Here is a 71,456-nt window from a genome sequence, read left to right on the forward strand (position 1 = left end):
TCACTAAATCAAAAACTAATTCTCACATCAATTGAACTTTTATGTTTCATTACTAAGTTGTATAGTACGGCTGTACGGTAGCACACAATAAAGTTAAGCCAAGTTATATAGTCATACAAAATTATACTAAGTAAATGAAAAAGTCATGAGTGTGCCCATTTTATGCCTACAAAATTGTTTTTAGAAATGTGGCCTCTTCTTTTGTTTTTGAATTTACATATACAAAAATGAGACTTGCTAGGGTGAATAAATGATTTATAAACCATATAGTATTTGTTACCAAAATATCTTAATTATTTAAATAGAATTAGTATATATTTCGTTCATATTATAAGATTTTGGAAAAGGCTAAACTACTTATATAAAAAGTGCACTAATAAATTAAGAATATAATTATTTTCACTAATTGATAATTATTTTTGTGCTAATATTTTTAGATAACATTTTTTGTCACAAATAGTATGCTTAGTTTATATTATTTTAAACTATATTATTTTAAACGAGAATGGATTTAAAAATTAAGAAACTTTTATTAAATAATTGACTTGTCCTTGTTATAATGTTTCTTATTACTTCCCACTTTAGTTATATTTAATTTATTTTTGCTTTTCGAAAAATAATCTCTTTTGGAGCTTTAAATATTCAGAAAATATTTTCTACTATCTTATATGTATGTTGCTTTAAATATTTTCTACGATTTACTTATTATTCGTAGCGATCTCGATTAAATTTTCTGTTTGTTTCACCTTGGACGTAATTTAATGTTATCTTATTAATTCTCTTGGAAATTTAAAGATCTACACACATAAATAGAATAAATAATATATCATCTAACTGATCCATAAACTTGATCATCTAGTGAAAATATATGGCATTTGAATTGATTTCTAAATTTTGTTTATTGTTTATCTAAATTTTGTTTATTTTTAATCCATGAAATAGTAAATATTACAAAAAATTGTACGTGTAATTTAATGGAGAAATTTCACTTATTGCCTTAATTATTATTTGCCACTTTGGTTATAGTCAATTTATTTTGGTTTCTAAAAACAGTTTTGTTACAAGTTGGACATATAACCAACACCCCTCGGGTTACCTGACTGAGTACAATTGAATCGGACGGCCCAAAATTAAATATTTTTAACTTGGCACAAATATCAAAGCACAATCCCGAGCAGGCACTGGCTGAGATTAACTCTGGACCGTCCGTTTCAATTGTGTATTTGTGTTGAGTCAGATATCTAGAAGGATACGGATCCATACAACCATAGTATTTGAAGTTTTGAACCTAACCTAACACTATTTTTCTTAACACATGTTGTTGCAAATATATACCAGCCTCTGTCTTGTAAATGACATTTATTTTATTTTTCTTTTCTTCTTTCGGTTAAAACCACTAAAGAATGCTGAACAGAGTCAATCCAGACTCGTTTCGTTTGAAAATTCATTAAGATAATTTATTTAAACTTATAACTCAAAATATCAAGGATTCCTTTGAAAATTCTCCCTGTCAAACATTTAAACTTTAAACAAATTACAGAGGATCCGGACTCTCTTTTTACCTCGACGATATAATCAGCAGTTTGTTGATGTAATTAATTTCGAAATTTTATTAATATACAAAAAAATAACAAATTTTACAATCTACACTCATTTTCAACAAAATTCGAAATCTATACAATCCGCATAATTATTTTGCAGAATTCCATTGAATTTCCGCAAAATTATTTTGCAGAAATATGAAATATCTTTCCGCAAAAATATTCTACGGGAATGGAATTTTTCTGTAATTTTTTTTTAAGATGTTTTAATTATTTGATTAGTTATTTGAAGGTTTATTTGTTAATTGTTTGAATATTTGAATATGTTTGTAAAATGAATGTAAGACAATATTGAAGATTGAATTTTAAATCATGATAAATTTTAAATTATAAATTTCATGATCAAATTGGGGGTAAAGTTGGGCTAAACAAAAAGAAATCTAGGAGGTTGGAAGAGATGTTCAATATTGTCTTACTTCTCATTTTGAAATTTATAATTTGAAATTTAATTTTCAATACTGTCTTACTTCCTATTTTACAAACATATTAAAATATTCAAACAATTTACAAATAAAACTTCAAATAAGTAATCAAACAATTAAAACATCTTAAAAATAAAATCAACGGAAAAATCCCATTTTCTTTTTATGTACAATAGAAAATGGATAATAATGTTGATTCTATAATGGATAACTAAGCAAACAATTACACAGATTTCTACAATGTTGATTCTAAAAGTAAATTTTATTTTTATGTACAATAGCTTATTTACCTAAGATATTCTCATCATAGTATCATATCCCTCTTTTATTAAATGGATAACAATCATAACACATTGTTTAGATTTGTAAAAGCTTGAACTTATAATATTGAATTTGTTCAATAGCGTGAATCCTACTTAAATTCTTTTGAGGTTGGGGGCAATATTGGAAAGCATTGGAAAATAGAAAGTTGCAATTCATTCATAAAAAAAAGAGGAAAAGAAGGCACAGAAGTTGTAGTAGCCAAGTGTGAATCCTGCTTAAATTCTTTTGAGGTTGGGGGCAATATTGGAAAGCATTGGAAAATAGAAAGTTGCAATTCATTCATAAAAAAAAGAGGAAAAGAAGGCACAGAAGTTGTAGTAGCCAAGTGTGAATCCTGCTTAAATTCTTTTGAGGTTGGGGGCAATATTGGAAAGCATTGGAAAATAGAAAGTTGCAATTCATTCATAAAAAAAAGAGGAAAAGAAGGCACAGAAGTTGTAGTAGCCAAGTGTGAATCCTGCTTAAATTCTTTTGAGGTTGGGGGCAATATTGGAAAGCATTGGAAAATAGAAAGTTGCAATTCATTCATAAAAAAAAGAGGAAAAGAAGGCACAGAAGTTGTAGTAGCCAAGTGTGAATCCTGCTTAAATTCTTTTGAGGTTGGGAGCAATATTGGAAAGCATTGGAAGACAGATGTTGTAATTCATTCAGAAAAAAAGAGAGGCAAAGGCACAGAAGCTGTAGTAGCCAATTGGAAAAAAAGATAACCGAGAAATTTGCCATAATTCTAACATAATATTTCGAAATTCTTCCAAATCACTATTTCAAGAAATTAATTGATTTTGCACAAAAAGACGTCGAATTTCTCACCATAACTTGGGAAACAATTGCTACACAACAAGAAACAGAGACATGATTTATGGCTACTTTGACACTCTGTAAGGAACTTTACATTGGTATAACAAAAAAATTTCACTTGTACCAAGAATTTACAGTGTATAAGAAATCGATTCCTTTTCATTCTCTTGCGTGAACCTGCACATTTAGACGTCTGAGCCAGATGGAATGAAGTATCATATGAAACACATCATATCGCTTCGGGGGACTATTAACCATGAAATGTCTTTGCGCAATCTTTGCCCGTCTTTGCATCCTTATATACTGCCTAGGAGAAATGCTCATCAAAATTGATTTAAGATTTGGTATATCCTCCTTTGAAACTTGGACTGAGAAAGATTTCCAGTTCAAAATATCGCTAAAAGGTAGTACATAATTGTCACCAATTGTCACTGGCACGCACTCGAGATATAATGCCTCTACTATCCTGGCAAAAAAATTATATAGACATGTTAGCATCATAAAAACTGATGAAATTATAATGATCTTAACTTCAAAACTTATTACAATCCAATGGAAAGAGGGCATATCAAGTTCGGTTAAATGCTCAGACCATTTATAGCAACATTTTTTTTTTTTCTGGTCCTGTACAATTTTTACCTAACATGAGTTCAACTTGCCTCAAATAAATTATGTCAAGTTGACCCAAAAGTTTCTGATCAACATAAACTGCAATGTAGAACTGCTTACCTAGGACTTGCCACCTCATAACCGCTCGGGCAAATACAGTACTTGCTCTTTCTCATCATGTCATAATAAGAGACTCCTTTATGCAGATACTCGTACACTTGGATATCATTGTCTTTGTTCTTCCAATGTTTCAGGAGTAATGGTCGGATCGGCCCGTGGTCCCCACCAGCGAAAAATGCCAGGATTGGGCGGTGAGATGCAGAGGGCCCACCGACCACGCCGGCAATGGAGTCGGTTTTGAGGTTTATCTCAGGAAGTGAGACATCTTTGCTAGGGTTGAATCCTTCTGATGTGTTTGCATTGCAGAGAACACGGATCGAGTTGGAGAATAGGTGACCATGCCCTGATGAGACGTATGGCCCCTATTTGATCATGGTGACATTATAAATAACATCTTTAAAAATTGTACAAACAACACTCTCATGATATTGAGATCTCATGTATAATAACCGCTCAAAATGTGCAATTACCGAGATCAAGTTCAATCCTTGTGCTCTAGCAGGAATAAAACAAAAGGGATTATATATAGCCTTACCCAATCATGGCACGAGAGCATGAAATGATCAGCACCAATACTTCTATTCCAATATGGATATTTCCTTGCTATGACATTAATATAGTCCGTGACCGTTCTCCTCAAAGGCTCCATGTCATGAGAATTCGGCTCATATATCAACTTAACCATCTTGACCACACTAAAAGGCAAAAAATATACATGGGCAAGCTCCGGATCTCTTGTTCGAAGCTTGCTATCACTCTCCATGCTGTGTATAAATCTCCCTTCAGACGAATATATACTTCTACAAGGTCCATCATGAAAAATTGGTGGCTCGCCTTCTTCATAGACATAAACCTTGAAAATCTTTTCCATTTCCAAATAACTTCTGCAGATTTTTAATTTATTGATCACCTATTTGAATATATATACAATGAATGCACTTTTTTTTGGTAATTATGTTAATTAGAAATAAACAGGCTTTAGAGTACAAGGACCTTGTTAGTTTGAAATTTATTATTTAGGTGCCATAACTTCCAAGAGGAAAAGAAAGAAAACTCAAATTATTTTAAATCACCATGCAGTTTCATAATTTATGACAAAATGTGTGACAAAAAGGATATAAAGATAAAATGTAGATTTAGGATTTTTTTTTTTTTGTTTCTCATCCAATTAAAAGAAGAAAAAAAACCCACCAATGATTTTCATCACTCGAGCATGCAAGCATAGTCATACATGGTATCAAACCAGGAAAATCTTGCTGGTCAAATACTCAAAATCTATAACCTCATATATTATCTATCAATTTTCTCCATTTAATATCATCCTACAGTGGTCATCATCTGCTCTAACATTCCTAGATTTTTAACCACTTCACTGCTTCCCAAATAGCGTGGCAAAAAAATAAGTCACACATTTACTAACCTGTGAAATGCATATGCATTTCTATATACAGGCCCGATTGGAACATAATCCTTGTCCGGTAGATTTTGCAAATAACTTTTATTTTGGTTTGCCTCTCTGATAGCAGCACGAGCTCGGGCTAGACCAAACTCAATCTTCTCTAGTTTGATGTCTCTTCCCCCACTTTCTCTGATTTTAGACAATATGGTATCATTCACCATAGAATTGAAGAGCTGTGCCGGGACCTATTATGAGAAAATTAAACAGTAAACAATTTTATTAAGATTAGAAAGTGTAAAGCAAAGTCTCAAAATACCATCCAGCACTAAAAGGGCAACATTATGACATAATTAAACCTAATATATCAATTTCTCATAAATTTATATACAACTTGTTTTTATTAGCTATAATAAAATCAGATTTATTTGGTCTAGTTTCATATACCATTACTGTACTAGGGAAGTAAACTAATTGTGCAATAGTATCACAGAAGCAAATCAGCAACATAGCCATTGAGCTTCAATTTCTTCATGCATGCTCTGTTTGGATTGACCACTCATTCCGTGATCCTAAGAATGCTTAAATGAATCTCCCCAAATTATTTTTTTCCGGATGTTTGGGTTGCCGGGTTAATCGTTACCAGATTTCAGTGTCTGACTAACTTAGCAGAAGCTCAGTCCTATAAAATTCAATCATATGCAGGTCTTGAATTTCCAGATTCAATGGGCCAGTGTTTCTGAAACAGTAAATGTGAGGTTCACTGACAGGTGGACCCAACAGGAACTAAGATCTTATATATGGTGATGCTAAACAAGGTCTCAGTAATTTGCTACACTGTATGTCTGCCTTGGCACTTACAGATATTTCAGACTACCCAGTTTTGGGTCCCATTAAGCCTATAAGAACATGCAAAATTTGAACGAACTATATTGTGATCGAACCAAGTCGACATCCACACTCCACAGGTTGTCAAAAGAGAACATTGTAATACAGGAAATGCAAACATGAAGTATGCCAAAAATTGTAATAGGTGCCCCCCCCACCCACACACACTCCGCGCCCTGCTGCCAAAACTATGTCTCTAACTCTAAAACTGTACTTCCAAATATAAAAAATTGTAAAGATTGCTTGAATTTCAAAGTAATGATGGAGTTATGCTTCCATTGCAGAAAAAAATAATTGTACAATATATCTCTACAAATATACTTCTGTACATAAAAAAAATATAAGAATATACTTGATTTACAAAATAATTATAAAATTATGTCATCTATATCCTAAATTTTTGTCCCCAAGAGAAAAATGCATGAAATAGTCGTCTACACTAGAAAATTAGGAAATTATTTTGAGCTTAATTAGTGCCTTTGCATGTGCTGATGTAGGTCAATATATTATGACTTCTCATATTTGTTCTAAGCCTCTTACCCAAGCGCCCTAACAAAAACTTACTGCTAATCATATTTATTAACCTCATATAAAAATGAGGAATTTAGCTGAATAGTTTAATTATTTTTTTGATAAAAATTATTATTATAGGAAAAAAATTGGTTACATAAAAATTATGATTATAGGATAATTTTTTGTTTACACAAGTTTTACTTATGAAGTTATGAGCTAATTTTGCAATAAATTCAAGTACACTACTTTTTATATGCATATAAGGGAATAGCCAGTCGCTGTCCAGAAAGTCAGATACCCTTAAATTATCCAAAAGAGAATATCTCTTTCTTCATCCCCTTTCTCCCACAAGTAAAGACAGGGATAAAGCCCCAAATTCCACTTGGAGAAGGACTTCAAGCAATGTCGTCTATTCTAATTATTATTATATATATTATTCTAATCCACATCAAAATAAAATATTATTCTGTGAACATATATATTGTACTTGAAATTATGACAGTAGAAAGCGTGTCGTTGCCGGTTATGGCAGTTGAAAGCGCGTGGCCGAAAAAGTACTTCTTCCGTTACCGGCGGTTGAAAGCGCGTCGGAACTAAGCTAAAAAAGAAAAAATTTTATACTTCTTCCGTTTTCGGGGGACTGTAGCCCGGGGGCATTACCTTTTTCTCAAAATAAAAAGACTAATCAAATCATTTTAAATTAAGGACAAAAATAAGGGATGAGTAATTGATGATGCCCAGCATATATATATAAACCCCAACAATAAATTTTCAGAAATTAAATTAATGAGAAACACCAAATTTTAGGTACTCTCCATTTCTGAACACCCCCAAGTGGTGCAATTTAATTCCATTAAGGGTACTTACCTTCCAATTAAATTTCCCTAAGATAATTCATATTTATGCATGTTCATGCATATGCTTCCAGTCCGCCCCCTTGACCAAAACAAAAAATCGTAAATATTTATAAATAAATAAATAATTGATTACAATTTTTACATGCAATTTTAACAACTCATAGTATTGCTTAATTTTGTTCATTTTAATTTAACATGCAAAGAAAAACTCTCCTACAAAATTCAAACTGATTAAGGGCAATGCACTATAAGAGATGTGTAGAGAGAGAGAACTCACCGGCATCGGTGCAGCGCTCGGTGCGGCAACTGGAGGGAGAGAGAGAGAAGAACCACGGCTAGAGTTGATCATGAACTCTCTTGAATCCTCAATTCTTTGCCTCTCTACAAAATTCTCCTTTGTACTATTTTTCTCACCTTGTCTGATTGAATAAGACTTGGAAAGTAAAATACCACCTCCACTTTCTCTAACCCTTGGATTCAACAAAGGAGAATCCAAAGAAAACCAAGAAGCATAGTTCTCCTTTCTCGAATCAATAGCAATGAAAGCAAAAGAGATTAGAAGGAGAGAGAGCACCATGCAAAAGGCACCTCCCCTTGTGCAAAGATTGGCATGCAAGCATGGTAGAGAGCACAGATGAGATGGGGAAGAGAGGGAAGGAGGCTCCTTCATTAAGAGGTGGTTATGTAAATGCAATATGATACAATTTTGGGGTTGTATTGTTATTGTTTCTAGGAGGCAGAGACCATGGTTGCCTAATGAATTAGAAAGCTACAAGCTGATGGCTACGGGTTTAATCAGTGAGCTGCATTACTTCTTTGGGGAACTGGAGATAAATTAACTAGAGGAGAGAGAGAGAGGGGGGGATATATAATAGGAGGGCTCAAATGTCTCATTGTTTTATGTTCTAATTGTGTTCTAATATTTTTATTTTTAATTCTAAAATTCAAACAAAAGATTTGAACAGTTGAACATAATATTCACATTAAAATTATGTACTTAGAGATTAAATTTTATATATTTTTTTAAATTATTTTACAATTTTTAAAATAGATACAAAATTTCTGTCTTTTAGAAATATTGGACCATATAAAAATAGTTATTTTGTATTTATCTTAAAAAATAGTAAAAAAATTAAAAAATATAAAATTTAATCTCCAAGTACATTTTAACATGGATATCATGTTGAGCAGTTCAGCTTTTTTTGTTTAAATTTTGAAATTGAAAAAAAATATATATTAGATACGATTGAGACATGAAATATATAATGAGACATTTGAGTCCATTCATATAGTAGATATATAATAGATATGTTGTTATGCGCCAGATCTAAAATTATAATTTTGCAACGGTCTAGTCTGTGTTGTTTTAATTTACAAGTGCTTCTTAAAATAAAGAATAAGTCAGATATATAAAGATAATTCTAGCTACATTTGATTTTATGAAGAGGAGAGTTCAAATGCCTTCATTTTTTGTGCCTCCACCATGCCTCCATTTTTTAAAACTTTAATAACTCAAAATTTAAAACTTAAAAGTCAAAATAAAACCGTTAGATGTGATCTATGTTATTTTCTCTATGTGCTCATAAAAAACTATCACATTTTAATTTTGTTTTTATGTGAATCAATAAGTTCAAAAATCAACGTCTAGAAATCATCCATATGAATGCATTTTTTACAAGCTCTTGATGACAATCAAAATAAAATTGAAATGACATAATATTTTACAAGTGCATAAATAAAATGACGTAGATCATATCCAACGGTTTTATTTTGACTTTTAAGTTTTAAATTTTGAGTTATTAAAGTTTTAAAAAATGAAGGCATGGTGGAGGCACAAAAAATGGAGGCATTTGAACCCTCCTCTTTTATGAATATATATTTATGCAATATCTTCGAATGTTATACAATTCAATTAATAAGTAATATCATATATATATTCTCCATTTTAAGTATGGCGTTTATCAAATTGAAATGAATTTGGAATTTAACTGATCAATCATTTTAAAATTATCAGAACTTTATAGTTAAATATTAAGTTGTTTGATGAAAAGTGAAACAACTTTCAAATTAGTTCAACTTTATTACGCACTATATAAAAATAAATAAAAAACAGATATATGATTTACTACAACTATCTAATATATAAAATTTATTAAAAAGAACATATAAATGGATCTTAATTCGGCAACTAATATCCACTGTTATATATTGATGATAATGTTAGAAGTTAATTTAGTTTAGAAATGAATGTTTCGATTACTTAATAACACTATGTTTGGTTGTGGTCTAAAGTGTGAAATAAGAGATTTAGTCCTCGTTATTCCACCAAACGAGTATTAATTGAGCCGGACTAACATGGCATAAGTCGATCTTTGGACCGGCCTAAATTAAACCACTTCACATGGTGGTTTAATTTTATTGCACATCGTGACCTAACTCATACTAATATATTATTAGTATATAATTAATATAATAATATTATTATTTATTATTTATAATTATATAATTAATATCTTATATTTTTAATATAATAAATAATTATTATAATAATATTATATAATAAGTATCTTTTTATTAATAATTATTATGTTATATTGTTAATATATTAAATAATTATTATAATAATATTATAATATATTAATATTATATAATTAGTATCTTATTATTAATATATAATTATATAATTAATATCTTTTATTGTTAATATATTAAATAAGTATTATAATAATATTATATAATTAGGAGTAGAACTAGGGTGTTCTTAAGTTCACCAGGTCTCTTGGTTAACTCAAGTCTAAAACTCATCAAATCGGCTTCAAACGATGAATCTGAACCGTTGAAACCTGCCTACCTTAAGAGTGATGCGTCTACATATGAAAATTTTAAACATTTGAATTAATCTAGTGTAAAGTCAAGCAGTCAAAATTAGAAGATTAATACATTAATTTTAATGCATTCATTTTTTGAACTTTTTTTTGACCACTTGACTCTATGAAAAATTAATTTTGTTTACATGTAGACGCATCACTTGTAAGGTAGGCAGGTTTCAACGGTTCGAATTCGTCATTTGAAGCCGATTTGATGGGTTTTAGACTTGAGTTCACCAAGAAACTTGATGAACTTAAGAACACCCTAGTTCCACTCATATAATTAGTATCCTTTTATTAATATTTATTATTATATAATTATATAATTATTAAGTTATATTGTTAATATACTAAATAATTATTATAATAACGTTATATTATATTATAGTTATTATTAATATATTAATATTATATAATTAGTATCTTATTATTCATAATTATTATTACTATGTAATTATATAATTAATAAGTTGTACTGTTAATATATTAAGTAATTATTATAATAATATTATATAACTAGTATCTTTTTATTAATAATTATTATTAATTTATAATTATATAATTAGTATCTTTTTATTGATAATAATTATTAATGTATGATTATACAATTATTATTTTATTATTAATAATAATTATTAATATATAATTAATATCTTATATTGTTAATATATTGAATAATTAATATAATAATATTATATAATTAGTATCTCTTTATTAATAATTATATTAATTTATAATTATATAATTAGTATCTTGTTATTAATAATTATTATTAATATATAATTATATAATTAATATCTTATATTGTTAATATATTAAATAATATTATAATATATTCTAGTTATTGTAGTATATTAATATTATATAATTAGTATCTTATTATAAATAATTAATCAATTTAGGCTTCCAAAACTTTAGTCCTCCATTAACTCTAACCAAACAAGAAATATCTTAAGTCATGATCTAACTTTAGATCTCAACCAAACATGAATAATTTAGACCAACCTAAATTGGAATAATCAATTTAGACTTCCTTAACTTTTGTCCACACCACCTAAGTGAGAAGTATTTGAAACAATTAAATAATTAGTTCAAAAGGAGAACAAAATATATTTTACTTTAGTGGAAATTCACCATCCTCATCTAATATTATTTCAGAGATGTACTAATTGTGAACCTTTTGAATTATACATTAATTGTTAGAATGCTAATTTAATTATACATTAATTCATTCGTCTTGTCACTAATTAAACGATAGATATACAATTTGAGAACCTTTTGAATTAATGAAAGACATACATTGCTATAGGCAAAATGCTTTAATCAATTATATAAGCATAGTATATATTAATATGCTATACTTCTCTTCCTTATATTTCTCAACAATTTTTTATGTTTATAATTTATATGTGTATATTTGAAATAAAAATTGCTATTTATATTTCTCTCAACGCGGTAACACTACAACAACTTCCATCATGTAGCTTCCACTAAAAATGATAAAATTAATTTAGAAATTGAAGAACCCAAAAAAGTTGGTTATTCAATGTTTTCAAACTATATACGAAACACCGAGTTACCCAATTAAAACTGATAAGACAAAGTTAGAGAGAAGTTAGGGAATAACCTCAAACCTAATTTGTACTAGCTAGATAAGGGGAATAATAAATGAATGGTTGATAATATTAGAAAGTCATTTGTTCACCCATAAATAATCAACTTCAACAATACTTTAATGAACTCCACTTTTCCTAATTTGGTGAATGATGATAAAGTTCACACTTTGTTAGCCGTTTTTCCTTTCTGCGTGTGATATAATTAGCAACTTATCAGTGCTAAAAAGATATATTAAGAGCTTTTATATAATTAGTAATTTTATTTCAATTTTAAATTTAGGTGACAGTTTCATTTGTGATTTCAGAAATGTATGATATATAATTTCATAAATAAAAAGATCTTCTAAATAATTGACATAGTATATATGATATATTGACGGAAATATTAATTTGTATTTGCTCATTTATTTCAGAAACTAATTTCTGAAACACATGAAAATTTTGTTTCAAATTTTAAAAGTTAAAAACAATCCAAATTAATTGTATGAGTGTGTAGTGTTTTTGAAATTAACTTTAAATTAATTTTAGTTATTTTTATTATAATTTCAATTTAATTTTGTGAATGTAGATGTTTTATATTCAGGTCAAAAATATTCTTTTACAAGAAAATTACTTGCGGCACTAAATAAAATTATCATGCTAATTGCTAGGTAAATAGTGAGGTAGTAAAAAAGCATCAAATAATTGGGTTCCTCAACCAATAATGTCGGATCCTTTCTAGTTAATGATCAATATACATTCACAAGTAAAACTTAATTTTAAAAATAACCCTACATTTAATTTTGTATTAAAAATGCCCCAACCGCCAGGCCCATGGGCGGTCCAAAACACAAGTGGACCGCCCGTGGCTGGGGCGCTCCATACCAACTAGCGGAGCGCCCCATGGTCTTTTTTTTATTTATTTTAGAGATCTTAGTATATTGATTTGAATAATTTTGTGAAAAAAAAGTTTTCTTATTTAGAGTGTATGCCAAAAAATAAAATATTTTATATATTTACGAAGTGATGTCGTAAATTTTTATAACTTTGATTATTTTTATTTTTATTTTTTTGGTGAACTTTGATTTTATTTGTCAGTTGGATATCACAAGTCTAAATATAACATTAATAAGGACTTGGCCTTTATTATGGTTTTTATAATATATGTATAATATACACATACACATATACATATACGTATACGTATACATATACATCTACATATACGTATACATATACGTATACGTATACGTACACATACACATACACATATATACATATACGTATACGTACACATACACATACACATATATACATATACATATACATACACATACACATACACATATACATATACATATACATATACATATACATATACACATACATATACATATACATATACACATACATACACATATACACATACACATACATACACATATACACATACACATACACATATATATATACATATACATATACATATACACATATACATATACAAAGCTACATATATACACATATTATTTTAGTAGCTCTAAACTACTATTTTGAATAAAGGCCAAGTCCTTAATTAGTGTTATATTTAGACTCCTCAGGATCCAATACAATGTTTGTATAAAAGTTATATCCTTGCCACTTAGTAACCACATGATCAAGCTTTGGCCACAATGTTTGTACAAAAGTTATATCCTTACCACTTAGTAACCACATGATAAAGTTTTGGCCCAAAATTCGCTAAGTTGGGCTCAAATTGCCAAAATACTTAGTTATGATCTAGTTTGGACCGAAATTTATACAAACTAAGGCGTATTAGATCCAACATATCAAAAAAAGAGTATGCATGTGATCCATGAAATGATGTCTCTTGGTTAAAGATCTCCAACATATTGCATCTCCAAATGACATTCATCAACATATATGTGCATACATAATAAAAAATAAAAATTCTTAGTTAAAATTTTCGTTCAAAATTATAAGAAAATATTTATACATAAAATTAATTGAATCTGTATAACTTTTATACGAACCACTGAAAATCAATTTCGTAAAAAAAAATTATTGCATATTATATGAATTTACGACATCACTTCATAAATATATCCAAATGTTTTATTTTTTGGCATACACTCTAAACAAGAAAACTTTTTCTTCACAAAATTATTTAAATCAAAATACTAGTATATGTATATGTATATGTATATGTGTGTATGTGTATATGTGTATATTATACATATATTATAAAAACCATAATAAAGACCAAGTCCTTATTAGTGTTATATTTAGACTTGTGATATCCAACTGACAAATAAAATCAAAGTTCACCAAAAAAATAAAAATAAAAATAATCAAAGTTATAAAAATTTACGACATCACTTCGTAAATATATCAAATATTTTATTTTTTGGCATACACTCTAAATAAGAAAACTTTTTTTTCACAAAATTATTCAAATCAAAATACTAAGATCTCTAAAAATAAAAAAATAAAAAAATAAAAAAAGACCATGGGGCGCCCCAGCCACGGGCGCTCCGCTAGTTGGTATGGAGCGCCCCAGCCACGGGCGGTCCGCTTGTGTTTTGGGCCGCCCATGGGCCTGGCGGTTGGGGCATTTTTAATAAAAAAATTAAATGTAGGGTTATTTTTAAAATTAAGTTTTTTTTAAGGATATTAATAAAAATGGTCGTAGAACTAGGGTGTTCTCAATTTTATCAAGTCTCTTGGTAAATTCAAGTCTAAAACCTATCGAATCGGCTTCAAATAACTAATTCGAACTGTTGAAATTCGCCTACTTTATGATTGATGTGTCTACATGTGAAAATTTTAAACATTCGAATTAATTTAGTATAAAGTTAAGCGGTCAAAATTAGAAGGTTAATAAATTAATTTTAATGCATTCATTTTTTGAATTTTTTTTTACCACTTGATTCTATACAAAATTATTTAATTTTTTTTATATGTAGATGCATCACTCGTAAATTAGACGAATTTTAACACTTCAAATTTATTGTTTGAAACCGATTCAATGAATTTTAAATTTAAGTTCACATAGAAGCTTAGTGAACTCAAGAACACTCTAGTTGTATTCTACATTCACACTCCAAACAGATTTGACTGAAATTTCTGGGAATAATCATGATTTTTTGGTTTTGCGTAATAAAGAGCCCCAGCGGGCCATTACAAATAGTGATTTGCAAACGAGCCGGGCCGGGCGGACCAGGCAAAACCCAGGGCGGGCCACGGGTAGAACGGGCACGGGTACACGGGTACAACGGGTCGGGTATCATGGGTTTCATTTTGAAAACCCGTGCCCGTCTCGGGTTCGGGGGCAGGGTGGTCCGGTCCGGGTTCACAGGTAGACCAGTTTTTTTTTCTGTTTTTTTTCTTTGTAAACCAATAAATTATAAATCAAAATTCATTTGACATGGTTGCATATTTGAACTCAATAATTTTTGTTATAATAAAATATAAATCAAAATTATTAATTATTTTAAAACAATGTTGCTTAAATCAATTATTTTTCATAAACTAATATTTTATTTATTTATTTTTAATGTTATTAATATGATGTCATATTCTCTAATTTATTTATTTTTAAATTGTTTTGTCACCATAGCGGAGCACACATGCATATTTAAGAAAATATAAGGGACGAGATCTCAAATTTTATCAATCCTCTTAAACTTGCAACAAATAATCTCTAGTTGTCATCATAAAAAGTAAAGCAAAAAGGTAATTTAAAAACCCAGGTCTATGTTATAATTTTAGATTGTTAGTTTCAGTATATCCTTTGAGGTTCTTCTTAAGATTCTAAGCACAACGCTCTCTCTGTAATACTAAACATGTAAAGTTCAATCTGTTTTTAAAATAGCCCCCCATGTGTTATGATTTTAGAATATTGGAGACAAGGAGGCTTAATTTGTTGGGACAATAATGTTAGGATAATTGTGCTCTGATTTTTTTTCTTTCTTTTATAATTTAATATGACAATTTCTTTTTTAATTTGTGGGACACATTATAATTTCATAAATAGCAAGCTTTCTTTTTAAAAAAAAATCACTTTATAAATTTTATGTCGACAAAATTATGAATTCGCATTTACTGATTGTTAATTGCTAATTCTATATTGGACTATCAATTATAATTTTTAATTCGACATGGTAGCTTCTAATTAATTTTCCAAATGGAGATATTCTAATGAATTATTATTATTTCTATTTTTATTATAAATCCATGTGAAAATTTGCACTCTTGTAGGAATTGTGATTTTCCACAAAGTTGTAAGATTGTTAGCAATGTGTACCTTTTGCAAACTTTCTAATAATGTTTGGCTATAAATGTAAGATTCCATGCTCCTTGGAAAAATGACTGCCTATTTAAAAAAAAAATAAGTTGAATATATATAAGTATATGATTGACTTGATGAATAAAAAGATATCTCTAATTCAATTTGGAATTTGCTACTAGCCGTTGATGTCATTTTCATGTAAAAACAGTAATGAATAATAAAAGACAAAGAAAACAGCAGCTGAGTGTGATGTCAATGCAAAAATGCATTATTAATCTCAGCAAATTACTGCATATACAACTTTTCAGTATTTTTATACCTAGATAGTTAATTATTTAGACCGAGGCAAACTCTTATAATTAATTAATTAATTAATTAAGGCTCTATTAGCACAACGCACAAACTTTAGTAAATTAGTAAATTGTTACACATTATCAAATAAAAATGAATAAATAGAAAAAAATAGAAACAACGCAGAGAGACATCAAAATGGAAATTTTGAATGGTACGTACTATGATCTCTGTTTAGTATATTTGTTTTGAAAATCAAACGGACAACACACTAATTATCAAATATTTATTAATGAAATTAAAGAAACTGTTTATTTATTTGAAAAAATATCAATATTTTATATATTATTTTTCTCTGTAAAACAATAAACTATAACCAAATAATATCCTGAATATTAAATATTACCAACTTATTTAATACTCACAAATTGGGGGGGAAATTTTTCAAAAAAATTTGAATTTTTTGAATGGCACGCGTACAACGGGCACAGACACGGATACAGATACAACCGGCATGGGTATCACGAATAAACCCAGCCGGGTTCACGGGTATACGGACTGATCCGAACGGGTACGGGTATAGTTCGGTCCAGATTCCCATAGATTTGGTCCCCAAATTCCTTGACCGGCCCGTTTCAAATCCGTACCTGTGTACCCGTGCAAATCCGGACACAAACACAGACATAGTTCAGTCGGATAAAGAACACGGACGAATCGGACCAGATTCAAACCCGCCGGGTTTTAGCAAACCACTTACAGATAAAGAGAGATTACGGAACAGAACAAAGACGTCACGTGGCACGAGATTTGACACTACTGGCGCGGTGCTGTTGACACGAGGCAGATACATTTTTCATTGTTTTTTTTTTTTCTTGAAAGTAACGAGGCAGTCGGCCAGCCAGATACATTGCTCTTTGCTTAGCTAAGCAACTGGGTCCTGAATTCTTGCAAATGGAAATGAGAAATATAATAAACAAAGGGGAGCCCGGGAGATACGAAACGAATATTTATATTGGGCCCATTAACAGAAAAGCTCTTCTCTGTTCATAATTTGGGCCCAATGGGCCGTGAAATATTATTTTGATCTGGGCTCGCGACCATACTTAAAATCTGACTCATTTGACATTTCTTAATTGGTTGTCGAAAGCAGCAGAAACCTTTTTTTTCTCTCTCTTGAGCTTTATTCCAAGGGTTTTCTCTCCCTCCTAAGAAGTATCCAGATAGGGGCCTCATTTCGAATAAACGATAATTAATTGAAACCCTGACCTAGGTTTCTCTCCTGCCTATTGCCATGGATAAAGCCTCCTCCGAGCGCGAGCGCTCGACCCGGAGATCCCATGGTGATCGCGATTCCACCAGAGACCACCATAGAGATCGCGATCGAGAGCTCGATAAAGATCACCACAGAGATCGAGATCGCGACCATCACCGCCACCACGACAAGCACAAGTCCAAAGAGGAAGATTACTCTCCATCTGACCGGGAATCGAGGAGGGAACGGTCGTTGAGCCGGGGGAGGAATTCAGTCGAGAGAGAGGTGTCAGTGGAGAGACACCGTCATTCTTATAGAAAGAGGAAGGATCACGAGGAAGAAGATAGGGAAAGGGATAGGGAATCAAAGAAAGCAAGGGCATCTGAAGAGAGAAATGGGAGTTACAAGGAAGAGAGGGAGGATGGTAGAAGGGATGAGAGGAGAGAGAGGAGAGAGGGGAGAAGGTTTAGTGACAGAAAAAATACTGATGAGAGGAGAGAGAGTAAATATTTGCATGATGAAGGGTTGAAGGAGAGAGAGAAGGTGGTAACAAATGGGGAGCACAAGAGTGGTTCTAAGGCAGATGTAAGTGTATTTTGATTTAATATTTTTCTTTTTTGAATAAATGCATTTTAGTATTATATATTTTGCATATTGATTGCCATTTATTCAATTAAGCCTCTTGTACTTAGCCTTTAATAATACATATTCCTTAACCTCAATTGTCAAATTGATGGCTGACAAATTGACAGTGTGTTTATAAATTCCCCAGATGTGTATTATTTGTCCAATTTACTATTAGGTCTTTGATTGTCCTTAGCTTGCACTCTTTGACACAGGCCTAGGGGTGTAAACGGATCCGGATAATCCGATCCGAATCCGTCTATTATTCGAATCCAAATTAAATGGAGCAGATAATTCCCGGATTCGGATCCGGATAATTTTATATTATGGAGAACTGATCAGGATTCGGATTCGGATAATATCATGGTTTGTTAAACAGAGCGGATATCCTCTTCTATCCGAATACCCATTTTCTACTCAATAAATTCATATCAGAGTCTGAAAACCCATTATTATGGAGTGCGACTCTCTCCCATGATAAATCTTCTTACCACGTGATTCTCGCACGTGAGATTCCTGCTCCATTCACTTCCTCTCTCCTCTTCTCTCTTTTCTTCGCCGTGACATTTGTATTCTTTAACAGACAAATGGTATATATAAAGGTATTAATTTAAGAATGACATCTCTAGTGGGACTAAGGCTTCATCTCTGTACCGGATAATGACATTTTTTTTAATTTTTTTAAGTGACGACTACTCTTTTGACTTTTTGTTCAGTCAAACTTTGAAGCTTGTTCACAAAGGAAGACTCCTGATCAATTGGTAAATAAAATGTTAAAAATACAAAATAATGTTCATTCAATTAAAGTAGTGAGTGACCTGCTTAAATTAAGCTAAGAACTTTTAATTATTTATTTATAATTTATTTGATATTTAAATTTTGTTAATCAGTATTTATATCTTAAAGCTTATGTAACTCAATTATCCGATTATTATTCGTTATGTATCCATTTTCGTGAACTATCTGCTCCGTATCCGTTTAAGGCGGATTTGATTTAAAATTTTGATATCCATTTACTACCCGTATCCGTATTCGTATCAACTCATTGAAAGGCGGATACGGTATCAGCATTATCCGCTCCGTTTACAGCCCTACACAGGCCTCATTTGGTCATCAATTTAATTTAATTTTCTACTGATTAGAATCTATTAATTTTGGATCCTACTTGTATAATGCACAGGAGGCTGCTAAGGAACCACAAACAGTGACATCAGCTGCACCAACTACCGTCTCTCATCCTATCATAACAACAAAGGTATCATCAATTCCTAGCACCAATGAAAATGAGGGAGTTAGTATTAGATCTGATGAGGTTACTGCCAAATATAGTACAGATGGTGGGACCTCTGCACCAGGCAAGAGCACTACTCTCTCCTCCCTTGATGCCTTAGCCAAGGCTAAGAAGGCATTGCAGTTGCAAAAGGAGCTGAAAGAAAAGCTGAAGAAATTACCTGTGGTAAGCATAGCCCAATTTAATACAGAAATAATAAAAGACAGATTTTTCTTAGTCCTCTTATGTCCATTTTTTATATTTTTGCTTCTTAAAGTTTAAAGATGTGCAAATACTTGCGAAAGATGGTTTCAGTTTTATTTTTACCATGTCTTCATGTATAAGTCTCAATTGCACGTACTAAGCCTGGGACTTGAATTTCACTGAACTTGCACACATCAAAACAATATGTCTAGGTCTGACAGAAATCTATCCTGTTGTATTATGTATGTAATTAGAAATGTATGTATAACTCATATTACTTTATACTGCTACCTCTTACTGTTATAATCTGTACTAATTAATAGTTTATTATTTTTTTTTATAACTTTTCAGCTTAATAAGGTAGGTGCCCCAAGTTCTGACAATAAAACACAGGTAACTGCCAAGAAAGAGGAAAGCAAACCTGCTGCGATGAGTGGAGTTGAGGCACCTATAATTGCAGGAATACCTGCCACAGCCCCAAATTTGGAGGCTGTGAAGAGAGCACAGGAGCTTGCGGCCCGGATGGGCTTTCGCCAGGACCCAGAATTTGCACCACTTATTAATATGTTCCCTGGTTCATCTGCCACTGATTTGGTGGTCCCGCAAAAACCATCCAAGGCGCCTGTGTTGCGTCTGGATGCACAGGGCAGAGAGATTGATGAGCATGGAAACGTTATCAGCATGAGTAAGCCGAGCAATCTAAGCACGCTGAAGGTACATTTCTGTTTGTTCTATTTTAGATATGTTTGTAATGATGTGTTGTAGTCAATTCCTTGAAGATTGACTTAATTGATTTATTTTTCCTTTGCTTTTAGAATATAAAAGAGGATCCGGAGTTGTACTAGAGATAATTTTATTTAGCAGTGTTATTTATGAAAATTGGGTGAGTGATAAAGTATTTTGTTTATGAATTAGTGTACTGAATTTGTTTGGTAAGCAGTTCCTACCTGAAAAAAGTGTATAAAGGTATCCTTTGGTATTATATTATTCTTTTTGGTTCTGTTTTCTATTTTTGCTATTTGTATATCACATTTTTTAAGATTTTTGAATTTATTGATTCAGGTCAACATAAACAAACAGAAGAAAGAGGCTTTTCATATTATAAAACCGGATTTTGATGCTATTGCTGAATCAAGCTCTCATTTTGACCCAAGAATGGGTATTAACAAAAATAAGCTACTGAGGCCTAAGAGACCAAGTTTTCAGTTTGTCGAAGAGGGGCAAATGTCCAAAATGGCTGATATCCAAAGGATAAAGGTACAAAGACCCATTTCATTGTTGTCTATAACCCAACACCATTATCTAGTATATACTGTCCTTCAAATTCTGGTAGTTCTCCTGTAGGGTATTTACACCCATCATTATATAAATTGTTGATAGTAACATAAAAGACAAGCACGTTGGAACGATAGAACCCTAGAAAGTAAAGTATTATTTGTGTCATTGTGAGCTTGCAAATATTAAGGTGTCTCTATTCCTCTTCCTAGTTTGTTCAAAATACCTGATCTGCACTTCATTTTGAAGTAAATGATCAAGGAAAGGAGTATGGAAGAACTAAGGACTCGTATATAATTATATTATTTCCTATTTTACCTTCTATGATCTCTGGGTGTATAATTTGCCAATTGTTCTATTGGCAGAGTCAATTTGGGGAGGCGCAAGCAAAGGAGCAGAAGGTGAAACAGGCTCAACTAGCAAAGGCCAAGGCCGAGCCCGACATCAACCCCAATCTCATAGCAGTTGGGAACCGAGTTGTTACAAAACAGAAACCTAAGGAAGAGGAAATCCCGGACATTGAGTGGTGGTACGCACCCTTATTTCTAATATCCAATTACTTTGTGGCCATTAGTCCGTAATTTTTAGTCTGCGGTTGTGTAATGGTGCTACTATTAATTTGGCTTTGAATTTTTTGTGGCAAAAAAATACCCTGATTCAGTATGGTTTAGCATGGGTTATATATTACTGGGAACTAAATTTATGTAATTGATTAGGTGTGACTGGATATCTTACCTGTTTCAGGGACAAGGTGCTGCTGAAAACAGGACAGTATGAAGAAGACATCTCAAATGAGAAGTTAAACATGGAGAAGATAACACATTACATCGAACATCCCCGGCCAATTGAGCCTCCAGCAGAGCCGGCCCGACCGCCACCTCAGCCTCTCAAGCTAACACCAAAAGAGCGAAAGAAGCTACGCACACAAACACGTATTGCCAAGGAGAAAGACCGTCAAGAGATGATAAGGCAAGGCCTCCTTGAACCCCCCAAGCCCAAGGTCAAAATGAGCAATTTGATGAGGGTATTGGGTTCAGAGGCAACCCAAGATCCAACCCGTATGGAAATGGAGGTCCGCAGTGCAGCTGCTGAGCGCGAGCAGGCACATGCAGACAGGAACACTATGCGAAAACTTACGCCGGCTGAGCGGCGTGAGAAGAAAGAGAGGAAATTGTTTGAGGACCCTTACACACTTGAAACCCTAGTTTCGGTATACAAAATCAGGGATTTGTCAGACCCGAAAGGTCGGTTCAAAGTTGATATGAATGCTCGTCAAAACCGGATGACAGGTGTCGTCGTGAGGTCTGACGGGATGACTGTGGTGGTGGTGGAAGGTGGGAAGAAGTCTATCAAGAGGTACGGCAAGTTGATGCTGAACAGGATTGACTGGTCAATGGTTGGAACTGGAGAGGAAGGGGAAGATGAGGAAATGGAGGATGAGAAGCCACCTAATAGCTGTGTTTTGGTGTGGCAGGGAAGTGTGGCAAAACCAAGTTTTCACAAGTTCATTGTACATGACTGCCGGAGTGACGCTGCTGCAAGAAAAGTGTTTGCTGATGCAGGGGTCCCACATTACTGGGATCTGGCAGTTAATTATACTGAAGAGTGAATTTTATTATCTTGCTATTCATGGATATGAAAATGGCAATTGACGATATGCTTGCATGGATTGTTGCACTTGGATATTCTGTTTCTCTTCACTATTTGAAATGGCAATGGGGATGCTTGCATGGATTTTTGCACTTCGATATTTAGATTCTCTTTGCAAGTTTGTTTGTTTAGTGGATTTAAATCTCCAGCGTTTTTGTATTTTGGCATGTCATAAAGATTTAGAAGGCCCGTCTTTAGTCTTTTAAGTGGAGTTGTTCTTTTAGAATGGAAGGAAATCGACTAAATTGGAATACCATTCATGTCTCTCACAATGACGTGATTTTTAGGAATCAGAAACATTTAATGTTATGGCAAATGGTCATTTCACACAAATGGTGGTGTGTCTAGTCTCACGGTGTTGTGCTGTCTTATCATAGCAAAAATTAATGGTCATTTCACGCAAATGGTAACGACATGTTAGTTGTGAACTTGTGATCATGTGTTATGACCACCGGTTTCACACTCTCTTTTGTGATCTCTATATTTTATTAACTCGATCATAACTAGAGTGAGTGTTAAAAGGGAATATATTAGAATTTAGTCACTCTAGTCACTCTAGACTTTAATTTAATGGGGTTAAAAGTGATGCTTTAACTCGACCTCAATTTCATCGTAGGTGGTAATAGTGGACGGAGGTAGTGGTGTTGGGCCAGCAAGACAGTGCATCAGTCAGTTCCTCTTGATGCGCCGGTTTGCGATTTGCAGTAAGTTTGTATCATGGAATAAACTATCTATTTTTTTATTTAAAAGCAAAATCAATTTGGACTTTGAAAAAATTGATTTTTAAAATTAATTTCAATTTGGGCCTTTATATAAAAACTTATATAGCATAGCGTGTGCTATAGTGCGTAGCGTATAGCACAAATAGCAGACTGTTATTATCGCTATAACGGTCGTAGCTGAAAAGACGCACTTTTATCCCATAGCGTAGCGTTCAAGGTCCGAAAACGCTATAGCACGCTATTTAGAACACTGAAAATATTATTATAAACGAGCGCTTACCGCTTATCAATTATTTTAATTGAAACTTAGGTTCCTGTTAGTCTCCGGTAGAACTGTGTGAAATAATATTAATTTGATAAGAGATCAATCCCCTTAAATAATTTAATTTTGTTTTTATTTGCATAGCTTAAGCTGCCACAAAGCGTCTCTCAACAGCTTTTGTTTCGTATAGCATGCCAAGAAAAATGTGAACAAAGATTAAATATTACTAATAGAGAAAACGAATACAGCTAAAAGTAGAACTACATGTTTATATTATCCATGATTGCTTATTAAAACGCTAAAAACTGGATAACTTTAACTAACCCATTGTCAAACCCTTAACCAAATACTAAAGTCACATAACAGAATTCCAACCTACAGATAAAGCTATTTGACTTCTTTAACAACAACACTAGTCTAGCAGCAGGAAATTGTACTCATTGCTAAAAGGCATCTCTGTTCTGTACTAGTTTAAGATATAAGATCAATTCCCTGAACCAGCAGTGCATCAGACAAGACCTTGTTTGCGGCTTCTGTTGGATGGAAGCTGTCCCAGAAAACATAGCCTGTGGCATTAGAGCATGTCCCGGGTGCCCTCGCATTGCACAAAAATGATGTTTCAATTGTACCAGTAGCGCAACACGCTTTTCTTGCTTCGAAAAAACCTAAGATACCAATTAATAACATAAAAAGAATCAGCATTTTAACAATTAATGTCATACTAACATGTATTTATTAAATCAGCTTTCTGGTGGCCATAAAAACGACCGTAATTTTTAAAAATACCATACACCAAAAAATAATAAACCAAACAACCACGTTTTATGAAAAATTCGAATTTTGACACGGCTGCATCCTCTAGATGCGGCCACCCCAGAATTGATCCGCATCCCCTAGATGCGCCCCCAGAAAGGTGGCCGCATCTAAAAGATGTGGCCGTGTCAAAATTTGAATTTTTAAGAAAACGTGGTTGTTTGGTTTATTATTTTTTGGGTATGGTATATTTAAAAATTTCGGTAAAAACGAGAAAAAAGATAAACGTATAAAAAACATATAATATAACCCAATAACATTTATGCACGGTAGCAAGTCGTGTTGAATGGGGTCAACCGACCCCATTCATTTTATATGATTGATCTCCAATGCATGTGAATTCGGATCAACCCCGGTACCGTAGATGAGAATCAATTAGAATTAGTGGACCTGGACTGTTCTTTTAACCTGGCATGAATCTTAAAGGGGCCCCCTACATCTTCAATAGGCACCGGATTTAGTTTGGCCTAGCTGGGAGTAAATCTAGACTGTAAAGTTGTGGGCCTCACTTTACGGTGCCTGAGAGGATACTTGTTACAATGCTGAAAGTTTGTATGTCAAATAATCATAATAAAAATATATATAAGTGACACAGACCACTATTCGCCGGGTTCTTGATGAGGTCGAGGAGGGGATTGTAGATGTCAAAGATGACAAGCTTCAGGTCTGAGTGCCTACTCTTGAGTGCTTGGGTAGCATTACCGACCTTCTTGTTGAAGGAGACCGCATCATTGTTCAGGCGCTCGACACAATTGTTGCTGCTGCCTCCAAAAAGAGTAATGGCCGCCGGCAAGCACCCTAACGGTGGGAGCGATGTCACACCAATTCTTCTCGCTCCCATTGTGTATAGGCTCTGAGGATTCAAAGTGAAATTGTTTGTCTAATTGATAATAGAGGCTTAATTTGATGAACAAAAAAAGACAACCTATAGATTCAAGAAACAATTTTCTATCACCAAAAAAAAAAAAATGTGTACAAACTATCTTGTGGGATATGACACCTATGAGATGGTTGCAAGTGGTAAAACTAGTCTCCTCGAATAGAATATTTTGCTTAACATGTGTTGCAGGTTAAGTGTGAAAATTGGGACATTTTCAAGGATAAGCAAGTAATACTGTACAGGCCTGACCTGTATCGACCGGTAATGAAACCACAACCCCTGTTATTTTATTTTTTTAGTTATATTTGTGCTTATACATAGCCGGTATGAATTTACTATATACCAGCCTGGAGAAATTGTCTCCTTACGAAGGATGTAAGGAGGTAATCGGGTGCATTGTTACTAATACTAAAGATCAAGATCAAATTTAAACAAGCCCCTAGCATGAAATATTCTACAAATATATGTTACATTTCAAATTGCCGAGAGAGTGAATATTAAATGCTATTTGAGACATACATCAACCCAATACTAATTTATTTGCATTCACTTGATATGCAATTTAGAAAACGCCCTATAGATTTACTTGGCCGCTGTTTTAAATTGCACTGGTCATCCACTGTGATCTTATTTAAAATAGTGCTAAAACAATAATATTTCTTAATTTTTGGTTGGCAGAATAATGCACAACAATCTGGAACTTGTATTTCCTAAGCTTTGGATACTGGTAAATGAAAGCGCCTTCGGGCTTTGAAACCCAAAAAAAAGAAGAAAGAATAATGCACAACAAATAGATCTTGCATTATTTGGTTTTTCTATTTTAATACAAACAGTCTTGGTAGCCTCTACCAAGCATTTTTCAAAAAAAAAAAAAAAAAGCACTGGCAAAGGTAAAACTTAAAAGGTAAAAAGAAAAATCTAGACAACTTTTGGTCAACATACTGTCCACAGTACTGGAGCATGCAATAACTCATGAGTGAAATATCTAGCTGTGAACACTACTCATATTGCACTAAATACAAGCTCTATACAGTCAGGTTTCATTAATTCTTCATTTAATAAGCTCAGTACACAGTATCAAAACAAATCTATCAAATTCTTGGAGAGAGAGCTTGATGCAGTGAATTAATGGGGTAGTTGGACCACCTTTCATTTAATAGCCTAGAAACAGAGATCCGCTCTATTTATATCCTTCTAATTTCTCATTAGGTGTACTGTTTATGTATCAATTTTTTGAGAAACTACAGACGCATGGGTTGCGTAATATGTCTAACCTGTAACATGCTTTCATTAATTTTACTTTTAAGAAGCTCGACAGGAATGCAGAGAAAGTTCAAGGAGCTTACTAAATGAATGTAATTAATACATGAATGTTACAGTCTGACAGGTGGTTGCAAGGGATAAATATTTTCTTCAGAAAATGCATACAAACACAGAATGATAGTTGATACTGAAACACAAACTGAGGTGGTAGGATGGCATGGTGTGTTTAACGGTATGTACTATGCAAGGGCTAGTACGACAGAATTTTTATTTATAGAAATTATATGAAAACAATATAGGATATTAAATTGATTTCATGAAAAATGTTTTTACCATTTCGGTTCCTTTAGACAATTCTAAAAGAACCAGAAATCCTTTTCGGTTCCTTTAAAACCCAGCATATCATCCACCTCATGCCACATTAAATCGTCTAAAGGAACCAAAAATTTTACAAGATCAATATCTTAGACAATCCATCTATTATCCTTTATTATTTTCAAATAATTTCTATAAATTAAAAATTCTACTGATACGGTAATACCGTTTAAGACATATTCTGAGAATATGTCACCTTTGTGTTATTGGGAAAGACAAGATTGTTGGTCTAAATGTAGAATTAAAACACTAAAAAATGCCCAAAAAAAAGTATGGTCATTGTACCTCAACAAAAGTGTTAAAATTTTGGACGAGCAAGTCAGCGAATTGATCAGGCGTGTAGGTTCCATAAACAAGGGGACTTATGTAGTAGTTTTGAATATAGTCGCTGCTACCGGCACTTAGTAAATGTAGCGCACCGGAGACCAGTACCGAGGTTTTGTCCCTCCCAACGACACCGGTCACCTTCGACTGGTATTCTCTGTAGTTTTGTAGTTGTTGGGTCAAAGAGATTGCGGTCTGCAATTGATTGATAATTGATACATGTAAGTATTAGTCAGTTTAAATGGTTTAATTATAAGTAAAATAAAAAAAGGAAAGATATATAATACAGTGTCAAATTTATAATGACATCTCTTAACAGTTTGTATATACAACTGTAAAATCAATTGATTATCCCCATAGAGCACAAGATACAACATTTGGCTTCGCAAAATCATACCCTTGAGTCAATTCACCCCTATTTTTGTTGCACAGTTCAAAAACATATTTGTTTATCAAAATACATTTTGTAAGTACATTTTGTCAATATCAGAAACATGTAAGATATAGATATGAACTTTCTTCATTAAGCTTTGGATTCAGTAGATATTTGCCACACAACTGTTATTAATTTTAAGAGGAGGATTTTTATAACAGCAGAAATAGATAACTACACATTCCTCTTATTTTGGGTAAAGATACTGACAACGCTTTTTTACCTCATGCAGCGCACGAGCCATATGCTTTTTAATTTTGACACTATTGTTTTCCTAAAAAAAAAAATTGATACTATTGTTCGTGCGTTGCCTGAAGTCAAAACAATATAGTCGATATCTTTATCCCTTATTTTGATGATAGCAGAAGAGGAAAAGACCGGCACTTACGTATAGCTGAGCAGTGTTGTCCCAGTAGCCGGAGGCGCCAGAAGCGAAGTTTGCACCAGTTAAGAGGTTATTGCCTTGTGCATCTTGGCTCAGATAAGCTGGGGGATATTTGGTAAATCCCAAATTTTCCACTGCAATAAAGGAATATTACAACACTTAAGTTAGATCTAAACCTCTAACGATTTTATTTGTTTGTTGATGTCAAGACTCAAATAATATTTAACATTAGCTGAAAACCAAAGAAAGGTTAAATCAGGAAACTAAAACAGAAGTACCAATTTCCCCAAAAAGATATACCACACATCTTACTTATATTTTATTACTCCCTAGAAGAACAACAGAAACATTCTCAAACCAAAACAATCAAGCAAACTAAAGCACAAGTACCAATTCACAAAAAAAATAAAATAAAATAAAAATATCACGCATCTTATATTTTATTTTCTCCTTGAAAGCACTTCACAAACATTCTCCTCCTTCCGGGTTGTTAGGACTTGAGTGGTTAGCATGTGTCATTTGAAATTATTGTAAAATATTGTTTCTGTTAGTTCCAATAAGAGCATATTATTGTTGAAGTTAGCACTACTGTTCTCAAAAAGACAGAAGAACCTATAGTTTTTTACTTGAAACTCTCTTATGAGAAGAACACACCATGAAATCAAACCAAATATTGTTAGTGCTTTTTTTTATGCTCCTTTTTTTTTGCAATAAAAGTCATTCCTCCATGTCAAAAATTTTAAACATTGTGACTGCAGCCATGTCTTTATTTCACACACACACACACAGACGAAAAGGTATATAAAAAGAAAAAGAAAAATCTACACAAATACCAGTGAAATCAGTGGCTAGTTTGCCATTGCAAAACCTTCCAGTGGGGGAATGAGAGGTGTTAAAATCTCTGCCATAAGGAGGGAAGTTTGCTTTGACAAGAGTGTAGAGGTTGTTGTTGTTGCCTGAATCCACAACTGAGTCTCCAAATATCATCACACCCGGTACCAAATGTTGGCCATGGCAGAGACTCACATAACCTGCCAAGAGTTGGCTTGTTAGTGTAACTAGTAGTAATAGTGCCATCTTTGTTGCTCAAGAGAGAGATAGAGAGATGGGTTTTATTATGGCTTTTAGAGTTTCTCTCTTTTTTTCTCTATAATGAGGGTTATAAATACATGGATGAAAGGTTGTTTGGTTCAATGTCCGGTCAGAGACTTCGACCTGCATCAAAATTCGTGTCTACTTGATCGGCATGGATCTTAAAGATTTATACACGAGTATTTGAGCATAAATCTGAAAGCTTTCAGTGAATCTTGATGTATCAAATTATAAAATCATATTTTTTTTTTTGCCAAATTATATGATCATATATGCTATAACATCAGGTTATATCTTTTTAGAATAAAGGGTCAAATTTATTAGTTTGAATTTTTTTTTTCTAAACTTATGATAAAGTTAATTGAAACAACAATGTGGAGCCCTGGAGGCTATGAAATTATTATTATTATTATTATTTATTTTATTTTTTTGCAAGTTGTAAGCCCTTAGGCAAGGCTATGAAATTATGACATTGAGAAAAGGATGATGCTGGATTAGGATTTAGGAGAAAAGTTGAAGGGCATATATAATATTAATATTTTCGATGGCACACTTTAGTTCTACCGGTTTTGTAGGGGCTTTCGTTTTTATATGTAAAATAATTGTAAATTGAAATAGGTGACTCTGTCTCTGTTATTGTTAAGTTTGAGCAATTGATTTGTTCCTCTGCTGCACTTTCCCTGTTGCCATTTCTGTCGGACATAACCGTTCGACCCGAGCACTGCAACATCTACAGGTTGTTTTGATTCGGTCCAAATGTAACAAAGAAACGCAAGTCAGAACAAAAGGAAGGAGGTCAAGCATTTATGTTGGTCTTCAAGTTGTCACATCGTCACAGGCTTGCTGCCTCGAAAATCGAATCAGTTTCGACCTTTTAATGTAAATTCGTACGAATCTTAAATGACTCCTCTTATATATATATATATATATATATATATATATATATATATATATATATATATATATATATATATATATATATATATATATATATATATATATATATATAGTACGGCTAACGCGCTTCCTCTAGCATATGGGCCGAAATGCTTCCGGTGGAAATTTGAAATTTCAAAATCCAAAAAGTCGATCTGAACCGTTCATCTTCTTCTCCATATTAATATCTGCTTGGAGACCAAATTTTACATTTTTCTGAAATTTTTTACTATTTATTAAGCCACTCTGAAAATTGCTGATCCAACGGTGACTTACCAAACAGTAAAAATCAGAAGCTACCGTTGGATCAGCGATTTTCAAAATGGCTTAATAAATAGTAAAAAATTTCAGAAAAATGTAAAATTTGGTCTCCAAGCAGATATTAATATGGAGAAGAAGATGAACGGTTCAGATCGACTTTTTGGATTTTGAAATTTCAAATTTCCACCGGAAGCATTTCGGCCCATATGCTAGAGGAAGCGCGTTAGCCGTACTCTATATATATATATATATATATATATATTTCAAAGAATAAGTTTCGTACGAAAGTTTGAAATATATACATAGGAGGACTTATTTAAGATTCGTACAAAACTAACGGTGTGCACCGTTAGTTTTGTACTAAGAATAACAGGAGACTAAATTTACGGATCTTAAATGAGTTCTTGAAATACTCAATATGTCATTTTTATTTAAATGTGCTTGAAGACTTGAAGATCAAATTTATATTATTATTTTTTTATATTTTTTAGATAGATACAAAATTATTGTTTATACAATCTTATGAAAACAATTATTTTTTATCTATTTAGAAAATAATACAAAAAAATAAAAAATATATAAAATTTAATCTTCGAACATATTTTAATATGAATATCATATTGAACAGTTTGAATTAATCACTCAAATTTTAAAAACAAAAATTAAAATGTAAAACATGATTAAAACACAAAACTAATAATATACTTTAACCCTAATCTATTTCATATAGGTGTCGTATTTATTTTTTTGAGCTCGACTGAGACTCATTTCATCAGAGATATTCACTATAGCCTCGCAGCATGCAGGAAGCACCTTGATGCGCATTAATTACTGTGAACTTCTTTTCTACTTTCTGTAATTCAAACGTTCACCATAATATTTAAATATATTTTATGTTTTATTGTATAGTCAATATTTTCATTTTTGTTTGATTTTAAAATAAATATTTCGGAATACATGCGTCGGGAGAAAATAAATATGAAGACATAGTTTTGCCTCATCTTTTTGCATTGTGGATGAACACAAATGTCTGCGTAAAACTTATGAATGAACATGGATATAAATTGTGTTTTCACACGATTTTAGTGAATGTATAGTTCAAAATCTCTAAATTTAGACCTAGCTAATAGGAAAACATAATTGTATGACTTTGGATATTGTTGTAAAGAATGTAAGTCGGGCTATAGTAGAGTGAGGCAAAATTTAGACCTAATAGGAAAACATAATTGTATGACTTGAATGTAATTTTATAATTGTTGTGAATATTAAGTATATTTTCATAATTTTTCTGATTTGAAGTATATTATTATATATATTTTTTTTCTTAGAAAAGTATAGAAAGAAAAAGAATGAGGCTATGGTAAATGCATAATGCATATTGGTCTGCATTGTAGATCAATATTTTCATTTTCAAAATCTAAATAATTAGTTTAGACTGTTCAACATGATCTCCGTATTGAAAATGTACTTTTAGATTAAATTTTATACTTTTTAGAAAAAAATTACTATTTTTTAAATAGATAGAAAATCACTTGATCTTAAGATTTTAGACTATTAAAAGTAGTTCTACCCATCTAAAATATAGTTAAAAGAATTCTAAAAAATATGAAAAATTAGTTTGCAATTACATATTCATATAGAAATTATGTTGAACAGTTACTATTTCAATTTTGAAAACATTTTTTTATTCGTAGTATGGACCAATCTTTGCATAGTGACATTGTCTCAATCAAAGAAAAACATATTTTTGAATAGTTATTGGGTGATGAGACACTTGAGTCCTGAATGAATATTTTGACAAAATTGATATGAACTTATCAAATATTTTATCTCATACATTTAAACAATCGGTTAATAGAAATAGTTAAATTACTGATAAAGTGATACTAACTCATGAAAGCTCACAATGCATGTTCTCCTTATTTGCAAAACCGGAGATCTCATTTCACTGCATTTTTAATCTAATCAGAAAATTTTGAGTACGGATTTTTAAGATTCATTCGTTCTGATTTTTTTTTTTTTACTTTCTAATTTTAGTTCAAAAATATTAATTAGTTTTTTTTTTTTCTTCAAACAAAGTTTTTCAAACTCGAGCTACATAGCACTAAATACTGGATTCTTCCATTTGGAAGAAACACATCGAACAACATTAAATAAAATATTTACTTTCTGAAAATTAGGCATTAAAATTGATGTAATCATTTATCATTATATTTGTATCATGCTCGCAGCGCAGGGCATGCACAGCACAGGGCAAAAATTGTCTCTTAATTTCCATGGTGGCAAGCACAGGGCAAGGAATTCATAATTTCTGATCGAGTGCAATATGTACCGTGTATAATAAAGATAAAAAATAATAATAATAATAATAGGGAGTCGCAATGGAGGAGAGCGGGGAACCGTACGTAAAGGCATAGGCAGAGCCGCAGAGGCTTAGACCTTGGTTCGGTAGTTTTTAAAAGCATCATCTGACTACTTGTTCTTTTCCGGCCTAGCAGACTTAGACCTACTTCAAAAAAAGAAGATTAAATATATTTTAAAATTAATAAAAGATTTTAATGTGCTTGTACCAACTAGGGCTGGCAAAAAAGCTCGTGGCTCGTGGCCCGCTTGGTATTCGCTCGTGACTCGATCGGTAACAGCTCGTTCGTTAGTGGATCGAGTTAAAATTAGCTCGCTCGCTATATACTCGAGCCATAATTAATGAGTTTGAGTTTGGCCTGGCTCGGCACGAGCCAGCTCGGTCGTTAACGAGCTATTTAATATATATAGTTTAATAGTTTAATCGGATCCGTTCACTTCATATTGGGGATATTATGGTCTATGGATGTTATAGCCAGTGTTGTGGTAATTGCACTTTGAACTGTGTTTAAGTTGATTGGTAATGTTGTATGGAATACGTGTGAATTAATTACAAGCAACTAAGTTAATTTGTATGAATTTGTTTGATTTGATATGCATGAATTTATTTAGTAAATATGTTTGTATGAATTTAGAATTTTGATATATTTGTATGTATGAATTTAGCTGTAAATTTAATTTATAGTAGTTGATTTGCTTAATTACAGTTGAATTAAGAGTAATCCTCAGTAATTAGTCATATAAATATTATTTTGTTTTAGCCGTAATTGATAAGATATGTTATGAAAATTTAAGATATAGCAGGAAAGAAAATATACAAATTTATAAATATGCCAAGCTAGTAACGAGCTAGCTCGGCTCGCTCGGACAAGTCACGAGTCGGTCTTGAGCAATAGTTTTAGCTCGGGACCTAAAATCCAAACTCGCTCGCTCAGCTTGATACACTAACAAGCCGAGTATGAGTGTGGCCTAGCTCGCTCGTTAACAGCTCGTTGCCACCCCTAGTACCAACTACCAAGTACTTCAGAACAAAAGGAGTTGTGCAAAAGAAACATTTATTTTGAGGGAACCGAATCACCTGTCCAGTGTCCCCATGTGGGCAATGAAAATCCTATCATCAGAGTCAATCCATCTATCTATAATCTATTCATGATATGGGCGGTCATAATTAAAGTATGAATTGTGTTTTTTTCAAAATTCAATACTTTTCATATTTAATTGTGACCATCCAAATCATAAATGGATGGATGGATTGATCATGTTAGTCTATATTTGACATCGAAAATATTAGTGCCTTGTGTACAAGAAATAAAAACTTATATTTTTACTTGTTTAACAAAAGTTTTAACCTTCTTATGATTTCTAAGAAAAAAAATAAAGCGATAAAGACACGTAAATACTTATAAATTCATATATGAACAACTGCGTACTAAGTATAGCCACTTTTTGGATGTAAATAAGAGGTGTACATAGCGACTAGGGGTGGCAACGAACCGAACCGAACCGAACTTACCTTAGGTTTGAGTTTGGTTTGAATTAATTTTGAACCGAACCTGATTTGATTCGTTTCGAACCGAACCTATTTCGAATCGAATTAATTGCGAACTACACATTTTTCGAATCGAACCCGAATCGAATCACGAACTAAATTATTTTTTAGCAGCCCTAGTTATACCGGTAGTTTATACATTAATTTTTTCTCGCCGGACAAAATTCACATGGCTTCCTTTTACCGGTATGAACTATGAAATGAGTATTTTTAAGTTGAAAAATTGTTCATGAAAAAATACATCAGAGACGGCTTTCCTGGTATGAACTATGAGAGACGACCGAAGAGAGATGAGAGACAGTCATCTAGGTTGGAGAGAGAAGTGACAGCCGGAGAGATAGCCAGTCACCGAGAGTGTCGGCTAGATTTTAGAGCTAGAGGGAGAGTGAGTTAGGGAGAGGTGGAGAGAGACCTAGGTTATTGAGATTTAAGAGTGAAGGAGTGTCGGCTAAATTAAATTATGACTCTCTATCTTGAATTTTAATTTCATCAGGTAAATGAATGACCGGTGATTTTATGAGATTCGAACCACAAAAAAATCACGAACCTATTTCGATCGAACAAGGCTAGGTTTGAGTTTGGTTTGAATTAATTCCGAACCGAACCTGGTTTGGTTCGTTTCAATTCGAACCCATTTCGAATCGAATTAAACTCGAATCAAACCCGAATCAAACCCGAATCGAATCACAAACCTCGAATTTTTTTGCCAGCCCTAATAGCGAAAAACGAGAATAATTTTTCATAGTTTTATTTATACAATAGAAAGGATAAATTGAACTATTCCATATACAACGGCATGTAAGTGTATTAATAGCATAATCATCTGTATTTACATTCTAGTCCCATATAATTCATAATCATATTTCTGCTACATTTTTTTTTCAGATATACATTGACAACTCTCTTCTTTTTTTCATGATCTTCTACACTTTCCTTTCCCTTTAGCCCATCCTTTTAATTTGTGCATTAATTTTGGTTTCTCCAAATTTTTAGAACTGCCTTTCCTCACCATTGCATCCATACAATTTTCTTCAGGATCTGTAATCGAATTTGCGCATTCAACAAGCGGTTCAGATTGTATCACTTCATTGCCCTCTTGAGCCTCATCAGATCTTACTGGTACTTCCATGATTTCTTCTTCCCCCTCTTTTGTATCTGACAAAGGTATCAGGCTTGTTGGTTCAAATGCAATTGAGAGTACATTTTGTTTGAGTTCGGGTTCGTGTTTTGTTTCCTCAAATTTATTGGTTGTTGATAGTTCATGTCGTAGGCATGTGGTGATCCATCCAATATATATCATTTCCTCCATATCGGCTGCCCATTCTGCCCGGATCCGTTCAATTTGGTTCGACATTTCTTTGTTTTGTGTTAGACTTGTCACATTACCTTGCTCTATTGTTAGACCTGTCACATTACCTTGCTCTATTGTTAGTTCCTTCATCTGCTAAAGCATGAAAAAAATAAATTGGTAAATGTTTCATATATAATATGCACTGTGTTTGAAATAAAATGTGAACTTATGTCTCTAAAATAAGTAAGTAAATAGTGTAGGTAGATACATAAATTAATTGGAGCACCAATGGAAGAATAAATTAAGACAATAAAAATAACATAAAATAGAGATCATTTTCACCTTGGAAGTGCACTTCTCCTTTATCTGTATCATTTCTTTTATATCTCTAATTGTCATTTCCAACTCTTGGTTTCTTTTCAGCAGCTCAGCCTCTCTAGTTTCATAATCTTGCATTTTTTGGTGAACCATTAGCAAATTCTGCTCATTTCTTTTTGAAACCCTCTCAAAATTTCTCTTCAACCTTTTAATTTCATCACTCATTGCCTCAAACTTTTCTTTCTCCTCCATTAGTTTCTCAATGCTCTCTTCAAGCCTCTGATTATGCTCCTCTAAGTTCTCTGTTTTCAGTCCCAAACACATTATTTGCAATTTTTCTACCAAAGATTCGTAGTTTTTCATGTTACAATATTCACTAAATTCTAACTTTATTTGGTTTTCTCTCTCTTCTACGTTAGATACTCTACCATTCAACCTCTCAATTTCTTCACGCAAACTCAGCTCTTCTTCACCTTCTTCTATTCTTACAACATTTTCAGTGACAAATTCTGTTTGTGGAGCAAGAACAAGGGAATCCATCTTATGTTGATCTTCGATTTCTTCTTCTTCTTGAATTAAATCGACGTATGAATCAGTTTCACTTGGGGTACTGATAGGGAAAAGAGGGGGAAGGAGAAAGCCAACCAAGGGAAAAGCAAAAGGAAGAATGATTTTGATGAATATAAGAGGATTGATTTGTTTTGCTTCTTTTCCCATAGAAAAGGTGTAGTGATTGACAGATAAATCTGGGTTCCCTTTTTAGAATACAGTGCAGGAATCATTCAAAGACTTGCCTTTTTGATTTGTTCTACCTTTCTTTGCCTTGAGGTAGGTGGTTAGCTAGATCCTCTTCCAAGTTCCAATAATGGTTTTTAACCTATGATTCTTTTGTAACATGCTTCAAATTGGAGAAGTGTTTCTTAAACTGGTAACTGAGGTATTTTTGCAGTAATACTTGAATTTTTTTTTTTTTAAATCATTTTTTTTTACTAAAAGTCCTTGATACAATCCAACATCTTTTAGATACTTTTTGCGAGAATTGAACTTATGTCTCGCCGTAGAGAGCACCACTGCGCTAAGTCCGTGATTCTACAATCTGCACTAATACTTGAATAGTTCACCAATTTATAACTCTGCTATATTTCTTGCTGTTCCTCCAGATTACTATTTATAGCATATTCGTCACTGTAGCATACCCTTTTAAAGTTATTTTAATAGCGACAAAAAAATATTTTTAAGCCAAAATATTTACTGTCAAAATTTAAAACCTCATGTAGATAATATATCATGTTTGTGATTTTCTCTTAAATGAAAACTGTTAGGAAATGATGCCCTTTTTTTCTTTAAAAAAGGGTTTTCAAGTTGAAAGTCAGAGGATGTAAACACATTTCTTCTATGCACATCTCCAAGCTTTCTTTTGTTTGCAGATTTTCTGAGTCAAATCCTTTTTTTCATTTTGGATTTTCAATAAGTCAGTACTTTTCTGAAACAATTATCATACACTTGCAGCTTATCCCATCATAGAATTGTATAAAATTTCTCTTGACATGTATATGATTCATCCTTCAACAATCTTCACAGGTGTCCTGCAAGAAAATCACAACCGAATATTTTGGATTATAAAGTTTTTTGCAAAAAATTATATAAGAATTCACATCAAGCAGAATTTCATTTTTAGTCTTAAATGTGGTTATTATAATATTTGCATATTTACACATACCCAAATGGAGTTTGCTTAATTGATAATAGTTCAACATCCAGCTGTTAAACAGAAGAAGGAAAAAAGGGAAAGTAAATTAGCTGCAATAAAATCAAAGGTATATTTCATGGGTTAAGCCATGGCACTGAATAATTGAAAACGAGGAGGGTTCAAATGCCTTCATTTTTTGTGCTTCCACCATGTCTCCATTTTTTAAAACTTTAATAACTCAAAATTTAAAACTTAAAAGTCAAAACAAAACCATTAGATGTGATCTATGTTATTTTATCTAGATGCTCATAAAAAATTATCACATTCCAATTTTGTTTTTATGTGAATCAATAAGTAAAAAAATCAACGTCTAGATATGCGTTTTTTACAAGCTCTTGATGACAACCAAAATAAAATTGAAATGTCATAATTTTTTACACGTGCATAGATAAAATGATGTAGATCACATCCAACGGTTTATTTTGAATTTTAAGTTTTAAATTTTGAATTATTAAAGTTTTTAAAAATGGAGGCATGATAGAGGCACAAAAAATGGAGGCATTTGAACCCTCATTGAAAATATAAGTTCACTACAGTAAACCTAGAGATACTTTGGGGATGTTTACTCTGGTGACCAGAATCAATTCCCTACTATTCATTATAAGAGGCTTACCTCAATAGATCAGAATTAGGTCCTACCTTACAATATAAGAGAAACCAATCAATAGTATAGCGACATGTTGTGCTATCGCCTCTAACCTATTGTATAGGCTTCCAATGTCAAATCCACACCGTTGAAACCGATCTACTTCAAATGTGATGCGTTTACATGTAAAATTCATAAATTATCGAATTAATTTATTATAAAGTCAAGTGGTAAAAAATGATGAAAAATGAATGCATTAAAATTAGCTTATAAATCTTCATTTTTTGACCGCTTGACTTTGTACAAAATGTATGCAAAAATTTATAAACTTTGCATGTAAACGCATCAATTGTGAAGTAGATAGGTTTTAACGGTTTGAATTCGTCATTTGAAGCCTATCCGATAGGTTTTTGAGGCAATAGCACATGATGTCTTACACTATCGATAGCACCCTAGCCAAACTCTAAGAGGTTTACCTCAATTGTTGCATTTGGAGGGATCTCTTGTACACCTCTGCTTCCGTAAGCTAGTTCTGGAGGAACTATCAATATTCTCTGAAAAATGTACTTATCCTAAGTTAGTCCCCCTTAACCCTTAACAATGAAAAGAATATTTGATAAAAGAAAACGGTGTAGTTGGAATTATATAAACAGATCATAGTTTACCCTAATATATATTTAATACCTTATAGTTGCACCCCCTTCATTAAGTAAGGAAAATTAATAGCAATTGATTTGTATCAGTTATATGAAAGCTGTTTGCAAAGAAAAGTCTGACAGCATTAAGAAACTGCAATAAGATCTGTTTGTATAATAATTCCTTACATTAAGAATCTTTAAATAGGACACTGCACTTCTAATGTATTGTATAAAATGCAAAAAAACTTCTAAAAAATGCGCAAGACACACAAATGCACACCAAGAGTGAGACATATTTTTCAATAAAAAAAGCTTCAGCTAGCTATTTTTAATGAACAAGAGAATAAAAATTCAAGTTATTATAGTATAGAATAAGCAAAATAATGCATAAAATAATGCATAGAATAAGCAAAATAGATTTCAGGTATGGTAAGACCTGGCCGCCGACTTTCATTCCTTCAACACCAAGATCTAATCCTTTCAATACATTTCCTCGCTCTGATTGGCCCACATCAAACCCATATGGCTGAAACAAAGGTTAAACATTATACAATAAATATTAAGAAGCATAAAATTTATGAAATTACATTATGTACCACCCCTCATTTTCTTCATAAGATACCCAAATCGCCCCTCGTCAGTCACTATTCTGAAAATACAAGGGAAAAAGTTCTTTTGCTTTACACAGGTATAAGAATATCAATTTTTTTTTGCTGGTGTATGCCTGAAATTCAAGGTTTTGCACTTCATGCAGGAACATTTTTTTTTTTGGCAGTTCGCAAAACAAGAGTTAAGAGTAAAAGAGTAAAATAAAAATTGACATACAGTTCCGCCTCCAACACCGAGACCTTGACGACTGGTCATAAAGGTTATTCCCTTCCACTTGGCCACATAGTGTATCTACATTACACAATGCAACTATCATTTATGAGAAAATATAAACTGGTCCTTGAACTCTACTCTTTGTGTAATCCAGGCCCAAATTTTTGGCTTTTGTTCATTTGGGTCCCTGGTAATTAATAATTATAACAATCCAATTGAGTTATCAGCCTACAGATTTATTGGTCGATCCTGCTAAGATTGTGATTTAACTCACAAGAAAACCCATTGAACAGAAAAAGGAGAAGGTTCGCATCCAATCTTAGATTTTTTCTTATTATTTGATTGCATAAAAACAGATAAGAACTGTAAAGAAATCGAAAAACCACACATACAGCCACACGAGATCCTTTCACGGCTTTTGCCCCTCCTCCCACCTTTATGTCATAATACCTACATTACATGAAGGAATTAGATAGCCATAGGCAAAATATAATCACATTAAGTATCTGAATTTTCTTTATGCAGCCTTTGGTAGTGTTTTATTACTGTTTTTTAATATGAATTATGGAATCAGAGAAATCTAATATGACAGAGATTGAAACCAACATAATCGAATCTAAATCATTCATACTGATAAATTCACATAGAGCAGAAAGTGAAACCCAGAATAATCATATATTACAAATACATTATATAGATTTTGGTCTCTTATTTTTAAATTTTAAAACCATGAAGTAATAAAATCAACAGAAATTAATAACTAAACTTATTTCGGGCCTGCCTGAAATAATACCAAAATCCAAGAAAGAAGCGAAGGCACTATTAGCAACTAACCTAGGGGAAATGTACTTACTTAAGCCCACTTGGAAGGGTTTTGAATTCACTCTCAGGTATCTTGGAAGCCTTAAGCTGAAAGTCGTATAAAGTTTAGATCTATTTAGTAGGTTGCTGTTAATCCATATTTACTGGTAGTGATGAATTAGTCAGAACATATCTCTTACAGCTCTTCTACTTGTCGAAGCTGCTTCCGCTTTGTTACTTGTAGCTAATCCTGACAGCACAAAACATCAGTCAGTATGAATTACCCCTTCAAGCAGTGATTAAAGTAACAAGTGATGACACAGTTTCAGTCAAAAATCAGTTCTGATCGTTGCGCTGACACACTTTTGGTCAAAAATTGGTAATGATACTTAGTGACCCCCATGATTTTAAAATTTTCATCATGTGTATAAACATTTAATTGAAATTTTGCTTTTTAAGTTTTTTATACGGTTCTGTCCCCTCATAAAATTTCAAATTTCAAATGTGTGTTTGTAAACTTTGTATTCTAGTGGTTATGGAAACTTGGTTTGAATCCCAGCAACAACACATTATGCATTTTTACGTTTCAGTCCTCCCAATCTAAATTTTCTAGTTTGGCCCCAATGGGATTTTATGTGTGTGTGTGTGTGTTGGTGACTTGGTGGGGGGGGAGTTGGTGTTGTGTTTTCTAACCAGTAGCAATGAGAAAACCCATGAACCATCTCCTTCCATTGGTAGCAGGGACTGAAACCTCATCAAAAACCAAACCCAATTTTTTCTTGTCTAAACTTGAAATGTTGGAGCAATGGCACCGAGAAGAGATCGCCTTTCTCTTATTAGAAACGACTGTTGCTTAAATTCCACAGAAAACAACATAAATGTCTCGTGAGATATTGCCAAGGACCTGAACAAAGAAATATAACCAAAGAGGAGAGAAAATAAAATCACTTGAATTTAGAGGTACAATTGAAGGATTGTTGCAGAGGGAAAGCTCCATTAACGCCAGAAGCTCGGTCTTATTTTCTTTCTATTATTTCACAGTTTTTATCAGATTTCGGGAAAATTGTGTGCAATTTTGTGATGAAATCCATTCATGTGGATGTGAGAGCTTTTCTTTTTCTTAGAAGATTACGTTTCATAAAACACGGTTGCTAGGTGTAATAAATCATTTTATAGTTTTTCAAGGGTATGCACTGGATTTGCAAGGTGCAATTTTGCAAAAATATGTGTCGAGGTAATGAGAACATATTTGGGCTGGGCTTTTTAGGCCTGTTAATCCAAAGCTCAATTTAGCTCGTGTATTTCCATCATGAAAATTTCTAGACATACTTTATTGCAGTCCATTTTCTTTTGCTGGTCTAGCAGCTAAAAACTTGGCATATGGAGTAAACGTGGCATGAATCAGAACAATTGTATCATAAAAATTAGTATTCGATCTTTGTGAAGCTAGAAATGAAAGTTTGGGGGTTTCTGATCTTATTTTTAATCAATTTAAGTCTCATTAGTGATTGTAAAATTATACGGATACAATTAAGAGTAGTGTTAAAATTCCTCATCTTTTTGGCCTCAATAATGCCTCATATCTTCATCTTTATTTTTACAATTTCAACGGTCGATTCGAACCGCTCACCATAATATCCATATTAAAGTATGCTTGTAAATCAAATTTTATATTTTTTTGAAATTGTTTACTAACTTTTTAAATATGTACAATATTACAGTTTTTGGATGGTCCAAAATTTTTTGAGTTTGCACCTATTTAAAAAATAGTAAAAAAGCTTCAAAAAAATATAAAATTTGATCTCCAAGCACATTTTAATGTAGAGATCTTGTTGAGTGGTTTGGACTGACTGTTTGAATTTTAAAAACGGAGATAAGGATTTAAGATATAATTGGAGTATGAAAAAAATGGAGTTTAACCCTACTCTACGTTAATACCAAATTTAAAATTCCAATATTAATGCATTTACAGTATTGCACATAAAATTCTTCTAAATATGTGTATGTTCAAGTTTTAATTTATTTAGCATCATTCCGATTGTAAATAATTAAAACTGACACATATGCTTAACAGCTTAACATATGTCCTTTATATATACATAAATTTATTTGCACAAATAGCAATCCGATAAATCAAATATTATGCATGATATTTACTTTTTTAAATAAATTTATAGTGCGTTGGATGTATCTGATATATTTAATATATAACTAAAATGGACGGACGAATCGTATCATTTGTTCTCTAAAAGTGCCTAAATTTTATTTGTGCAAAAGTATAAATAATTTGTTTTTAAAAAAATTCTTTCTGTTGTTCTCCTTGTATACAATCAAAATACTGTATTTCAGAACTAGTTATAGTTTCAAAAATCAACTTTGATATTGATTTTAACTTATGGCACTGAGCGACTTTAATTTCTAAACTTGACACCAAGTAATTTGATCTTCACGAGACTCATTGAATTTAAAATATAACCATCGATACCATAATTTATTTGACCGGTCAACATTTTAAGTTGTCTGACATTTTTATTTTTACTAGTCAGTACTTAAAATATCTCCTACAACCTGTAGTGGACCGTCAGTAGCGGCTATATATGACGAATTTCTAGCGGAGGCATTTAATGTGAATAATGAAACATACAAAGTGAATATTTTTAGAGTGAGTCTATGGTACTATGCATATCACGGGTTGTTACCGTGTTACGGCTCTATATTCGAGTTTTCAAATTCTAACGGTCGATCTGAACCATTCATCTTGTTCTCCATATTAATATGTGTTTGGAGACCAAATTTTACATTTTTTGAAATTCTTTTACTATTATTTTAGATATTTAGAAAATCACTTGATCTGAAAATTCTGGACCATCCAAAAACAGTGATTTTCAATCAATCTAAAAAAATAGTAAAAAAATTTCAAAAAATGTAAAATTTGGTCTCCAAACACATATTAATATGGAGAACAAGATGAACGGTTCGGATCGACCGTTAGAATTTGAAAACTCGAATATAGAGCCATAGTACGGTGCCAAATCGTAATATGCATAGTACCATAGACTCACTCATATTTTTAACTGATACTAAACTATAATAATGTTCTCATAAAAAACTATAAATTAATTATAAAGAATCTAAACTGAAGTCTGACTGCTCAAATGAACGATCTAACAAACTCGAACGGAGGCATTCAAAGTGAACAATAACAAACACAGACTGAACACTAGAATATATATATATATATATATATATAGAGTTAGGCTGGGTGCTATGGATAGCATAGTGGCCTCCCGTGCTACGGCTCAATATTCAAGTTTTCAAAATCCAAACGGTCGATCCGAACCGTTCATTGTTTAATCCATATTGAAATGTGCTTGGAGACCAAATTTTACATTTTTTGGAATTTTTTTTCTATTTATTAAGATGGTTTCAAAATCGCTGTTTTTATTAAAATTCTGCACCACTGGAAAACAGCGATTTCAAACCATCTTAATAAATAGCAAAAAAATTCCAAAAAATGTAAAATTTGGTCTCCAAGCACATTTCAATATGGATTAAACAATGAACGGTTCGGATCGACCGTTTGGATTTTGAAAACTTGAATATTGAGCCGTAGCACGGGAGGCCACTATGCTATCCATAGAACCCCAGCCTAACTCTATATATATATAGAGAGAGATGGGCTATGGTGCATTGCAATGCATAGGCCATGGTGTGCATTGGACCATAAATCACCGATTCAAAGTCCAAATGACCGATCCAAACCGTTCATCTTGTTCTCCATATTAATATGTGCTTGGAGACCAAATTTTATATTTTTTGGAATTTTTTTACTATTTATTAAGCCACTTTGAAAATCGCTGATCCAACGGTGACTGTTTGGAACAGTAAAATCAGAAGCCACCGTTGGATCAGCGATTTTCAAAGTGGCTTAATAAATAGTAAAAAAATTCCAAAAAATATAAAATTAGGTCTCCAAGCACATATTAATATGGAGAACAAGATGAACGGTTTGGATCGGTCATTTGGACTTTGAATCGGTGATTTATGGTCCAATGCACACCATGGCCTATGCATTGCAATGCACCATAGCCCATCTCTCTCTCTCTCTCTCTATATATATATATATATATATAATGAGAGGGTTCAAATGCACCCAAATTTTTGTGCACCCAAATGCACCCTATCATTTTTCTCCGTTTTTAAAGTCCGAATAGTTAATCCAAACCGTTAGATGCGATCTATATATTAAGATGTGCTTGGAGACCAAATTTTACATTTTTTGGAATTTTTTTACTATTTATTAAGCCACTTTGAAAATCGCTGATCCAATGGTCCAGAAAATGTAAAATCAGCGATTTTCAAAGTGGCTTAATAAATAGTAAAAAAAATCGAAAAAATGTAAAATTTGGTCTCCAAGCACATCTTAATATATAGATCACATCTAACGGTTCAGATTGACTATTCGGACTTTGAAAACGGAAAAAAAGAATTTGAAAGATATGATGCATTTGGGTGCACAAAAATTTGGGTGCACAAAAATTTGGGTGCATTTGAACCCTCCTCATATATAATTAAGCTGAATGGGGTATGATGAGGTATAAAAAAATGAGGCATTAATTGGAACCCTCCTCATGTAAGATATAATGTTGGGCATTTGTGCCATTTTTTCTAAAAATATTTGTAACAAAATTTATTTCCATCCGTTACACTACAATTTGGGAGGAAAACCAATTCTATTAATTATAATGATACAAGGCTAAACCTTTCACCTTCTGTACCCTTCACCTCCGACATAATTTTATCAACCAAACACGATTCAACGGAAAGTTTTTGTTTCTTTCCATTCCTTCCCTTCCTCTACTCTCCATCCAAACAAGGTGTAAATTTTCAAGTTTTTTAAAACCTAGTCTACAACTATTTAAACCTCTGATGTCTATCATTTAAACTATTACTTTCAAGCATTTATAACCTCTGATGTTGATCATATAATATCATGAGTTTAAATCTCTATCTACAACCGTTTAAAGTAGTTGTGTCAAACATTTAAATAGTTTTTATATTAGGTTTAAAGGTTGTAGACTGAGGTTTAAAAACTTGAGAATTTAAGTTGCTCATGGGCTTTACTTTAAAAAAAACAATGATTAGAAAAAAAAAACTCAAAAGTATTTCTTCATAGATCTTATTTCAAAGAGAAAATCTAGTAGAAAGTGTTTGTATTTTAGATTTACAAAATTCATCATAGACCACTGAGAAAATTGACAAGAATGATCAAAGGGAAAAAAAAGAGTGGGTGAAATAAATCTTTCTTTTTTGATCTGAAAACAAAAATAGTTATGAGTTTAAACTACTCAGATTTAGAATTTAAATGCTAAAAGTTATAAACGGAACTTTAAAAGTTTAAATATGAGCATTAGATATAAAAGCTAGACATTAAATACTTAAAGAGGGCTCAAAAATTTATTTTAGACATTAAATACTTAAAGGAGGGCTCAAAAATTTATTTAAAGGACAATTATCATGCTCCAAGCTGAATATATAATAAAACGTTACATTAAATTAATGATCATTAACTAAGCACATACATTGAATATTACACATTCAAACTTATGGACAACCTAAATATCAAAACATATAATCTGAATAAAGAAAATAAGTCTTTATCAATCTAGTGACAAAAATAATATTTTTTTGTGTGAGAGATTGTATATTTAAAATTCGAATAAGAGATTTCTTATAGATATTAAATAATTTTTTAATAAAAAAATATTAAATAGTTGAATGACTTAAACTTTTTAATCTTTATATATCTATATATATCTATATATATATATATATAAATAATTTGGTCTCCAAGCACATATTAATATGGAGAACAAGATGAACGGTTCCGATCGGTTATTCGGACTTTGAAATCTCAAAAACTGACTCGTTATAACTTAGACTGAAATTATAACGTTATGATATTAGCCGGACTCTATATATATATATATATATATATATATATATATAAACAGAATATAAAAATACCAGAATTAAACACAAAATTTTAATTTAATAATAAATCATACATACTCTACTATCTAAAATTATCTCGTCAAAATAAAATTTTGGCCAACAATGGCTCCCCACAAAAATAGGAAACTAAAAAAACTCCCAAATATTCGGACATCTTATATATAAAACTGGCCAACCGAATCTCCGCAATCGTCTCTTTCGCTATTTCACCAAATTATCTGATTCTCCTTAATGAAAACCCTCAACACCATTATCCCCTCCTCGCCTTCTACCTATTTCATCCCTCCGGTAGCCAACCTCAATCCCATCAGCCACAGTATGAGCCCCATCTCTCCAGACAGCACTACCACCACCACCCCATCTCCAAACGGTGCAGTTCCAACGCAAGAGGATCAGGCGAGCAATATGCTTGCAGCCGCTTTGGGGATCGATAAAACCACCGACAATAATGGAGGCAACACCAATGATAGCGCGGATGATACCAACGAAGGATCAAACGACAATGTTAATGTGAATGGGAACGGGAATGCAAGTGCCAACTCAGCCCCGCACACGAAGTATGTACCACTTTATGTGGGGGACCTTAGTGCAACGGTCAAGGATGAGAACCTGTTCGAGTTCTTCCAGAAGGAGAACCTCAAGATCTTCACTGTCAAGGTTTGCCGTGACGTACAAACCGGGGAATCACTTGGCTATGGCTACGCTAACTTCCTCACTCATGAGGATGGTACGTATATGCTCTATTTTGTAATTACAAATTAATCAAGATGTTATATATGATCGGTGATGTTTACATCATGGTTAGGTTACAATTGCATGCTTTGATTTAGATTGGTTTGTTTCTCTTGCTATAAGAGATCCCAATTCTATCCGATGCATGCACGGTTCTTTACATTGGTTAATGCATAATCTTCTATTAATGAATAATTCTATATCTTGGTTTCACAAGATTTGTGTTTGATTTCAGTTTATTCATTTTTTTTTATTTATTAGCATGCCTCTTGTTTTCTAAATTTATTATCTGATCCCATAAAATTTCATACAGAAGTAGAGAATTCGTAATGTTTAATTATTTGCCGACATTTATCTCTTATTATTATCATCATAGCACAACTAATTTAAATGTGACCGGCTGCATTTTCACTTTCATTATAGATCGCCATCTACAATATGTTGTTTTGTATTCAATTTGATTCAATTTTTATTAACTCCTTTCATTGCCCTATTTGCAGCCTCACTTGCTATAGAGAAATTGAACCACAAAGTCTTCTGCACAAAACCAATCAGGCTCATGTGGTTGATACGCGACTCGGAGGCTCGTAGGAATGGCATTGGCAATCTTTTTGTAAAGGTAAATTAAATTAAACTCAAACAAATTAAAATTGTACGATTATTTTTAGGTTGTTCCTTTTTCTGATCTTACTATTATCATTATTCTTAATTTAAGTAGTTCTTATTTTAAGTAAATTTATGTAGTTTCATATATATCTTGGACGTGTGTATATGGACTATTTTTATATACATTAATTATAAGGTCCTTTTCAGACTAAACTGCAGTTAAATGTCGAGAATTAAAAAAAAAAAAAACACTATATATATATATATATATACACCATATATTTGTCAAGTTATTATCTTTATATATCAGTAGTGGCTAGTATATATGATCGTTCTTAATTTAAAGTATTTGCTCTTCTGTGAAATTAATTTGTATAATTATTTTAATTTTGTTTTATCCAGAACCTCAACTTGTCTTGTGACAATGAAAGACTTCATGAGATCTTTGCAAAAGTTGGGACTATTTTATCTGTTAAGGTCGTAAGAAATATTGACGGATCAAGTCGAGGGTACGGGTTTGTCCAGTTCGAGACTGAGGAATTAGCTGATACAGCAATGGATGCTTTCCATGACAAAATAATTGATGGAAACAAGCTGTAAGTGAATTTACATACATATTTACTAGTCACATGCATTTTAATTCTATTCTACTGGTATACATTGGGCATTTATCTTCATGCATAGTTTTTATAGTATGTGGCCTATTGATAGTTCAAGTTGATATGTATATGTGTGTAAAATCAAATTAAGATCGATGAGACTGAACCAGACTAATTATTTACCAAACTATGGAAAAAAGAGGGAAAGAAAATGGAGTTTCAAAATCCAGAGTTGGCATAGCACAGACCGCTTCGGTGTATATTGCCAATCTTCAGTATGGATCAAAACACATTAGCCAGTGCTAAAATCAAAGACTAACATAAATATTGAGTTGGGAAGCAATCAATTGCCAGACTCAAAAGGTACCAAAATCAGCAGGTAAAACAGTCCTTTTGACAGTATTGACTATTGAGGTCTGTTGTTATTTCAGGTCAGTAAAAAAATTTGTCAAGAAGAGTGACCGCATGGGTACCAGCCCAGATGGATTTACAAACCTTTATATAAAGAATCTTGATGAAGACATTGATGAGGAGCTGGTTCGGCTCAAATTTTCTCAGTTCGGCCCGTTAGTTAGTGTAATGATAGCAAGAGACGAAAATGGGGTCTCAAAAGGATTTGCTTTTGTATGCTTTGAGAACCCCGATAGCGCTAAGAAGGCCATGGATACCATGAACGGGTTGCCACTAGGTATAAAATTTTCATTCTTTACATTTGAGAGGAAAAGTGATAATGGTTTTAAGGGGTCACTTATAATTAAGGAATGTCTAATTGCGGAGCAAAGCTAGGTGTGATGTGCTTACTAAGAAGAGTTGGTGAGGACAACTCCAAAAGTCTATTGAATTGGCTTCAAAATACAAATCCAAACCGTTGAAATCCATCTAATTCATAAGTGATGCATGTATATGCAAAATTTTGAAAGTTTCGAATTCATTTAGTACAAAATCAAATAGTCAAATAAACGATGAAAAATAAATACATAAAACAACTTCTAAAATAACTTATAAAATTTTTTTTTTTTTTACCATTTGACTTTGTACTAAATAAATTCAAAAGTTTCAAAAAAAAATTATGTACATGCATCACTAATAAAATAGATAGATTTTGATAGGTTACATTCGTCGTTTGAAGACAGTCCAATAGACTTTTAGAGTTGTGTTCACCAACTCCTCTTGGTGAGCACACCACACCTTAGCTTTGCTCCTAATTGTGTATCTTTTGGTGTTTAAAACCTTAAATTTGTTTTATTTTTTAATAAGCAAATACTCTCTCCTTTATCCTCTTCTCTTTGGGCATATAGATTAAATATAGAACCTTTTTAGCAAGCGTTGAGTGCATGATATTTCTTATTTTTCGAGAATATATTATATGAATGAATTAAATATTAGCTCTGACTTATTTTGTTTAAAATTCACAGGTAATAAAACTCTCTATGTGTCTAAGGCGCAGAAGAAAAGCGAGCGTGAACAATTCTTGCTTTTGCAAAAACAAGAAAGGCTCAAAGAATGGCACAGGAAAACCATGGTATGAGATTCTCAACCCTCCTTCCACGGTATTTTTGAAAAAGAGAGAATTAATACTGCAGAAAAAAAAAAGAGTATTTCTAACTATGAAAACAACTTGCTCTGTAGCGAATACAGGGGTGAAACTAGAAAAATTAGATTAGGGAGGTTGAAAAAACGTAAAATACTAAAATGTAATATGTGACAGCAAGAATTTGAACCTAAATCTCTACAATTACAAAGTGAAATTCTAACTATTAAGCTACAAACACACATTTAGCATTTTACAAGAGAGAGAACTATATAAAAACTTTTTTTTTATTAAATTTCTATATACATGATTAAAAAATTTAAAATCATGAACTAAACACCCTCTAGCTTGACTTTAGATCCGCAAATTAAGACTAACTATTTATTTACCCTTGTTTATTTTTCAGGGTGCTAATGTATATGTCAAAAATCTACATGAAGATGTTGATGACATGACCTTGAAAAATCACTTCAGCCAATGTGGTACCATAAACTCAGCGAAGGTCATGCGCAATGACCAAGGGGTTAGCAAAGGTTTTGGGTTTGTATGCTACAACTCACCTGAAGAAGCTCAGAAGGCCATCGCCACCTTGAACCGTAATTCGCAAATCTTTTGAGTTCCTTTTTTTTTCCTTTCATCCATTGCTTTTGAAGTCAAGTACGTTCACTCTGATGGCTAGAAGTAATGAACCAGAAAGTAGAATGGTAAATCAAAAAAAGTTGGGAACTTACCTAGAACTTATTTTCCTTGGTTTGATGGCAAGGATCCAATAGATTGGGCCATCAGGTGTAAACTGTTCTTTGATGTTTACATAGTACCAGAGATACATAGTACCAGAGATAGTTAAACCTATTTGGTACTGGGTAATTTGAAGAAAAGGACCAAACAAATAAATTAAATTTATAAAATTTCACTTGAGAAAGTACTAGATATAGCAGTAAAAAATTGAATTTTGCTTGATGCGTTGCGTCTTGTTTATTTATTACTTATGTACTGTCTTGTATGCAACAGGCCAATTTTTCCATAATAAACCATTGTATGTAGCAATGGCCGAGAGGAAAGAAGATCGTAAGGCCAGATTGCAACAACAATTTGCAACTGCCGTACCGACCCCCTCATACACATCTCCTTCAAATGGTTACATACCAGCCACATACACGAGTATATACTATTCCCCTCAACGCGCAAATGTGGTGCCACAAATGCCATATAATCAGAACCTCATGACCCAATCCGCCTTCCCTCTTGGGCCTGTTGGTACAATTGGTACTGTTTGGAGGTCTACTGGCACCTACTTTCCTGCTTCAACCAGCCCCACAGCGTATGGACAAGTGACTTCTCCAGTTGTAATGGTTCCTTTCATTTTTTTTTCTCTATAAATTTTAGATATTATGATAATTACTACTATCATTTGGCCACATCCCAAATCCTTGACTACTGTCCATTAAACTCCCAAAAAGGGCCTTAAAATATCCTAATATTCTAAATTAATCAATGCTCTACACAAGAAACATCACTTAGAAGCTGATTTCTGAACACTTTAGGTATGTTGACAAAAATGCCCTTATAGAATGTTCGAATTTTCAGTATGTAAAAGGTTTCTCCTATTAGATATTTATTTCATCACTGCGTTGAGTTTGTAGATGCCTAGTACTCCAAGGCAGAGACTCTACAATCGGGGTCGGAATACAACATATTCTAACAGGAACTACCGCTATCAGCCCCGCTCGTACCAACAAAATGCGGTAGGTACATAAAAGGTTTCACAACAAATGCGTTAGTTCCTCTATATTCCAGAAATATTAGTTCTAGCCTTCATAAGTTGTTATCGACCTAATTAAACTTCAGTGCTCATGCCAAATTTATTGAACTTCTCAAAGAATAAAAAATAGATATTAAAACTATGCTTGCACTGTACTGGGTCACTCTGCTGGCTAGAACACCTCTCGATTTAACCCCGGTTTAAGCCCAAGGAAATTATAGCAAATCTTTTAAACTTCCAATTCAAATAATTTTTATATGAATTTTTTGTCTTGTTACGCACCTATAGAGAAATATGGTGATGAAGTATGTGCCACGCGGGCGATTTAATGCAAATTATAGTGAGACAATGCTTTCACCCGAGGCTTCTACTTCACGCACATCTTCAATGGAAGTTGAAGAATCTCTATGCACGGCCAACAATGCAGCTGGTACAATTGATCAGCAGCGCCTTCTACTCCATGACCGCCTCCTCCCTCAAATTGAGAAGTTCAAGGTAAATTAGCTACAATCTCTTGTTTGATTTATTGATAATCTGTACAACTTTACAAAGATTAAAGTGTCATGCATACTGTTGCAAACTAGAAATTATCATGGATCCCCACATGGACTAGTCACTGGGAAGTATAACAGCAACTCACTGATTGTATCAAAGAATTCTCTACCGTGTCCTCCCTTACCAATTTTTTTTCCAATTACCTTAAATATATGCTATATTTTTTTCTTTGCTGGAGTTTCATTCATGAGCATATATATGAGACAATATATGAGATATATGATCTAAAGATTCTGGACCATTCAAAAGTATTGATCTTCTTCTTTTCTTAAAAAATAGTAAAAGAACCATAAAAAATGTAAAATTTAGTCTTCAACTGCATTGTCATATGGAAATCATGTTAAACGGTTTAGATCGACTATTTAGATTCTGAAAAACGAAAATATTGATCCATAGTACAGACCAATATACGCTATGCATAATACCATAGCCTCCCTCAGAGATAATTTCATTTATATATGCCAGTAGGATTATGAAAAAGCCATGGAAAATTGTCAAGGGTTGTCAACAATTTTTTAGATGTTTCCCTCTAAAGATAGAATCAAATGACCTTAAATTGATATGACACCATTATCTGGTGGTTTGATAATCTTGCATGAAATGGGGAAAAAATGCAGATCGGCAGTCTATTTACTGCCAAATGGCCGAACTTATTCTGTAAACAAAATTTCTTAGATGTTTATACGATTGCGCTTCAAATCATCATTGGATGCAAATAAAATTGTTCTGTGCTTTCATAATTTTAGCCTGAGCTTGCTTCGAAGATCATCAAGCATCTCATGGAAATGGAGAATGCTGAGCTGGTAGCACTAGTGGAGAACCCAGAGCTGGTACCTGCCAAGGTGGAAAGTGTGGTACGCTTAATTGAGCTAGAAAATTCAAGCTACGTATCAGCCCCATCGGCCATGAACCAATAAGCAAGATGTTAATTAAATTTGCACATTGCAAATTTTAATTTAGAGATAGTCTTAATTATTTCAGAAGTCAAATTTGTAGTTGTTTTTTTGTTTGGACTTGTCTTGGAAACCAGTAGCCTCAAAGTAATTAACTGTTAGGTGTTTTGATTTATTTTAGGATTTGTCTCTTAATTGAGTCGTAGTTTTGGTTAAGGAGGTTGGAAAATTTTGGCAAGCCCCTATTATTGTTATTGCTATTACTATTACTATTACTGTTATTATTGTTATTATAATTATAATTATTATTATTATTTTGGAAAGAGAGGTAGAAACAATTTTGTGTCACTTAGAAGAGGTGGCGTGTTGTAATAAGAGAGATATTATAAAATATATATATTGGGTAACCAGAAAAACAACTGTTAACCCTGCTTTTTTGTGCTTAGATTTGTGTTATTTTTTATTTTATGCTTAATTAATATCATTTTCGTTTTTAGTGGTAGAATGAACAGTGTGTGTCTATTCCTCTACAACATTATCTGCTCCTTTTTTTAAAAAGTAAAATGTAAGAATCAAGTCCCTAGATTTCATTAAAAAAAAAAGACACCACTGATGTCAAAGTACATAATCAAAAGGAAAATGAAAACAAAACAATGATAAAAGATTAAAAAAAAAAAGACAATGCAAAATAAAATAAAACAAAACAATCATTGAACAACTCTATCTGGGATTTATCTGACACCATCTTCAAGCAGAGCGATGACTGCTGAGTGCTGACTGCCGGGCAGAACATTCTCTGCTCTTTAATAACTTAATATTGCATTTAGTAATATTCCAAAACTTAAAAAAATTCAGACTTTAAGTTCATATTGTTCAATTTTTTTTTCACGATTCGCATAGAATCTTTAGTAATTTTTGAAATTTATTTTATACAAAATTAAAAGGTCAAAAAGTAAACCCAGTAAAATGAAACTATCAAACTAATTAAATTCATTGTTTTTTATTTTATTGACTCTTAATTTTAATCGAAACAAACATAAGAAAAAATATTCTTATTCAAAAGGAACTTAAAAAGCTATAAAATTTGTATGGACACATCTTTCGTAAATAATAAAAGCAAAATCAAATATTTTCGATTAACAGTTGAATTTTAAGTATAAATATAAAATAGAAGTTATGATACTTTGTGACATCAAAACTTATGATATCAGAATCCTCCTTATATATTTGATAAAGGTTTTTTTTTATTAATGTTTAAAAATATAATGAAGTCCCTGTTTAAAATTGTGCTAAAACACAAATGAGATTAGCGGCTTGGAAAGCAATTTTGAAAGGAATAATGATTCATTTTTGTATATCTGCTTTTGTTCCATTTAATTGATTACTGAACCTTCGTAACTTTTCATCCCCCTATCTTACTATAAATTAATAAGCGCGTAATATACTGAAAAATAAAGATTTAAATAGGAATGGCTAAAGAATAAAAAATAAAGATGTATAATATGGTTGGTTGGATTTTAATCAAAGATACACATAATCACAATGAGTAACTTTGATCACTGAAATGCAAACAAACATTCGATATTTTGTTTGAACTGTATAAAAACTTTAATAGAAGAAAATTTAATTTAATTTTAATATATATAACTAAAAAAAATTAAAATCATGATCTTTGAAGTACACTAAGATCCGCTTCCTATAACCGTGAAAGAAAAAATTTCAATTACTTACTAATAATCATACTCTTAAGATGAATATTGTGTTAATGTATTATAGACGGTAGCCCGATTTTTTTATTTATATCCAAAAAATAAATAAAATTTTAAAAAATATCCCAATTCCAACTGAAATTCGAAATTTATCCAAACCGGTTATCCAATAACCGGATTTGGGACAAATGTCCGGTTAGTGAATTCCCAAACTCAAGAAATAAAACCGGTTAACCACTAACCGGAAAGTTGTGTGTTTTTTTAACCGGTTAATCACTAACTGGAATTTTTTTTTTTTTAAAAAAACAGAAATTTCTAATTTTTTTTTATTTTTTGTATTAAAATATTAGAAATGTTGAATATATTTCTTTGAAAATAGATGAAATACAATATAATTTGATTTATTAGAAAGACTGCAACAAATAACCTGGATCAATATTTTTCAGGCCGGATTTTTCACAGCTGTAAGAAAATTTAATATATTTCTTTATGTGTTATTGAAAAAAAATAAAAATGTTTAGATTCTGAGTTATTGATCCCGGTTCAAAAGTCACTTCTAGGTAATCCAGAAAATATTGTGATCTTTCTAGTACATTTAATTTATAAAAAGTTGTATCTATTTTTGAAAAAAAAATAAAAACTTTAATTTATTTAATGATTGTTTTTCAAAAAGAATTCTCAAAATAGATACAACTTTTTATAAATTAAATGTACTAGAAAGATCACAATATTTTCTGGATTACCTAGAAGTGACTTTTGAACCGGGATCAATAACTCAGAATCTAAACATTTTTATTTTTTTCCAATAACACATAAAGAAATATATTAATTTTTCTTACAGCCGCGAAAAATCCGGCCTGAAAAATATTGATCCGGGTTATTTGTTGCAGTCTTTCTAATAAATCAAATTATATTGTATTCCATCTATTTTCAAAGAAATATATTCAACATTTCTAATATTTTAATACAAAAAAAATTCTGTTTTCAAAAAACAAAAAAAACAAAATGCACAAATGCACAAATGCACAAATCCGGTTAACCAATAACCGGACTCAAATCAAATTTCCGGTTAATGGTTAATCGGACTATTTCAACGGGTCCGGGAAATAGTTAACCGGAAATTTGATTTGAGTCCGGTTACTGGTTAACCGGTTTGGGTAGTTTTGCAATTTTAATAGCTAGTTGGTTATTTTTTTAAATTTTATTTATTTTTTGGATATATATAACAAAATCGGGACGGTAGCCGTTGATACTGTACTTAATGTAGGGGTGCAAACGGATCAGATAGTGGTAAAACCATATCTGTATCTGTTTTTATTTTTCGGATACGGATACAGATCGGATATTAACTGGATATGGATACGGATATCTGCTTTTTATAATAGTGAATAACATATTTTTTTTTCATAATTCATATTAAATTATATAATATATATCTACTATTCGGATACGGATAATTAAAATTCAAAACCATATCCGTATCCGTATCTGCACGGATATTTGAATATCGGATATCCGTATTAAATTTTTGGATACAGAGTCAGATACAGTCGGATAATATCCAACCCGTTTGCACCCCTAAGTTAATGTGTTTCATATTATTAGTTAATTTCAATGCATTTATTTTTTATAATTCTTTAACTCTTTAATTTTACACAAAAATAATTTAAAAATATATAAATTTAACATTCTAACTTAAATATAAAAAAAAAACACATCACTTGTAAAACATACTAGTTTCAATATTTTAGATATATTGTTTGAAGTTTGAACGTATAAGTTTTGATATTTGAAGTTAAAATATTTTAATTCTAATCTATTAATAATCTTCAGGGCTATGTTTGAACGTGGAGTAAAAGTGGAGTTTTTACTCCACATTTAAATAGTTAAATAAGAAGTAAAAGAAGTTATCTTTTCAACGTCTTATTCTTCTAGATAGATTTATTTTAATTATAAATTAAAATATATAAATTAAGGAGTGTAATAATTGTCCTCCAAATAAATACCCGAGCATGTCTTTAAATATTTAATATCTAATTTTTATTTTCATCGTTCATATTTGAGCTTTTAAAGTTTTATTTTTAACATTTTAAAATACTATTCACAAACATTTAAACCTCTATCAGCAAGCAACTAAATTCTAAATCTGTATAATTTTAACTTCTAACTACTTTTTTATTCAAGCCAAAGAAAGAAATATTTTTTTCACCCACTATTTTATTTTTCCTTTGACCGTTCTCGTTCATTTTCTCGCTAATTCGTGATGAATTTTGCGAATCTAAAAGTACAAATACTTTTTACTCAATTTTTTCTTTCAAATGAGATTCATGAAAAAATACTTTTAAGTTTTTTTAAGTCGTTATTTTTTTTTTGTAAAATAAAGCCCATGAGCACTATTTAAATGTTTGACACAACTACTTTTAATGATTGTATACAGAGGATTAAATCCGAAATTTTTATTAATACCCAAAAATTATATTAAATTACTTATCTATCCAATTTTGCGCAGAATCTCAAAAATTGCTCCTTCCGGTTATTAAATAACCGGACAAAGGACTCATTTCCGATTATTTAGTAACCTAATTGTTACATTCGGAAATTTTAAAACTTCATTAAATTGATAAATCAATCAATTAGCTTAAATAAAAAGTTTAATTAACTTAACGATCGTTCAAAAATTTTCTGACCGACTAAAACGAAACTAAAATTTTGTAATATTAATAATGTATGAAAATATGTATAATAAAATTTAGAGATTAGAAATAAAATAAAATATAGCACTAGGAATAAAATTATAATTATTCGGTAAATTAGAAACTTAGAAAATTCGTTACAATTCTTTTTAAGTTTTAGGAAAGAAGAAATTGATTTAATTAGCTTCGTGTAAATAAATAATTAAATTAAATTCCAAAATAAGAGTATAATTATAAGAAATAATTCGTACGAGATAAATTATATAAAAGTTACCAATTTCATTTATTTGAGAATGTTGAGGACTTGATTTGATATTTATATATATATAGACATAGATACTATCCGATATCGATTTATTCGAATTCAAAAATTTAATATATATAATTATATAAAAGGAAAATCAAATTATTCGAATCTTAAATTGAGAAATAAATATACGAATTATATGTACAAATATAGTTACAAAATATTATGAAACTTCGACTCGAATTTATAAAAGAAACAGAATTAAAACCCATTTAAAAGAAACAATGTTTAAATTCTGAATTGTTTGGACCTTTGGATTTAATCTAACACGGATCTTAATAGTGTAATTTAAATGCTGGAATTATATCCACCTTTCATCTCATCCAGCACGAATCTTAAAGCATACCATTTAACACCCCCACCCCTCCCTTCTCTCTTTCTCTCCTCTCCTTCCCAAACCGTGACACCCCCCCCCCCCCACAGCCCGCCCCCCCCTGTTTCCTCTCTTCTACGCCAAAGAGAGAAAAATAGTGGGCTCCGCCACCCCCCCCCGTCCCCGTCGCCGGCGCTCCACCCACACCCCCCCTCTCCTCTCTCTCTCCTTCTCGGTTTGGGAAACCCCAAACCCCACTCCCTCCCCTCTCTTCTACACCGAAAACAGGGGCTGGCCCCTCCCTTCCGCCGCTGCCACGGCCAGCAGCGCCGCCGCCGCCACAGCCTCATCTCTCCCTTTCCTTCCCGGTCCGACCCGCCAGACCCGCCAGACCCGCCAGACCCGTCAGATCTGCCTAGGATCCGAAACCCTAGAAATTAGGGTTCGGTTTGGTGTTGCACGGGTGCTTGATTGGTGCTGCCTCGGTGTTGCTTGGTGCCGTTCTGGTGTTCGATTTTTCTGACAACCGTTCTATTGCCCTTTTCTTTGTGCTTGCCCTAATTGGGTAAATTATCGATTCTCTTGTTCAATTGGTTGTATTTTGTAAAATGAATTGTTGTTAATTTCACCTTTGCTCGGGTTGTTGATTTTCTCGGCAAAGGTGCTGACTTGTGGCTTGTGCCTTGCTACTGACTTGTTGATGCTTGTCTTGTGCATTGTTGAATTTGTGGTGTTGTGCTAAATACCGAAGTTGGTACTGTGACTGGACTGGTTTTACAGGTTTACCAGTATTTGACCTGACAAGGACCTCGTTGCAATTATTGCAAAAATTTTAGGGTTTGAATTGTAAAGTATATGACTATCGTGAATTGTATGAATGAAGGGGGTCAAATTGTAAATATGGTGAAATTGGTGTATAAGGCCGGCCATGCCTATGAATGTTAATATGGAATTGGGCTCAAATAGAATTACTTGAATAAATTAAGTATAAGAGGTGTTATATGAAAATTTGCTTGACTTGTAGTAAATAAATTAAAAAAGAGGAGGGGCCTCTATGCAAATCTGATATGAAATATGGTTATTTCGGCTTTGAATTGATGTATATTAATTATACTTTGGGCCTCTTCCTTGCTGGGCCGAAATGACATGTATAAAAATATAGATAATGGATAAAGGGCTATGGACCTTTAATGAATGCATAATTGAATTGCTAAAATTGCATTGGGCTTGTAATTTCATAATTCTTGAAATATTGAAATGAATATGACATGATGTGTATGTGTAAATAAAATTGGATTTCGGCTTTGAGAATTAAAATAATGGACTTGGAGTAAATTGTGAATTGTTAATTAGTGGCTTAAACCCTTGCTAAATTATGGGCTTTTAATTAAATTGAATTGAATTAAAATGATTATAAATGAGCCGAAAGGTATAAAAGAATTGACGAATTGAAAGACGGCATTTGGAATTTAAGTTTTGAGAATGTAACCAAACTAAACCAAGTAATCGTATAATATAGGTGCAGGCTCAGTCGAGCCAGATTTCGCGAGGCAAATCGAGACGCCTAATCTTTAAATTAAGCGGTACGCTCGTCATAATAAGGTGCGGGATTCTTGGACTTGTTTGATACTTTATTTTCAGGAATTAAACTGTGTTTTCGTTTGTCATGTTGAATATCATTGATTGCATCACTGAATTGCGTAGAGCATTTGCATAGCCCAATCAAATTAAACTCGAATTGATCTGAATTGAATGATTTGCATACTGGTATGGTTATAGGTTATGTCGATCTATTGTGATCTGATTTTGATTTAAAGTCACCACGAGTGGAATTGATATGTGTGTGAATGGATTTACGAAGTTAAGCACTTGGATCCAATTAATTTGCCAAGTCGGGCTGTATGCTGACTTGGATTCCCAGGATCCTAAATGGCCTTAGGTGAACGGCCCTCGATATTCCCAGTACCGGTTGGGACGAGGGAGGGTGATTATGTTATGAGATGTGTGATTGGAAATCGTGGTTGACTTGTGTAACGTCTATGGCTCGGTAGCATTTTCCTACGTGTTAATGCATTTGAACGGTCGATTGAATATGACGAATATTGGAAACGATTCTAAAGTGGATTTTCTTTACATGATTTGAACCAGACCTTAATAAACTGTTAAGCCAAGCGGTTGCAGATGGGTGTCAGATAAAGGGTCCAGCGGTTGGCCATCTGTAGGTGCCAGTAACCCTACAGATGTGGGTTTGATAAAGGTTCAGCTCGAAAGAACATCTGTAATTGCTACAAGCCCTACTGAACTGAGTTAGGAATCGAGTTAAGCCAAAATATATGTTGTGTTTGAGATTCATCTTGGAAATTCCGTAAACTGTGTTTCAGGTTGATTGAACTGTTGTCGAGCATTGGCATTCTGTTATTTATGATTATATATATATATATCTGTTTGAACTGTTATTGTTTGGGTTTCATTTTTGAATATAGAGTTTGATTGCAAGTCCAATAATTCAAACTGTGGCAAATTTCGCACTGAGAATTTATTCTCACCCCCACCCTCCCGATTATTTTCAGGTTTGTTGCTCGGACGCAGCAGATGAGAATATTGGCAATGCATATAAAAGATCCACTGCCTTGCGTGTATATGTGCCGCTTGATTTATACACGCGACAGGCTGTCAGACCCCCGTAGATTTGGGGTGTGACACTAATGCTTGAAAATTGTCCAATTACTAAATAACCGGAAAGAAGCAATTTGGTCGATTATTTAGTAACCGGACCAAAGGTTTGTGGCCATGTTCTTTTAATAATTAACTAAACTGCCATCACATTTCATTGCTGCTAGTTGGATTTCCAAAGCTAGCTGCTGGATTTTATTTCAGGGTCTTTTGCATAAGCACCCTTTAAAATTAGTTGATTTTCTCTGTCCTTTCAGATGGTCAGGTACTTTTTTTTGTGAATAACAATTATTATATATAAATTTATTTCATTTCATCTTTGTAGAAACTCAGTTTTCTATATATTTTTTAAATAAAATATAAACATGTAATTCTACTATATGCTAAGTTCCAAAATATACTTAATGAGAAAATAACTCCTTAATTTTTTTTTATTTGTCGATTAATGTTTTGAAGTTATATTAATAACTAAGAGTATGGTGTTATTCTATATTAGTTGTATTATAGTTCACATGAAAAAAATTACAATCTTTATGAAGAATTATGTTTTTTTTTGTAGTAATAAATTTTAGATGAGAAATAAATTAATAACGGTAATTTATATTAGTTTTTATTTTTTTATTAGATGCTTTTTAAATTGTTGTATACCTGTCATACTCGATTTGGTTGATGGTCCAATAATAATCTCTCTCATTGCTAACTTTCGCTATAACACTTTCTTATTGCAAGAAATAAAAAGATAATACATCATTGCTATAGCCAGTCCATATTCCAGAATATATTTTGCCGAATAAATTTAATTTAATGAAGTCAAATTGTAAATTGGTAACTCTAAAAAAGTAATGTAAAACCAAATATGCAATAAAATAAGGGCGGTGTGCCGGTGTAGCAAAAATTGGAATATACGATGGCATTAATAAACCTAAATATTGGGCTTTGAATAGCAAAAATTGATGTGACAAGCCGGTCAAAGACGGGAGCATTGGTATTCCCACCAGTTTAGGTGTAGACGGGTAGTCAAAGCAGAGATCCATGGATAGGTTCTGACCACCTAATCACCGTCCGACAGTCTGCGAGAGAACATCTTGACGGTCCAGATGCAGTGATGTAGCAACTCTGGCCCACCTAGTAGGTTCAGGAAAATTGTGACTAACGTTCTGGGGTGGCGGATTTTATCAAACATTCTCTTGTTCAGCAAGTAGATAACCGCACTTAAACCGTTACTAAATAACCGCACAGTCGCACACTATCTATCTTTCTGATTATTTAGTTACCGGTCAATTTTTTGAAATCCGGTGACTAAATCGAGTACCAAATTAAGCCAGGGCTCGCGACCTCCTAGATGGCGTCATTTTTTACTCAATGAGAAATTAGTGCAAATTAGAACTGGTGAGCTATTATAATTTTTCTAAAAAGTCATACGGCTCTAACAACACAATCCGAGTCACAAGGATTTCAAAGATTGCAAGGTGAGCACAAAGTTCGAAGTAGTAAATAATTTGATCATGCAGGATCACTCTGGGGTCGTTCGGCAACAAAGGATTAAGAGCTTAAGGAGCGCTAAGGAACCGATGTTCGGTTGTCTTAATCCATAGATTTTGCTAAGGAAGGTAAAGGAAGGGGTATGGGTGCCTTAAAGTCCGGACAGAGGATTAAGATCCGGGCAAAAGGAAGCTAAAGGAGGTATTCTTAATCCGCGCTAAAGAACCGGTGTTTGGTAGGATTAAGCGGCTAAGGAAGCTAAAAGAAGCGGATTAAGCCTTAAGGAGGCTTAATCCTTTGTTGCCGAACGGCCCCTCTAGGAGTTGGTTGATTAATTGAATAAGTTTGAGATTGATTGTGTATATTGAAGTTGTAGTGCACAAGTAACAACGGTTTTCTCTAGATATGTAAGTATGAAATATTGAAGTTGATGTTAGTTTGTAATAATCTAGAAGTCAATAATACGATAAATTAATCATAAAGCTTTGTTCATGAATTGAATGTTTATTTATATATCATTTTGTTGCCTTGAGTATTATTGAAATTATGGATCATTTCGAGTTCATGACTGAAATTGTGAAACTCCATAATATAGATAATATATACTCTTAAAAGTCACTGACCAAGGTAATTAGCAGGAACACTAATTACCGCGATAAGGTTAGCATGTGGATTAAAAGATGGTTAAGTTTTACAAACCACTTGACACGAGATGTCATTTTAATCACATAGATACATGTTCTAGGAACATGGTATTTGACAGACCCCGAATGAAACATTAAATAGAATTGTGTTCGTGTCATTAATGTTTTCATTCAGTGTCAAAGTTCTACAGTATGAGGTATTTATCGTTCCCACTAGGAAATATATATGAGTAAGTGTTATCTAACGCTGTCCGTAAAAAGCAGCCATAACGGTAGCATTTCCATATATATAACTTAGCTGAGGAAGTGATAGTCTGCCAAGAATACTATTTGTCCCTCGTATCTCTATACGAGCTATAGCATCACTGGGCCCCTTGATAGAGTTAGATTATCTGCATGCGGTATAATTACAAGAGTAATTATATTTGATAATCTACTCAAGATCAAGAAAAGATACAGTTACCAAGGATGACACACATCTACCTTGAAACTAATCTGATAGCTATGAGACAGAAGAACTGACACAAGTAAATTGTTTACTGGATCGTGATATTGTACAGTACAGCATCATCTGTGTAATTGGATGGTCATGATGTGTTGCCAGACGCCACCCATGATTATAGAAGTTAAAACAGTTTTAACTCTGTTTACCAACATAACACAGATCCTATTGGGTCACACCATATAGGAGCTACTCGGAGAATCTTACTGATTAATTATAAATTGATTATAATTAATATTAAGATGGTTATAATTAATTATACATGATATAATTAAATTATAAATGTCATTTAGAATGACAAGCAGAAACAACGGTTAATTTATAAACGTACACGTTACGTTGTATAAAAGTTACCGAACAACAACCGAAAAGAAATATAATTGTATATGACAATTATATATATTTGATTTGGATTTTAATTTGTTAATTATGGGTTTGAATTATGGATTTAAAAGCCCAAAATAATCAAAGCCTTAATTAAAATTAAAAGCCCAAAAGTCAAAGCCCAAAATCAAAGCCCAACACTATTCATGCCTTAATGGACCAAGGGTAAAATGGTCTTTTTACCTTGGTGCCGACTTCCCATGTGTTGACATGTGTCATATGAGGTGGCAAGGGTATTTTGGTCATTTCACATGATAAAAGGATGAGGTGTCAAGGGCTTTTGGTAAATAGATTTGTTTTGAGGGGTATTTCGGTTTTTTGCGAACCTCCTCAAAACTCTATAAATAGAGGGGTAGGGGTAGAGAGAAAGACTCACTAATTCACGTGTTCATCTGATTACTTCGTTAATCGGTTTTTCTCTCTTCCTTGATTTCGGTTATTTCGAGATTAGGAAATAATATATTTTGTGTAATCCTGCGGTTTAGCTTTTAAGCAAAATCGAATTACTTCGGGACACAAATATATTTATTTCATCATTTGCTCGGTGAATAGTGTTTCTGCAGAATTCCGCGGTTTACGATATTTCTGGCAGAAGAAGTAAATCGCTCTCCGGTTAGTCCTGGTGGATAACCAATAGAGGTGTCACACATGTGATACTACGAGTCGATTCCATCCCTGGTGAGGCTCTACTCGCTCGGTCTGCATTCCAACTGAGATTTGGAATCAAGGTATAAATTGTTATATTAATCTATTTAATTTGTAAATAGATTTAATGCTTTAGGAAATCAATTATGGAGTAGATCTGTAAATAGGATTAAACGAATCTTCTTGATTCATTTAATCCGTAGCTTAAGTTAGATGTAAAAATTTTTGTTTTACTCTTTCCGCAGCTTAAGCTAATTGAATGGGTTTGAACCGTTCCACAAAACCCAACAGTTGAAGGCGGCTAGAGTGATACTCCAAACATTGGTATAGCTTCTATTTATAGAGAGCTGATAAAAAGGAAGTAAGTGGTGCTGACCGTTGTAACGGTATAGGGGACCGTCACAACGGTAGGTCAATTAGAGTGGTTTGGAGTGTAACAGCGGTCACTGTTGATCACGGTAGATGACCGTGACAATGGTTCCCACCACGGAAATCATCTGGAAGAGTTAGCGTTCGGTGACGCTAAAACTATTTTAAGCGTCATGGGATTTGTACAGGATTTATTTATTCCGTTATCACGGTCACTAGACCGTGACAACGGTAGGCCTCACTTAGGTCAATCGCAAGCTTATTTTACCAATCTTACATATACGTTATCCTTAATCTTGAGTTAATGCTTTAGCTATCCAGTGTCTTGTGCCTTCATGACAACATCCATGATGTTGTATTACAGTGTATTAATTCATCCTTGATGTGTAATTACTAGTACTTCACTTGTCATGAACCTACACAGATGCTCAAGAGAAAAATTGTAAAATGCAATTATGTATATTTTGCAAATCTAATCAAACAGATAAGTCGAGAGCTCCCAAAAGTCAACAATCTCCCCCTTTTGACAATTTGCAAAACATGCATATCAAGTGAGTGCATAAATTGGTTATTCCCACAAAGTACGGAAAATTTGAACTTTTGAAGTTTTTGTTTTCCCTTGTTTTTGTGTATGTGTCATATGTCATGGAATACCAATATAGCATGAACTTGTAATATCTCTCCTCCTTTTTGGAAATGGTCAAAAGGGTAGAAAATAAAACACAATTATGCTCAAAACAAAGAGAGGGCTCCCCCTCAATTCATGCACTCCCCCTTAATTTGGTAAAATTGTAAATTAAGGTCCAACAATAAAAATATAAATAAAATATTGAAATTTAAGCATTAAAATTTGCACTAAAAATGATTTTTTTTATATTTCATAGTGCAATATATGTAACTTTTGACTCCTTTTTTGTCACAAGAATTGTTGAAGTTAAATTTGACCTAACTTGATCAATCAAATCTTCTAAACTAAGAGAATATTGAGGTTAAATGTTGATCAAGTGTATATGCCTCTAATTTTAGGCAAGATATTGAAATTGAAGAATTCTAATTGATCATTATAATGATTCTTCTAATCGGTAAAATGTTGAATTTTAATAAATGATCAATTGTCGATGCCTCTAAAATAGGCGGAATATGGAAATTAGAATTATAATCTAATCATGTAATAAGATATTTTAATTTATGAGTGTTTATTATGATTCGAAGGAACTCTAAGTTGATCATTTTATATTAGGGATCGACTAACAATCCCCCTATTTCAGTCCCCTATCTGTCCCCCGCACTAAAAGACAAAAAAAATAGTTAAAACGTGCTAACTACCACCAAAGAGCAAGATTAATGCTATTTTATTAATAGTCAAAACATATAGTATTCATACCTACGAATTTATAGTATTCATACTTATTATCATAAACATTTGTCATATGTAAACACAAGCTGGAGGGGACCAGTAACAACCAGGGAGACCGTTGACGTCTTGTGACAGCCTGGATTGGGGACCGCAATCGTCTGAAAGCGACATTTGCCAAGATTGGGGACCACTACAGCGAAACTATATATTATTCATATCTAAATAAAGAAGTATTCATATCTAAACAAATGAAGTATTCATACTGACGATTATGAAGTATTCATAGATGTTTGAAATAATTTATACAATTCAAATTCAAAGTCAGATTCATCTCTCACCCCACCTCTTCCAAGAAGTATTCATACTGACGATTACGAAGAATTCATATATGTTCAAAATAATTTATACAATTCAAAATTCATTGTCAAATTCATCTCTCTCACCCACCTCTTCCAAGAAGTATTCATATCTAACATGAAGTATGCATATCTAACAAATGAAGTATTCATATCTAACTAATGAAGTACTCAATATATAACAAATGAAATATTCATATATATAACTATTCATATCTAACTAATAAAGTATTCACACATGACACTAACAATATTCACATCTGACACTAATAATATTCACACCTGCTCAGATTGGGACCAAGAAATATTCTCAACAGACTAGTATGCATATCTAAAACAATGAAGTATTCATATCTAACTAAATAATTATTCATACTGACGATTACGAAGTATTCATACATGTTCGAAATAATTTATACAATTCAAAATTCAAAGTCAGATTCATCTCTCTCATCCCACCTCTTCCAAGAAGTATTCATATGTAACATGAAGTACGCATATCTAACAACTGAAGTATTCATATCTAACTAATGAAGTATTCATATGTTGCATTGTGACAACCTTCGCTGGCTAGCATGGACCCCCTCCAATGGTGCACCACGCTCTCTCCGCCGAATCTTGACGGTGCACCATGCTCTCCTCGTCAGATCTCGACGGTGCACCACGCTCTCCTCGCCGGATCTTGACGGTGCACCACGCTCTCCTCGCCGGATCTCGACGGTGCACCACGCTCTCCTCGTCACGTGAGAAGATTGAAGATTGAAGAGGGTGGGTTTTGACCACGTGAGAGAACAAAAAAAGAAAGTTGTTAGGGGGACAGATAGGGGACAGATTCAAGGGGGACAACATCTTTACTCTTTATATTATTGTAATCTTTTTATGGAAATTAGAATTATAATCTAATCATGTAATAAGATATTTTAATTTATGAGTGTTTATTATGATTCGAAGGAACTCTAAGTTGATCATTTTATATTATTGTAATCTTTTTATGGAAATTAGAATTATAATCTAATCATGTAATAATATATTTTAATTTATGAGTGTTTATTATGATTCGAAGGAACTCTAAGTTGATCATTTTATATTATTGTAATCTTTTAATTTTGGAATTATATTAGATGATCAACTAAACTTTAATCACAATAAATAGTGAACCAAATTTGAATTATTTGCCTTTTTAGTAGTCATAAAATTGAGATTAAGATTATTAAGTGAGATATATATATATAGAGAGAGAGAGAGAGAGAGAGAGAGAGTGGCTAATATGCATTCGGTTGCATATGGACCGAAGTGCTTACAGTCCAAATTTGATTTTTCAAAATCCAAATGGTCGATCTGAACCGTTCATCTTGTTCTCCATATTAATATGTGCTTGGAGACCAAATTTTATATTTTTCTGAATTTTTTTACTATTTATTAAGTATTTTACAAAATTGTTGATCCAAATGGTCGAATCGCGTCCGTCCGCTCGACCGTTATCACGGTCCAGGGACCGTGACGGTCCCTTAAAATGCTGTAATGCCTGTGCATTAAATGCATTTAATGCGAAGATTTTGCCTTCAACGGTTGTCTGCCGTGGTCATGGTACCATAACGGTAAGTCTCTGTCTAATGAAGCGTGGTTATCACGCTACTTGCTAATTTTAGCATTGTGATATTATTTTTATCGTTAGCACGGTACAATCACCGTTATCATGTTAAATAAGAAGTTTTGAAATCTTATTCTGTAATTTATGTTTTATATGAACCGTGGTCACGCTTTACCCACCGTCATCACGGTAGAATTAAATTTAGTTCATTTTAATTTTTTTTTTTGCATGTATAATTCATTTATAGTGGTTGCTATGCCTTCTACTTATTTAATTTACTCTAATCAAACGTTTTCTAAGCCGTATTAAAAAGAAACTTGACCAATCAATAAATAGTGTTTCATTTAATTACTCATTAACTATTAGGAGGTGTTTATTTATATATATTATATATAGAGAGAGAGAGTGACTAATGTGTATTCGTATGCATATGGCCCGATATGCATACGGTCCAAATTTGAAATTTCAGAAACCAAAATGTCGATCCGAACCATTCATCTTGTTCTCCATATTAATATGTGCTTGGAGACCAAATTTTAAATTTTTCTGAATTTTTTTACTATTTATTAAGCCACTTTGAAAATTGTTGATCCAACGGTGGCTTAACAAAACAGTAAAATCAGCAGCCTCTAGGTGCCTTTGGGACCAATAGACATCAGAGGTTTAAATAGTTGTATACTGAAGTTTAAAAGTTGAAAAATTTAAAGTACTTGTGGGATTTACTTAAAAAAATGATTTCAAAATAACTTAATAGTATTTCTTCATGAATCTCATTTGAAAGAGAAAATCGAGTATAAAATACTCATATTTTTAGATTTATAAAATTCATCACGGATTGTCGGAAAAATGTACGAGAATGATCAGAGAAAAATTAAAAAATAGTGAGTAAAAATATATATATATTTTTTTTGCTTGAAAACAAAAATAGTTAGGAGTTCCAAATACACAGATTTAAAATTTAGTTGTTTACAGATAGAGGTTTAAATGATTGCAAATAGTATTTTAAAATGTTGAATAATTATATTCATTCCCGCACTTCTATCTCCCCTCTATCCCCACAGCTATAATTTGAGACGGTTGTATTGTGGTCTCCACTAAGTATTTAAACACTTTTAAAATTAGAGGGTCTACGTTAAATAAGAAAACGTGATAATTATTTAAAGGTTGTACTATGGTCCCCACTAATTATTTAACCACTTCTAAAATTAGAGGTTATACTATGGTCCCCACTAATTATTTATACATACAAAAAAATATTTATCACGATAAAGTATAAACGTATACGAGATGATTATTCAAATATTTTTTTACATAGGTATAAACACTCTAGTGTATATGTATAAATACTTGTAATACTTGATATTAATACTTTCATATGCCAGTCAGTGTCATATGTAAAAAATACTTTCAAGTATAGGTATAAATACTTGCACGACGAAGTATAAATACTTGTGTGCCGACCAGTCCGAAAGTATGTCATCATGGATCTCATTGGAAATAGAAAATTACGTAGAAGACATTCGTGGTTTTAGATTCGTAAAATTCCTCATAGATCATCAGAAATGTGGACGGAATTGAATGAGGAAAAAAAAACCTCTAAAAACTTGTATGACCCCCATGTAATTTGAGATTTGGTTGAAGAGACAATTATTTATGTAAAAATTATTCACTTTATAAGTATAAATACTTCTATTCTTAGGCATAAATACTCTTGTGCATGGAGATTAATACTTTAGAAAAAAAAAATAATTGCTAGAACTTTTGTGGTTCCAAGACAGTTATGAAAGTCAAGTGGGAAAATAAATGAGGGATGGAGATACGGGGACAATTACCATGATCCTAAAATGTTATAAATAAAACTTTAAAAGTTTGAATATGAGCAATGAAAATAAAAATTAGACAAAATGTTAAACTAGTTGAGAATATGTTCGGATATAATAACTCAGAGAACCACAACATTTCTCATAAATCAAGATTGAGTAAACTATTTAATTCTTATTAACTTTCCTCTCACAACTAAAAATCTTAATGGTTTCGTATTTAAATCATTCGTAAAAAATACTAAAATCTCATCTAAACGGCTAAACCGGATCCATTTTGTAAATTGTAATTCGATAGATCCGACTGGAATAAGGTCCCAAAATAACCCGATTAATAAATAATTAAAACCGCGCAGTGTTTGCTTTGTTGAGGGTTCCTCTGGGAGCAAGAGCTACCATGGGAAGACACAAGGAGAGCTCTTCTAGGAAGAAAAGGCGACGAACCCCTTCCCCTACCTCTTCTTTGGACGAATCACCGCAAACCGATTCCAACTCCGATTCCGACTCCGCAAGGCGCCGGAGAAGAAGCCGCCGGAGCAAAGGCCACCGTGACCGGAGTGGGTCACGGAAACGGCGAAGCAGGAGGGATGATAGTGAGAGCGCGAGCGAGAGGTCGGGTGGAGAGTCGTCAGATTCGGGATCGGATAAACGAAGCAAAGGCAGAAAGGACAGAGATATTACTGAGGAGGAGATATTAGAATACAAGGCTAAGAGAGCTCAGAAGGAGGTAGTTCTTGTTATTTTTTGGACAGTTTCTACTGATACTTTGTAAAATGTCTCTATTTCGCTTCAGTTATGCCATTAGTTAGCCAATATTGGGAGCATTATAAGTTTATAACAAGAGCAAAGCAAGTTTTGTTGAAGCTTGAGTTCTTTCTCCCTGCTCCGACACAGGACCTATTACAAAGTATATTGGGTTTTATTTGAATTAATCTTGGTGGTTTGTTATTTTGATAGTTAGACTGATGTAATTAAAGAAGTTTTCGCAAAGCATAGGTACAGGGGCTTAGGCCTTGTTATATATGAAAAAAAGGTATAGGTACAGGTGAAAAGATTTGACGAGCATTGGTTACAATAAAGAGAGTTAAAGTTAGAATTAATTTGATTTTATGCCTTCTGTATGGGTCTTTGTGTTGCTACTTGTACTATAGTCCAACCAACGGTTGTAAGTTTGCTAGTATATACCAGCAGGGTTTTTCACAAAAGCCA

General features: G+C 32.6%; 7 protein-coding genes across 16 annotated transcripts in view; 3 read left to right on the top strand and 4 right to left on the bottom strand.

Moving 5' to 3' along the window:
* Positions 1–3,083: 3,083 nt before the first annotated feature.
* LOC144574763 (putative glycosyltransferase At5g03795) lies at positions 3,084–8,359 on the bottom strand. The gene is made up of 5 exons (XM_078324816.1): positions 7,806–8,359; positions 5,295–5,518; positions 4,410–4,758; positions 3,875–4,236; positions 3,084–3,611 (listed from the first exon to the last, which is right to left on the bottom strand). Exons 1-5 carry the CDS (start codon positions 8,196–8,198, stop codon positions 3,305–3,307), a joined length of 1,635 nt encoding a protein of 544 aa, XP_078180942.1. The 5' UTR covers positions 8,199–8,359; the 3' UTR covers positions 3,084–3,304.
* Positions 8,360–17,743: 9,384 nt separating this feature from the next.
* Positions 17,744–23,051, top strand: LOC144574767 (Pre-mRNA-splicing factor 3). 2 transcript variants are annotated; one of them, XM_078324821.1, is made up of 7 exons: positions 17,792–18,409; positions 19,629–19,703; positions 19,783–19,904; positions 20,274–20,636; positions 20,985–21,179; positions 21,563–21,726; positions 21,942–23,051. In XM_078324821.1, exons 4-7 carry the CDS (start codon positions 20,352–20,354, stop codon positions 22,804–22,806), a joined length of 1,509 nt encoding a protein of 502 aa, XP_078180947.1. In that variant the 5' UTR covers positions 17,792–18,409; positions 19,629–19,703; positions 19,783–19,904; positions 20,274–20,351; the 3' UTR covers positions 22,807–23,051. The 2 variants fall into 2 exon arrangements, with proteins under 2 accessions (XP_078180946.1, XP_078180947.1); XM_078324820.1 differs by having other exon boundaries at positions 17,744–18,409; positions 19,629–19,904.
* Positions 23,052–24,080: 1,029 nt separating this feature from the next.
* On the bottom strand, positions 24,081–29,467 carry LOC144574768 (GDSL esterase/lipase At5g03820-like). The gene is made up of 5 exons (XM_078324822.1): positions 29,138–29,467; positions 28,308–28,438; positions 27,448–27,681; positions 25,242–25,497; positions 24,081–24,496 (listed from the first exon to the last, which is right to left on the bottom strand). Exons 1-5 carry the CDS (start codon positions 29,379–29,381, stop codon positions 24,303–24,305), a joined length of 1,059 nt encoding a protein of 352 aa, XP_078180948.1. The 5' UTR covers positions 29,382–29,467; the 3' UTR covers positions 24,081–24,302.
* A 5,838-nt stretch (positions 29,468–35,305) lies between these two features.
* LOC144574903 (protein CHUP1, chloroplastic-like) lies at positions 35,306–36,961 on the bottom strand. 6 transcript variants are annotated; one of them, XM_078325000.1, is made up of 4 exons: positions 36,455–36,961; positions 36,137–36,160; positions 35,920–35,944; positions 35,306–35,889 (listed from the first exon to the last, which is right to left on the bottom strand). In XM_078325000.1, the coding sequence occupies exons 1-4, from the start codon at positions 36,827–36,829 to the stop codon at positions 35,417–35,419; spliced, it is 897 nt and encodes a 298-aa protein (XP_078181126.1). In that variant the 5' UTR covers positions 36,830–36,961; the 3' UTR covers positions 35,306–35,416. The 6 variants fall into 6 exon arrangements, with proteins under 6 accessions (XP_078181126.1, XP_078181125.1, XP_078181124.1 ...); XM_078324999.1 differs by having other exon boundaries at positions 35,306–35,944; XM_078324998.1 differs by having other exon boundaries at positions 36,137–36,961.
* A 579-nt stretch (positions 36,962–37,540) lies between these two features.
* LOC144574905 (FKBP-like peptidyl-prolyl cis-trans isomerase family protein) lies at positions 37,541–41,901 on the bottom strand. 4 transcript variants are annotated; one of them, XM_078325002.1, is made up of 10 exons: positions 41,658–41,901; positions 41,403–41,555; positions 40,910–40,959; positions 40,762–40,817; positions 40,301–40,358; positions 39,912–39,986; positions 39,523–39,612; positions 38,925–39,002; positions 37,833–37,873; positions 37,541–37,698 (listed from the first exon to the last, which is right to left on the bottom strand). In XM_078325002.1, the coding sequence occupies exons 1-10, from the start codon at positions 41,704–41,706 to the stop codon at positions 37,671–37,673; spliced, it is 678 nt and encodes a 225-aa protein (XP_078181128.1). In that variant the 5' UTR covers positions 41,707–41,901; the 3' UTR covers positions 37,541–37,670. The 4 variants fall into 4 exon arrangements, with proteins under 4 accessions (XP_078181128.1, XP_078181127.1, XP_078181129.1 ...); XM_078325001.1 differs by having other exon boundaries at positions 41,403–41,561; positions 41,658–41,863; XM_078325003.1 differs by lacking the exon at positions 37,833–37,873 and having other exon boundaries at positions 41,403–41,561; positions 41,658–41,840.
* A 5,034-nt stretch (positions 41,902–46,935) lies between these two features.
* Positions 46,936–53,652, top strand: LOC144574934 (polyadenylate-binding protein 7-like). The gene is made up of 10 exons (XM_078325038.1): positions 46,936–47,451; positions 47,957–48,075; positions 48,465–48,658; positions 49,093–49,349; positions 50,077–50,183; positions 50,599–50,788; positions 51,204–51,538; positions 51,836–51,937; positions 52,243–52,449; positions 53,256–53,652. The coding sequence occupies exons 1-10, from the start codon at positions 46,956–46,958 to the stop codon at positions 53,424–53,426; spliced, it is 2,178 nt and encodes a 725-aa protein (XP_078181164.1). The 5' UTR covers positions 46,936–46,955; the 3' UTR covers positions 53,427–53,652.
* Positions 53,653–70,565: 16,913 nt separating this feature from the next.
* LOC144574901 (cactus-binding carboxy-terminal, cactin) overlaps positions 70,566–71,456 on the top strand; it is an 11,611-nt gene continuing 10,720 nt past the window's right edge. The window contains exon 1 of the mRNA XM_078324992.1: positions 70,566–70,974. Within this exon, the coding sequence (XP_078181118.1) occupies positions 70,645–70,974 (330 nt within the window). The 5' untranslated portion in view covers positions 70,566–70,644. The remainder of the gene's footprint in view (positions 70,975–71,456) is intronic.

Source organism: Carex rostrata, chromosome 23 (genome assembly GCF_964058835.1).
Source record: "Carex rostrata chromosome 23, lpCarRost1.2, whole genome shotgun sequence".
Taxonomy (NCBI): Eukaryota; Viridiplantae; Streptophyta; class Magnoliopsida; order Poales; family Cyperaceae; genus Carex; species Carex rostrata.

What these genes read in the sequence shown, in the direction of transcription:
- LOC144574763 (XM_078324816.1), bottom strand. Translation starts at nt 8,198, where the DNA reads ATGAAGGAGCCTCCTTCCCTCTCTTCCCCATCTCATCTGTGCTCTCTA. An exon ending in CGAGCGCTGCACCGATGCCG is followed by an intron (nt 5,519 to 7,805) that starts GTGAGTTCTCTC and finishes TTCTCATAATAG; the next exon opens with GTCCCGGCACAGCTCTTCAA. An exon ending in TGCTCTCGTGCCATGATTGG is followed by an intron (nt 4,237 to 4,409) that starts GTAAGGCTATAT and finishes ATGATCAAATAG; the next exon opens with GGGCCATACGTCTCATCAGG.
- LOC144574767 (XM_078324820.1), top strand. Translation starts at nt 17,864, where the DNA reads ATGGATAAAGCCTCCTCCGAGCGCGAGCGCTCGACCCGGAGATCCCAT. An exon ending in CTGATATCCAAAGGATAAAG is followed by an intron (nt 21,180 to 21,562) that starts GTACAAAGACCC and finishes TTCTATTGGCAG; the next exon opens with AGTCAATTTGGGGAGGCGCA. An exon ending in ATCCCGGACATTGAGTGGTG is followed by an intron (nt 21,727 to 21,941) that starts GTACGCACCCTT and finishes TACCTGTTTCAG; the next exon opens with GGACAAGGTGCTGCTGAAAA.
- LOC144574768 (XM_078324822.1), bottom strand. Translation starts at nt 29,381, where the DNA reads ATGGCACTATTACTACTAGTTACACTAACAAGCCAACTCTTGGCAGGT. An exon ending in ACAACACTGCTCAGCTATAC is followed by an intron (nt 27,682 to 28,307) that starts GTAAGTGCCGGT and finishes AATCAATTGCAG; the next exon opens with ACCGCAATCTCTTTGACCCA. An exon ending in CAAGAACCCGGCGAATAGTG is followed by an intron (nt 24,497 to 25,241) that starts GTCTGTGTCACT and finishes TTGGTATCTTAG; the next exon opens with GTTTTTTCGAAGCAAGAAAA.
- LOC144574903 (XM_078324995.1), bottom strand. Translation starts at nt 36,829, where the DNA reads ATGGGAAAAGAAGCAAAACAAATCAATCCTCTTATATTCATCAAAATC. An exon ending in AGGAGAAGTGCACTTCCAAG is followed by an intron (nt 35,948 to 36,136) that starts GTGAAAATGATC and finishes TTCATGCTTTAG; the next exon opens with CAGATGAAGGAACTAACAAT.
- LOC144574905 (XM_078325001.1), bottom strand. Translation starts at nt 41,706, where the DNA reads ATGGAGCTTTCCCTCTGCAACAATCCTTCAATTGTACCTCTAAATTCA. An exon ending in AATTGTACCTCTAAATTCAA is followed by an intron (nt 41,562 to 41,657) that starts GTGATTTTATTT and finishes GTGGAATTTAAG; the next exon opens with CAACAGTCGTTTCTAATAAG. An exon ending in TCGGTGTTGGAGGCGGAACT is followed by an intron (nt 39,613 to 39,911) that starts GTATGTCAATTT and finishes CCTTTGTTTCAG; the next exon opens with CCATATGGGTTTGATGTGGG.
- LOC144574934 (XM_078325038.1), top strand. Translation starts at nt 46,956, where the DNA reads ATGAAAACCCTCAACACCATTATCCCCTCCTCGCCTTCTACCTATTTC. An exon ending in TTGGCAATCTTTTTGTAAAG is followed by an intron (nt 48,076 to 48,464) that starts GTAAATTAAATT and finishes TGTTTTATCCAG; the next exon opens with AACCTCAACTTGTCTTGTGA. An exon ending in GCTCGTACCAACAAAATGCG is followed by an intron (nt 51,938 to 52,242) that starts GTAGGTACATAA and finishes ACGCACCTATAG; the next exon opens with AGAAATATGGTGATGAAGTA.